Genomic DNA, 72,089 nt, shown 5'->3' on the forward strand with positions numbered 1-72,089 from the left:
CACACACACACACGCACACACACACTACACATTAGCTCAATCCTGTAATTTAAGTGAAACCAAATATAGCTGAAATCCACTGACATACACTTTGGTTAAAATGAATTGATTTAATCAAAACATGACTTGGCTCAGTCTAATGTAACACATTCAACTTCACAGAAAGAGAAAAGCTGTTATAGAACTGTTAAGACCTTATTGTACACTAACATATGATTGTTAAATTACTTTATGCCAAAATGACTCAACAGTGATCCATTGCAACCCTCCGCATTCAGATAAGCAGCTTTGTGTTTGCAGTATCACTCCCACTTCGCCTCATCCACTAACAGCATAGCAGGCACTTAACATAACTAAAAAAAATTAAAAAAAAAAAAAAAAAATCTAGGAATACATTGATTTATAATTGGCATATGTTTCTTTAAACCTTATCTTTCCACCCTCTTCTCTTTTCTATCCCCTTACTCATTCTGTGTCTCATTCTTTCGCCTCCTTCCTGCCACAGACACGAAGGAGTAACACAAAACAACTGAATTATTGAAGCAGACAGGCACCACACACAAACACACACACAAATACATAGACACACAGGAAACTTGAATGTCTTCCCTCGAGGGATAAAAGCAGATAATGACCAATTCAATCTGACATAGTTTTGGAGAACATCCACATCAGCCAGAGAAAGAAAGACAGGCAGGAGGTAGAAGGTGAAAAGGAGAGGAAAGACACTATAGGAGATGAGCAAAGGAAGAATGATTTAAAAGAAGAAGCTGCAATAAAGAGCCAAGGAAAGAAAAAGACAGCAGACTGCAAAAGGCTTTTCAATTTTCAGACAGACATGACAAACAAGGACAGCAGATTATGCATTTCACCATGACTTAGAGGTTAGACAGGCTACTGAGCTGTACATAATTAATACAATACTTGGCAAAAAAAAAAAAAGTTTTTCTCTATGGAATAAATACAATACAAGTCAGGAAAAAAAAGCAGACCAACACTGAATGAATATGGGAGCAACAAAAATGTGACACAGGAAAACAGCAAGCCTTCAAACTGACACCACAGAAAACAGAAGGCAAAGTATTACACACACACACACACACACACACACATATATATACAAGTTACACACACACATATATATATATATATATATATATATATATATGTGTGTGTGTGTGTGTTTATATATGTCACAATAATAAATTATACTTCTGATATAAGGAGTAGCCCATAATACTGTGAAGTGCTATTTATATAATAGCTAATGTAAGTGCTGGTATTCATATGTTCTGTATCTATGGACGGTGCCATCGATCTTGTAAATGATGACTAAACAATACTTATCTGGGCTGCTATGGTTCAGCTCCAATCATAATGCTTAGCACTGGATTCACAAGCTATAAAACATAGATCAAAACAAGACAAAGCCGACACTGGCATATGGAGAGGAGCCAACTGGGAAAACACACAGTACACGAACACACATAAATATTGTACCTACTGTTGAGCATGCCCATCCAGCTACACATAGTTAAGCATCTATGCAAGAATGGAAAACCACAAGCTGAAGTGTCCAACAGCAGCAAATGATGACTATGTCACAACTTATTTTTTCTCAAATCAATCTACACCGTTGAAGCTGATCTGGTCATTGCTGCAGAGAGATTTCTTTGGATTTTACTGCACGTATAATAGATGTTTGATCAGACTACTGAACCAATTTAAATATAAATTCACATCATTCCAGTCAAAATGACAGCAGGCATGAAACAAGACACATATGAGAAATGCAGTCAGGACAGCTAGAGGCTATAAATTATCAATACTGCAGTACTGCATGCAGTGTAATGATGATAAATGATTCAGACAATCAAGCTCTATTAGCCTTTGCATGTGTCTATAAATGCAATCTAGAGAAATTAACATTGACTATTATAAAACGCCATTGTGAGCTGTGAGTTTTCGTGCAACACTGTACCTTCCTGCGTCATTATTCGGTGGAAGTATAAAGCATGGTCATCTTTCAGCAAGAAAGCTATACAAGTCGAGACGAGCACATTATGTAGAATTAAAGGATAATTTCAGTTTTTTTCAACCTAGTGTATTTCCCATAAATGTGGCCATTGTGACTCAATGGATCGTGATAATGTTGTACTTTGCACCCCCTCCCCCCAATGTCAAAACAGAGGTTTCCTTTTAGCTATTTTATCTATTGCCGTTCGTCATGATGTGAAAATGTCCAGTGAATTTGGTCAAAGTTTTGCAAAAGAAATAAATGGGTATAAACTGTGCACTGCATTTAAATCCCTGACTTTGGTGAGTGCACAGCGCAGCTTCTGCTTTAACCCATCAGACAAAAATCTACATTTTTGATGGTTAATAGTGACAGATTAATCCTGGTCTTAGGTTTTTCAGAGCAAAGGTGTTTGTCTTTTCAAGGTCCTATTGATTAAATTAGAGCTCCAGTCTGGTCTGTCAGGTGCGAGAAAGGTTGACAGAGAGAAACAGAAATGTTGAAAGAATTGTGGCGGGATTTGTGGTTGTGACCCCAACACCCTCTCTCTTCTGACACACACCGGCAAGTGTGTGCACAAGAAATGCATTCAGGAAGCAAGAGCTAACACAAAATGTGTGCAGTGCTGCTGTGTGTGTGTGTGTGTGTGTGTGTGTGTGTGTGTGAGGGTGTGTGTGTGTGTGTGTATATATATGTATATACATATATATATATATATATATATATATGCAACAGCTCATCAGTGTTTAATGGAGCATGAAACAAGAGAATGAAGAGGCAGGAGATTGAGAACTAGAGATAAGCAGATAGAGAGTTAGAAAGGAAGAGGAGTGGAGTGATACAGAAGATGAACGAGATGGAGTAGAGTAACAACAAAATGGCAGGAGTTATATTAGTCGATGTAACTGTCGCAAAGCCGTGTGAACAGTGTGACTGAAAGTTTCAGTGGTTGGTTAAAGAGCCCAGTGGGCGGAGCAGCAGAACAAAACCAGCAACAATAACACTAGTGATTAATTTATACTTTCTAGTTACCAGTAATATTTTTGTTTTAGTTTTTGCAGAACAGCTAATTATTTTTGATGCCAAAGGCTCTAATTTTGGCTGCAACTGGCATTTATTTTCATTATTGACTAATATAAGCAACATTTTAATCAAAGTGGTAAAAGTTCAATTTCTCTTTTTTTCAGCCAAAAATCAAAGAGCACATTGTGAGAAGCTGCAACCAGTGTACATGCTCCTTTTTTTGCTTGAAAAAAAACTGAAAATACCTAAAACCTGTTGCTGATAAATTTTCATGTAATTCATTTCTTAACTAACTGTTGCAGCTCTACTCTTCTATGCTGCCATTATATGATTGCATTGGGTAACAATGTTGATTTCTTCTGCCACTGTGTTGTTGGAGACTGCCCTTCGAGCACTACAATAGATACACATCCTAATGTCTGCTATTTTCATTACACCTCTGAGTGTTCACCTTCTCAGTGATGCCTGTTAGATTATATCTAGTACCTACAGCTTCCTGTTGTTCAGCATCAACAGATCTAATTTGACCATTTTAATTTGACATCAATACAAGTTCATTTCCTATCTCTCTCTTCCACATCAATTAATAGCTACACTATGTATTATTACTTGAAAAAAGACACTCACAAGGATTCGTGTACCGCTTTGGTGCTGTGTCTTTTTGACATTGTAAATAATATACTCATTTTACTTATGTTGTATTTTGAGTAACCTTGGGTTTCACTGTTGCACAGCACAGGCATTTTTGGGCTGCTAGGATAAAACGAATACACGTCGGCAAGTCTTAAAGCTTGCATGTGTGAAATCACTTAAGGAAAAGGTTATCTACAAGATGTGTTCAAATTTGGTTCTGGATATAATCACTGAAATTGTAGAACTGGTTGTAAAAAATATGCAAAATTCACATGGGGTTAGATCCAAATAAACACACACGCAACAGAAAGAAGATATAGCAAATGGCAGCCCCTGAGAGACTGTCAGAGCTTGGCAAAGAAATGGCTGCTGATAAAAGATGACAATATCTAATCCTCGTCGAGGGACTCAGCTGCGACAGGCTCTCTGTCTCTTTTATACATGCAGAGAGCAGGCAGAGCTTTGGAGCGTGTGCCACACAAACAGGCAACCAGGCATATGATGCTTAGAAAGAGAACATTATTACACGCAGATGTACCTGTGCACCTGCATTCCTTAACAGCACTTACACAGTGAAAAGTAGAACTATGGGTCAGCGCTACACAAAAAACAAGGAATGCATGAATGAGGCCTACCAAATTAACTAAGCAGAATAGAAAACATATTTAAGCAAAACTAATAATCAATATCCAAACATATAAAGCTAAACTAATCCACCAAAATAAAAGGAAAACAAAGAGCAAAACAGGAGCAGGTAACTCTAAAAGGAGAGCAGAGAGTAAAAATTTATAAAATTCACAAACTGAATATACAAGCACCATGAGAGCAAACCTATCCAACAGGTTAGAGGGAACTGAGGCCAGAAAATGGTCCCCAGGCTTTCCTCAAGCCACTCTCATGAAACTAAGGAGAAAATCCCTAGTTCTAATATGCACATACTGCCAACATTAATGGTGTTTATTTCAGCACTTACCTCCTCTCTGAGAACTTGCATCCACAGGAAGCAAAGAAAGTGCAAAGAGACAGCAGGTGGCCTATATGATTCAAGCTGGATTCAAGGACCCAAATCCAAGTTGACCACTACACACTGACAAGGGGGAGATGACAAACTTAACATTAACAAAATATAGATTTCTCCTATTCCTGGGTACTTCTCAAATACCCACAATATGTCCATCCAACCAGCCTCACATCCATATAGTTCCAGTTATCCATGTCTAAGTTACAGTGGCAGCAGGTTTAGTATGGTAGCCCAGATAACCATCACATTCAGTAGCTCCAGCTGGGGGATCCCACAAGTGAGGCATTTCCAGGCCAGATGGGATATACTGCATAATCTCTTCAGCCTGTTCAGGGTCAACTTTGAGTAGTACTACACTACTTCAACAAGTTCCCTCAACTGGTTTCATTCAACTTGTTTTTGCTGGAGCACTAACTCCACTCTTTGCGAAGGACTCTGTTTACATACACAATTTCAGTGTCATTTTTTTCAGTGAGCACCAAAACTCAGGACCATACAGTAGTTTACAACAGGTCTTGACTGGTGACTCCTCAGTTCAGCAACTTTCTCACAACTCAGCAACAAAGTACCATCTTCTAAGACTCAGTAGTGCCGGCCAACATGAGGCAATTTATACTGGACTGCAAACAAGCCTTGTACGAGCTGGAGGTCATGGTCTGATTAAGCCAGCAGAAGTACATCATCATTAAAAAAAAAAAGCACTGAGGTCACCTAACTGGACACTCTCCTCTCCACAGTGGTGCCTAGAGAGTCTGTCAATAAAGGTCACAAACAGAAACAGTGACAAGGCATAGGCCTGACAAACAACTGTCCCTAGTGCACTTGACTGTGGATGCAGATACATATCCCAGTCAAATGACCCCCATATGATACAGAAAATTTTTCTTCAATGTTTGTTTAGTAGTTCCAGTTAAATGCTACTGGTATGCTGCGAACTAGATCGCACCAATTAAAGCATATTTGGCAAAAGTCATGCACATGAACATGCAGATGTTACATTACCAAATTTCAACAATTATAATCCAACTAACTGTGATACTAATTTGTTTCAATGCACCAACCACACAGGAGACCAAGGGCAAACTTTAAAAAAATATATCTTTACTATCGTTATAGTTAAATAGCTGCATTTTCTCCTTAACCTAATTTTGACCACTATGCTGCTCATTAGTAAGGCTCTTAATACCTAACGGGGACTGGATCTGCTCATTTGCTAAAATATCATTGTCATTGTACTCAGCAGCTTCCAGGTGTGAACAAGGGTAAATACGTAAAAATAGGTAAATACTGGAAGAATCAAGAAATCAAGGCTTAAAGACATACTGTACTGGTCAGTAGAAAGTGATGAAGGGAGGATTTAAACAACAGTAAAAGGTGACAGACAAGACACATGTACTCACAACTGAAATACACTTGGAGAACTTGTACTTAAAAATATAAGCTGCTTAGCAGTGTAAGTCATAATCTTAGTTACAAGAGCTTAGGACTCATCATCTACATCACTAAAAGATTACATTACATTACTGCACACTGATGTAAAATATTATTGTTGCCTTTGTAAGTGTTCATCCTTTACTTTACTTTCCACAGGGACTTCACAGCCATCAACAAGTGGCTGCATCCTCGGTGCGTCTGCAGGACACACATTTTCTCAGTGTATTTCATCACCTGTCCTTGCTAGAGGTAGCTGAAAATGTCTAGATGCCATGTGGGAGTAGGCTCTATTCTCCTCACCTCGTTTGTTAAATGCCACTTGACAACAAACACCATTTTTACGGAAAACATCTCCAACTGTGTGCTTTCTTTTATCTTTTTTTTCTTTTACAGGGAAGGCTTGTAGTACTGTAGTACTGAGCTACAAGTCCATGTTCCATGAAAAAATATTAGCACTATAAGAAATGAACCTCACAAATCTTAACTAGTAATGGCCAAAAAAAATACTTTTCGGTTAAAAGCCCAAATAACAGTCTAAAATCAAAATAACTTTAACTTAAAATGATAAAACAACAAAAACAGCTGCAAATTTGTGAAATTGAGAAAATTAGTGGTGTATCTGTTTGCTAACTGGCTGGATATATTCTTGGTACAACTGAATGACTACTTGTATATGTCCTGTACTGTACGTATTGTTTGTTTTCTGGTGTAAGTAATATTAATGTTGTGAGTGTCTGTACAGGTACTACATTCAATCAGTCCATCAGAGAGAGACAGCCTGGACTTGTGTTCGCTCCTGCAATTTTCTCATAGACCAGGTGAGCTGTTTTAGTGTTCACCAATACTTGAAGCACACTGGAAACTCAAATTGATGTAGATCTTTGATTTTTCTTGGCTGCCCCTATTACTTTGCCAGCAGGCCATCCCAGCCAACTACTTGTAGACATGGATTTTCTTTGAAAGGTGCCTTCTTGACTGCTGCTAATTTAGCCAATGCCCTTCAGTGAAGGCAGCTGTGGAGCATATTTACATATAAATGAATGCAGACACACACACACACACACACACACACACACACACATATAGTCATACAGTTTGATGGTAAAGTAATTTAAATTAATATTAACTGCACTTGTTTAAAAGTAAATACCACATATCTACTACAGTATGTGGGTGTGCTTCAATTTTGTCTGCAATAATTTTGTTATATGTGATTCCTATAATTAAACATATTTTAATTAGAATCACTAGTTAACATTTAAATTAACATATGGACCAGTCATAATAGATAAATCAAATTCGGTCAAATTAAAACTGAAAGTAGCTGATAAAACACCAATATATCGTTACTTATTGACAACCTAACACATTTACACCTATAATAAAGTAATAAAATAAAGTCAAAACTGCATGCAAATGTAGTCAGCAGTCAGGCTCTAATGCTAAGGCTAAAATCCTGACTTGTCAAACTGTATTTGTAGATATCAAAAATAAAATATTTATAGATTCTCAGTTGGATGCCTCTTTTTTTAAACTGGGTTAAAACTGCTTGTCGCATGGATCTGCAAGTAAGAGGTAATATTGTGGGTGATTCTATGTTGAGGATCATTCATCAGATGGGGCCTTTTTGTTGTTCTTCACAGTAGTGTTATGTTCAGTTATGATTGACTAAATCTTAGAAACACTTCTCTGTTTGACTGATATCTTAACTGCCATCTGCCTCAATACTAAATAAAAAAGTGTCGTCTGTTTACCTGCCTTTTAATAAAGTCTCCAGCTCACCAAAGCACTATGAAAAATCTAGTCCCACTGTTTCACGTACCTGTCCTGTCAAAACAGCCTAATGCTGGCTATGTGCAAATAATCCTCTTCTCAGCCACTTGTGTCTGTGGTCTCATTTTTTGATCAACACTTCGAGCCATGTTTCATCACTTTAATCCTTCCTCACTCCCTCAGGATTCCTCACTACTGCCCTCTTACCCAGCTCCCATGGTTAAGAGAAAGAGACACAGAGGGACAAAGGCAGCTGGAGCTCACAGCAGAGGCTACTCATTTCACTTACTGTAACTGCTTCTCCACTTCTCCTCCACTCCAGCATCCTTCCATCAGCCCTTCACAGTGTGTGATACAATAGTGCAGCAACGATATATGTTTTTGTGCAGTATGTGGGAGTACGACTGATTGTGCTGGTTAATAAAGATGTAGAGAAGTCTTCCCATCACAGAGACTGTGCAGACTGAATGAATATATATAGTTACTGAGTATGCCTGTGGCATGAGTTCCTTGCATTAGCTCTGTCACCAGTGCCTCTTTAATCCCTTAACTGATTCCTTGAGACGGCGGATGTCTGTGCAGAAGTCAGAGATGATGTACATTTCCTCCTGTGTACTGAAGCAATTTTATGATTAAAACTCTTCTTAAACTGCATTTACCTTGTGTAGTTAACTGTATAACTTGGTGTTTAGTACATAATTACGCTGTCATTCATGCTAAGATTATTCATAATGTTTGGCATCAATTAGCACAATTGATTTACTTTTTCCCCCCTAATGTCTTGCTGTATGTTTGTCAGCTACATATTATGTTTATCCACACCTGTTGTAGTTAATTAGTATGATTGAGATGCAGTATTCACATGTATTTTCTAGGTGTTTCATTTTCAGAAACTATCGCTGTATGTATCTTTATATATACTGTGTAGCAACAGCATGTGGAATCAGGTTAATACCCTTTGATACTGAGTAAAGGAGATAGTTTTGCTGTCTAAAAGGAGTTCTCTAGTGGTATACTACAAATTATCCAGGTAACCTTTACAGAATAATAAAATATAACGAGATGTCTAATAGAGACGCAATTAAATGTAGTATTTTCTTGTATGGTAAAAAAAAATAAAAGGCAGCTAATCAGGTAATATATTTAAGGAGCGTATATCTCTCCCATGCCTTAGCCGATAAAATATGCAACTATAGACATGATCCATGGGGCCCACTAAAATACACATAAATCAGAGTCTCAGTACAGGTTAAAATTTTTAATTGTCTATAAATCAAAACATGAGACTTGGTATCACCTAAAAACAGCAGTACTTCCTCACTTACATTTTAAGTCTTTAGAACAAATCTCTGCAAAAGCTACTTTTCAGAAGATTGAGAACAGGGTCTGTGTCAGAGAGTTGTATAGGGGATAATATCTGTTGTTGTTTGGATTGTTTGTTAATAGGAGCTTACTATTACTGGCAATTTCCTGAAAGGAAGCTTTTTTACATTAATACAATCCAACTGTCTTGTTTACCAGTTAAAACTCGAACTGCTGTTTTTTTCTAAAGTTGTGTCTCCAGAGACTGTTCTCATTGCTTAATGAGATGAGGTTCCTGACAGTTAATGGTTCAGTCCTTAAACTACCTCTGACAAGACACTGAATTTCACACAGCTACTCTGCAATGGGTACTCCAGGTTATCTAAATGTTCTCTCATTACTTTGTAGAATATACATCAAAATCGTTTCTGCTAAATATTGTGGCATCTAAATTTACAGCAGTTTTAGTGTTTACTAAATGTCTAGGCTCCAGGGTATATGAAGTCTTATTTTCTTCCATTTGGAGTTAAATGAGCTTTTCTCAATTTTGACAAATGAGAAGCTTCACAGACACAGACTGTATATGTTTCTTTATTGGCAGTGCATTTGGGAGTATTGCTTTCTTAGGTTGGAAATGTGACAGCTGAGATTTTCAACTATGCCTCTCCTTTTTCTCTCATTCTCACTTTCATTTCATCACTTCAATATTTACTTGGCTGGACACCAAAAAGCATAAGTATCATTATGAAATTAGTGTGGCGCTAAATAGGCACAATGGTCCCCAGAACTACATAACTTACTGTAGTTGTTGTCCCTCAGATGTATGTTGGTTCCCTAATTCCCTGAAGAACTTTACTGTAGTTTAGTTACAAACAAATTCCAGGAATGTTTCCTTACATTGTATCTGAGCAAATTATCGCAAGCAATCCTTTTTCACACTGCTTGAATTGAAAAGATGCTTCAACTAGTGAGGAACATTTAAATGGGTTCTGCTTCCTTCTGTTCCGCTGTGTGTTGCTCTTTCCTGTTGAGCTCTGTGCCTGTAGCGTCATCCTGGGATTTATCCCAGGGACATATTCTCCTGTGTAACATCTACAGTATATACCACACACACACACACACACACAAAGGCTGACTGTGATTGATACTTTTTGCATTCTAAACATTTGAGCTACACGTTCCTGCTCTTCCTTCACGTCTCATTACATTGTTGCCTGTGACGCTTGTCACAATGGCAGAATGGCTGTCGACCTGATACAAAAACTGCTGTTTTGACAGCAGATGAGAAGAAAAAATTACTCCTCCTGTGGCTTTCCAGATGGATGAGGTGAAAGAAGAGATCTGCTGCTTTGGCATGACTTTTTTTTTTTTAATTTCTTTTTGTAGCAAAAGAACTAAAAATGGGTACAGTTAATGCAGTCATGGTCACCAGTCAGAGAGATGGTGAATAACTGCCCTAACGCATAAAATCAATAGAAATATCTTTTTTTTTAAAAACTGGCTGGCTTTTTGAGTGAGTACTGTTAATGTTATTGATTATTCACAGTAGCTCCACCGAAGTTAAACTCTCAAACAAGCTTTTCTGCTGGACTGCAACCACAATAAATCTGAATTTTACACCAGGGCCACTAAAATTGATATCAAGCATCTCTGTCAATCTGAAACAGCATAGAGGGTTTCCAGCAATTCAATCCAGAGATGTACAAAAGGCTTCAAGCACTTATTTAAAATGACCATAAGACCACTCCGACTCCTTCTTGCAAATTCTCTGCTTTTAAAATGAGTTCAGGCTCAATTATCTTAAACGGCATGGATGTAATATCCTTTTACTGTAACTGCTCTGAAAAGGTAAAGAGAAAGACCTTTAAATAGGAATAACAAGGTCAAATCACATCGTACAACTGCCTGAAGTAGATAAACATTGGTGAATAAATGATGCTGCGCTCCGTCATATAAAAACAATGTTTCCTAGTTACCATCTGGAGATTGTCATTTTTGAAGGCGGTCGTGACAGCTTTCTTATTCTTTTCTGCCTCTCCATGTGTATCTGTTTTATTTATAAATGTTACATTCACTGCTTTTTCACCACCAGGGACGGAAAAACATCAAAACAAAAAGACAGATGCCACCATATCCCCCCCAAGCGTAAACAGTCACTAGTAGTTATGAGCCTAATTTCACATCACACATCAGGCACACAAAGGTTAGCTTTCATTTGGATACATTGTTGATAAAAGTGCTTAACCCCTGCTAAAGGAGTTACGTTAAAACCATAAAACCAAAACAATAAGCTAAAACAGACTAAAAGGCTGCAGAGATAGGTGTATACTGTATATGATTTAAGGATATTTATATCTCACCCCTTTTAAATATTTAAATTGACTGTTAAGATACAATATATCAATTCACAAAAATGAAAAACCCTTTGATGGAATAAGGTAAAATCTTTGGAGCTACACAGTTGCTAATGGTTGCGCTGCTTCCTATAAGACAATAAATCCGAATGCCCTTTAAAGCCTGGAGCAAGATATTCAGGAAAGCATCACAATACAGCTGACCCACATCTCACCTCTAAAAGGTGAACCAAAGCCTCAACCAGTCACAGTACATTTTTTTTTTCCTTTTACTTTTGAGCTTGGATGGCATCTTTTCCCAGGAGGGGTATTAGAGTTCCTTTAGTGTTGTAATGATAATGGTCAGACAAAGATTTTTTATGCCTGAGATAACACATGGTGATGGTTGTGGAAAAGGGAACACAGGGTGTTAGGGTCAAACTGAGGTCTGTCCCTTATTTCGTCTCTCCTTTTATCTTAGTGTTTGTGTCTCTAGTTGCATTTCATGTGAATGCCTCAAGCAAATAGCTGTGCCCTCACATTAGTATATTGTGTATTTTGAGCTGTGTGTGTGTGTGTTTGCTGTGTTTAGGGCAGTCTATCTGGATCACCTGTTAGGGACCTAACAGTCTGTGGTTTTATGGGCCTAATTCCAGCGAGCTGCTGTGAGCCAGTCAGCTCTTTTACAACAACCTATCTGAAGCTGGGTCCTCTTCTAGCTGAATCACCACTAATCTATCAGGCAATGCACTATCTGCACACCGCAACGTTTCACATGGATACACAACCATGAAAGGAGGGGGCTGAGGGTAGCAGTAAAGGGAAAAAATGGGACATAAGAACATGCCTATTGTTTTTTCAGAGTGGGTTCACTGCTGCTCTTCTTCAGAGTTTTGGGACTAAGGTGATCTATGTGAAGCTGGGATGTAGACTGTGATCAAAAGGGATTAGCTGCTAAATTGAGTACAGCCTCATATCCTACCCCACCTGTTCCAGGTGTGAGGGAGGTTACACTGGGCATCACACCTTTAAAACAAACAAGCAAAACAAAACAAAACAAAACAAAAATGTTTAGTTTGTCCATTCTGGGCTACTGTAAAAACATGGTGGTGCAACATGGCTGACTCAATGAAAAGAGACCCACTCCTTATATGTGGATTTAAAAGGCTCATTCCAAAATTAAGAAAATGCAAAGGTTGTTTCTATTGTTTCTATTTCTGCTAATAGATCACTCTAAATATTACACATTGAATCTTTAAAATCTTCTGTACTGTATGTAGTTCTAAAGATACAGCATCATTTTAAAAAATACTTGGCTATGCATTGATGTATACTGCATTACAAGCAGTAGTTTAACGATGTCATGCATAATCAAGTGGGTATTAAAAAACAGTACTGTTAAACATAACGGTATGGCTACAACTTTACTAGTATGCTATAAAGGTCTCTACACAAGAGGTGACCAATTCCTTTTTTTCAGTCATTTATAAAACATGTGTCATAGCATATATTTACAACTAGCTACACATGCTGTGTAGTGGCATACATATTTTTATGCATCAAGTCGATTTTTGTTCAGTTTTCTATGGGCCTACACTTGACTATGGTGATTGTGTATTGTTTTCAGTCCCTTTTACATGGTATGTGTGTAATGAAACACCTGCAAAAACCACTAAAGGACTTGTTTCCCTCCACACATAAGCTTCAAAGTGATTCAGTGTCCTAATGAGCTACCCCTTTTGCTACAACAGAATATTTCAGCTTGTGTGAATTAAACAAGATTTTCATTAGCCTGCATGAGCACAGCAAAAGCCCCACACCCCTTACCAGCACCGCGCTGGAAAAAAACGAGCTCGTGCCGTTCTGCTCAAATGGAGCTCTCACTGCGTAGACAACGGTAACTGTGATATTTGATCCAGTCTCTGCCATACCATAGTGAATAAAGGAAAAATCCCAGTAGTGCCCTGAATTCAAACACCACAAATGGAGCTTTAAGTACCAGCATGTCAGAGAGTTTTTGGTTTGAAAGAGAAAGGGAAAGGGAGGAGAGGAACCCGCACCTGCTGAAAAATTCTTGCTTTTATGACATTATTAGCTCATCAGTCACATACTGCAAGTAGCTGTTTGTGCTTCCTTAAAAAAAAAAAAGAAGCACAAAATGGAATGAAATCAGCTAGCAGCACAGGCTTAATTCTACTCAAGGTAAAAATAAAGCTGTAATTGATGACACAAAACTCCTTCATGTGTCCCATAGGATGAATTTGTCATCCTCATTGACAAATTGTTCTCGATGAAGAGACTGGGTCAGAAAATCAAAGTGTATTTTGTATTGGTATTGTAAATGGTTTGTTGTTGCTGTTTTTGTCAACTGTTCTCTTGTTCCCTTGCACAGGGTAGAGTAACCTTTATCTGTCCTCCATTGTGTGTGTGTGGGTGCATTTCTCCCTACTTTCTCAGGCAATTATTGATTACATCAGGGTTCCAATCAAGGCTGTCAGTCAGTACAGATTAAGTAATTGATCATCATATGGATCTCTGGGTATGTAGATAAGTGTATGGGGGTTGGCCAATTGTGTTCTCTCGAGTGTATTAGTCCTGCATTGACATCTCTTCTTATCTATACTGTAAGCTTTCCTCTTTTTCATCATTTTACTATCTTCATATTTGGCTGCAGTGACCTACACAAACCACACATACACAAACACATATACACGTGCACACAAACACAACCACACACACACCCACACCCAGTGAGACCTTGGTTCATGAGGAAATGTATATTAGCTGCTGTTTGTGCTCAAATTGATTTTCTGTTGTCCAATTTGCAGACCTAACAGAAGCCTAATCTTTTTCTGTCCCTCTTTGTATTAACAAATAGGCTTTCTTTGTCAGCAAGGATGACAATTATGTGTGTGTGTGCTTGTGTGTCTATCTATTTGTTAGATTAGGCATGTCAGTGGAGTGACGAAGGCCCGCCTGCAGGCTCTTCTTATACTTTAATGTTCTCTCCTCTTTTCTCTGTGTAGGAAATCATACAATATTAATATCTTAGACTCAGTAGAGTCAGAAAGTATCGACAGAGTGAACAAACTGTCAGTTAAAGTTTCATTTAAATGATGAGATGTAAATATTAGTGTGAAATGATCTTGATGCGCTGTCTTAGAGAGAGACATTATTGCGAGGGAAAGCTGACTCTAAAACTCATCCAGGCATTAGCATTACATATCACACAATGTAAGAGAAATAACTGTATTCTCTGTGGATTTTACTGTAGATGCAGTCACTGCAGCATCCAAAGCTCGCACAATGAATTAAACATTTTTTTTTTCCACAGTGAAATACAGCCAAGTTTTCTTTCCTTTGTCAGAAAGAAAATATATGGACCCCTTCAAAAAAATAAATAAATAAATAAATAAAAATATTCTCCTTTGCAGGAGTTTGAGTCTCTTAAAATAAGATATTTTGACTTGGGAGTGTCCGCCAATAAAAATAACCCTATAGGTCATGTGGTCAAACAGCTCACTAAGATTTTGTTAGGCAACCTGTACTGTTATGACACAAACAAGGAGGGAGGTCGGTGTGGATGGATAGGAAACTGCTGTTTGTTTTTCCTTTTCAAACCAATACTTACTGTTACTGTTTTTTTTTAACCATGTCCTGCATAACCTTTAATGCTTAAATGTGTGTTTCCGAGTGTAACCAGGGTTCTCTAATCTTGATGAAGTACCCCAGACCTGATCTTTCCAAGTTGATTTTGTGCCTAAACGTAACCAAATCATGACTGCATTAACCAAATATATATTTATTGTAACCACGACAATAAGGGTCCAGTTAAGGCTGTGGTCGTAGAGATTCTATGTCAGGAGATGCTTCTGTGGGTCACATCAGAGTGCAGAGACAAGGGGCTTTTATAGTCATTTAGGACTGGCTGCTTGCTGTTTTAATTACCAGACCATCAAAATATCATTAAAATTATCATTTCAGTTTGATCAAAACTCTTACCATAGTTACTGGGGTAAGATGGTGACTTGACTGTTTTTTGTTTGTTAGTCTTTTTATCATTCATTTGCATTTGCAGTGTCAGTGGTGCATAGTCAGTAGCTCATTTGCATTTTGTCTATTCACGTTCTATAGAAACCTATCGTGTGCAACGAGAACATTGTTTTCTGTAACCTGCGGCAAATGGTATCCTCTAGAAGAAAAAAAACCCAACATATTTAAGATGCATGGGGAAATAAAAAATGGATCAACTTACCTTAAATATGGTAAAATGTATTAGAAAATCATTACTGCAGCCAAGCAATCAAATTGACTAAATGTGGCCTTGTCATAGAGCTATAGGCTTATTCAACACAATATGGATATTTTCTCCTCTCCGCATTAAAACTGAATAATGGTATATTCATTTATCTTTAAACCTTCCATTACAGCCACACAGATAATCAATGTAAATGTATGGTTTCATTTAACATTTTCTTTATTTTTATCCATCACTATCCCCCTTCCAATACCACAGACCGACAACCAGTTGCAGCCCGGTGAGGAAAGGGGTACGGCCCTCTATATCAATTCTACTGTCCACTGCTGCATTCAGAGGGAGAGGAGAGGACAGGAGGAGGGTGCGTGGTGAAAAGCAGATTCAGCACTGGGGGGACAGATGTGTGGCAGGCTTCTCCCGCAGTGGTTTCCACCATCCCTTGCTTATGAGTTATTAATAGCTATAGGTACTCACACCACTATCACACCCACAAAGCTGCAGTATAGAAACAGGTGGGCTATTAACAGCTCATAATAAAAGCTCTATACAACCGTATCTTGCTTAGTGCTGATGGGATGGAAAGAAAAAAAAAAAAGTCTGTCAGTGGAAAACAGTGAGCAAGTAGGAAAAGAAAACCTGAGAGCAACAGCTTCATGGGGAAACCACAGCTACACTGAAGACTTTCATTTGAGTCAGGATACCTGGAATGTACTTGTTATACTATACTGTAAAAGCTGATGGAGCAATCACCCAGCAGCTTGAACCTAATGCTTCAGTTCTTCCTTGTTGCTTTTATTCTTTGCCTGTTTAATTTCAGTACTGCCACTTAGCTGTTAAGACTGACCACATGTAACAGTTGTCTGTGCAAGACACTTATTATGATGACGTTACATTTTATTGTTAGGCAATGTTTAGTAGCTGCACTAATAATGAGGAGATCAAACGAGGGAGGTCAAGGACGTAGTATTTAAAAGATACAAATTTTGCACAGGCAGTAGTTTGAGGTGGATGGATGGATCGAGAAAACGTGACTTTGACAGGGAAGACTGTTTGTTTCCTATTTTAAGCTAGTCGTCGTTTTTTTCTTTGAACTATAACCTTTACCGCAGTCTTATTATTGTAACTATGACAATAAAGGTCTAGTATATCATAGGGGTATTATTTGAGCCCATGGGTCATATCAAAGAATACTTGTAGTTGTATATATTAATGTTTTTTTCTTCTTTCTCTTAAAATTTTGCTCAGTGCATCTTCATCTGATATGGATTCCAGGTATTCTCCTGAAATTATAGTTCCCATCTCCTAATCAGCATGATTGTCTCTATGTGTCTCCAGATCATGAATCCACAATAACAAGAAATTCTCCTAATATTCTCTATTGTTAAAGTTCATCTAGATGATTGTGTGGCCTTGATAGATGTACAGTACTGTATAGTAGGTGTGACGATGATGATCGTGAAGCTCCTGCGAGTTGATTTTTATAATACACTGTTACGAAATGATACTGGTGATGGCCTGGAGATGGACAAGGTTTTAGGTTTTAGGTTTGGGGTTTATTTTCTTTTGGTCATATGACAGGAAATTAAAAATCTTTAGCTTCCAGGCTGTTAGTGGGACAAAAAAAAGCAAACATCAACATGGTCACTAAAAAACTGTATATTCAAAAACACACTGAACATTTCAATGAAGAAAACAATAGGATCAGAGATGTTGTCATTTTACAGTGTTCACTATCCATTTAAATCTCCATACTAAAATGCACTATAAACTATGACTACACAGTGTAAGGGGTGTTATCCATAAACAACCTCTAACTGCTGGTTGAGAAAAATATTTGGATCTAAGCCAAATTATAAGTTGCCAGTATTTTTATGCACACGAAGCTAAACCTGAAGCAGTGTAATGCAACACTGCTGCAACCCCCCCCACCCACACACACACTTTATATACAGTAAGTGATAATTTCCATTTTTGTTCAGACTGTTTGAAAACTCTATAATCAAGGATGCAGTTTGTGCTGCAGTTGAATCGCATTGCAGGGACGTGTATAAACATGGTGGAGTGTATACTGGCATGCTTACATTTTTACATAGTGAGTAAAGTAATCATTCAAAATGAAAAACCACTAATATAATAATAAAAACAAAAACACTATAAAAAATTTCATCATATACCAAAAACCCTGAACCAACCTTACACTGAAATGGGACGTGTGTTGCATGTTTCAAATTACAATATGTGTCAACTATATTAGTCAGTAAATTCACTGCTCTGACTCAGGTCTTCATTCTGTTTCTTGTCTGAAAACAATACCGTCTCTATTTCCACCTATTATTTCTGCCACTTAAAGTAGCTTCTGTCACTGTCTTTTTCTCTCTCTATCTTGACCATGGTTTGTTTTTTTTCTGGTCTCTCCTCCCCTGTGTTGTTCCATCTAATATAAGCAATGTCAAATTGCTCGACACCCTTTTCCTTCTTCTCACAGTCACTTTCAACTCTGATTTTCTTCTGACAATATAATTTCCCCAGAGGGCAGCTGTCTCCCATAAATGTCATATCTGGTTTTTGTTTGGTATGAGAGTATAAGAATACAGTACATGCACTCTTCATACCACTTTTCGGCTCAGCGAACGCAGCTCTGTGGCAAACACAGAAAAGTGAAATGCAAAATTATCAATTCCATAGAAAAGGTCTGTCCTAGCGATGGACAAAGAAACAAAAAAGTGTTTAGGAAATGAAATTTGACCTTCAATAGTAAAATAAAAGTGCCAAATCAGTCATGTTAAATTCAAATACAGCACAATGTAGTAACAGGAAGAAGGATAAAACAAGGACTTGTTTTTTTAACATATCAAAACAGACTGTGGACTGTAAGAATTGCTTTTAATGAAATTTAATTCTATTTGATTTAATTTGAATTAAAAATGCTAATATTTGAGAAAAGATGTTGGATTATTTTATGATCTTATAGTCAGATGAGAAAAATCAACAAGAACTTAATTTTGTTCTCCAGTACCGATTTGTTTAAGCATAAAAGAATTCAGAGACTAAACTAGGGACATATCAGGAGAGCTGAATGTGGGGCTTCCACTTTCACTATAATGTGTACTTTTTCCCCTTTCGGTAATGATCCTTGGTTTCCAGGTCTTTTCTGCACCTTCTATGACAACTGGACACATTTCCAGCACCCCTGCCCAACTTTCATAGCTGGGATTGAAGCTTTTCCACATTCACCATGATTACAGATGGTTTACAAGATTACTGAAGGAGGACTACTTTCACTCTGGTACTTTAACTTCTGCCTATTTCTCCTCTTTTCTGTTCATACTCTTGTTCCTTCTTTCTCATTTTCACTCTCCTAGTTTCTGCTGCATGTCTCAACTTTTCCAAACCACTATGCTCACATGTATCACACTTTCTGTTTCACGCAGACTGGCAGAGGTGCTGAGTGTTAATGGAGAGACAGATTGAAGAGAAGGTGGAAAAAAGCGATTAAAGGCAGTTATGTTTTGACAAGTGTGGAAAGAGTGGGTTTGTGTGATTGACACTGTTTGCTGCTGATTCAAGGTTCTTGTCCTAATTACTCTGAACGAAGAATGAGAGAAAAAGCGAAGTCAGACAACAAGCAGGGAGAACAAGACAAGAGAGAGGGAAGTGGAGAGAGAGAGAGAAGTGAAAGTATACAGTGGTGTTTGGATTAGATGAAGGACATTTTCCGATCTGATTTTAAAAGAAAGAGAAGAAACACACAGATAACACAAACCAGTCAAGACTTGAGCCTAAGTAAAAGATTCAGAGGATGAGTTTACATCAACACAGGTCAACTGTAAGAGAATGGTGGTTGTTTCCAGCTGTGTGGTACAATATTCATGGTTTAGGGCCTTTCACTCTCTGCAGGTGGCACATTTTTCTCTGACTTTGTGAATCTACATGAACAGTGTAGCCAGAACTAGCATTTTATTAGCTGTGGCTTTAAGCTGTGTGAATGCTCACGCTGATGTTCTATATGGTAGAATAGAGAAGAAACAGCACATACAGAAATCATATTTGTGCATTTGGGGTTTTGATTTGGTACAATAAGACATTAGTGGCCATTTACTGCATATGAAGCAGAGTACATTATATTAACTAGGATGATTGAAGAACTTCAGCTAGATGCAACAGACTTACACAGGCCTGTAATAACTTAGCCATACCGAGCCAGAAGGACATAAAGACTAGATTAATGTTTGTCTTTAAAATGTCAGCAGAGCTGCAGCAATGATAGATGGAAAGACAGATGGAAAGAAACATACGAGAAATCTAGAGAGGAGCCGAATGTGACCTAATGTCTGTTTTGGTGATTTGTCAGTTTCTTGCTGATCCCATTAGCATGAATAAAAAAATGACTATTGGAAGATGTTTAAATAGATTGAACTGTCCCTTTATGATTAATGGGATTTAAATTGTAGGGAAATGTTCTGCTAATGATGTGTGTGTGTGTGCACATCTTTTGAAGCTGCATTTCTTTCCGTATCCATGACATCTATCCCAGGACTTTTGCCACAGATTCTATATTCACCTAAACGTCCTCCTCTGTCTTCTTCTCTTCACCACCTCTCCTTTCCGTCCCCACTCTGCTATCGTTTTACACTTGAACCATCCACTCATGAGCTCTTATTTCATCGTTTTCTGTTCATGCTCATGCTACCTATGATCTTGATCTGTGATCATCTCCCATCAACATCTGCTTCTGCATAATTTGATCCTTCCTTTCCTCTCCTCCACCTTTTACATCTCATCTCATCTCACACAGATTGGATGTTACTGAGACAAAGTGGAACAAGACGAAAGAACCCATGTTTCTACTTAAGAGAGAAGAAAGTCCTCCCTAAGGCAGTCATGTTAACTAATCTTCACTCTGACTAGGCCTTTTACTCTTATTAGACTACAGAAGTCCTGGCAGTATCCTATATGGTAAAACATATTCTGATATTAATTCTCATACTATGCCTCCTGCTGTGACAAAATGACTGCTGAAAGTAAAGTCCTCCTCAGATTATTACTGAAGTTAAAGACTAAATTAATACTAACTCTATGTCTTTTAAGCAGTCTGTGTATGAACGTGCATGTGCACACATCCACAAACATCACCAAGTTATCTGTATTAATATTAAAATTGGCAGATTTATGCTTGACATCTAATGTTAATGCAAATATTTGCTGTGCAGTGTCACACCTTCAGCACAAATACACACACACCCATACACACAGTTCTCTGAATTGGGTCAAATTGATAAATGAAATCCACAAGGAATTACCATTCAAACCTAAATGAGTCGTACTTCAGTGTCCAACTTATTCTCTCGGTCCCTAATTAACACAGATTCCCATACAGACTGACATTACTTCTGTTCCATGTCTTATAGAATCAATCCATTCATTATTTATTTATTTATAAAGCACATTTAAAAACAACTCAAGGTTGACCAAAGTGCTGTACTGATCATGGAGGTCAAATAAAAATACAAATTAAAATCTCTCAAACAACAAGCAAAAACACTGGAGTAATAAGTTAGAAGCGCACACTAAAAAAGTGTGTTTTAAGTTTTGATTTAAAAGAAGAAAGTGATGACACCATTCAGATCGATACAGGTAGGCTATTCCAGAGTTTAGGACTTGTTTTAACCATGATCTACAAACGGAGAGCAATCAAAGACTGCCTGATCTAAATGACCTGTAAGGATTGTGATAGAAAGATGCGTTGGTGCTAGGTCGTGTAATGCTTTAAAAACAAAAACTAACTTGTGTTATGAAAAAAAAAAGTCTTTCCTACAGTAAAAAGGTGATGTAGAAAATAAGCTACATTGTTAATATGCTTGCTTCTTTATTTCTCTTGAAACTAAACTGTAACAAATGGAAGTAATGCAGTTACTTACTAAAAAAACAAAAAAGTGTACGGAATGGCCTATAATGCAGTGACCCATCACTCAGCTCTGTCTACTCACTACTGTCATAAACTGCATAGAAGTGACATTTGGGAGGGGGATGGCTAATTTAGTTATAAATAAAATGTATTATTATTATTATTATTGTAAAATCCAGGACCCTGATGGATACCATGAAAGTGATATTTTCTAAGGCAGTTAGGTAATCTTACGATGACCTGAAGTTACTTTGATAAAACCAAAAGTGAAACCTAAGTGCTGTTTTCATAATCAGAAAAACAAACATATTGTGTGACAGCAGGGTGTGTTTGCCTTGGGAGTTGTTTTAGGGTTAGATAATCAGATTCAAACACAAACACAAGATAAAAGTTTTGTAGCTCCTATTTTCCTGAAATTTCCTTCTGGGATGAATAAAGTTTATATGTTCTTATCTTATTAAGAACTTTTTACCTATGCTTGTGAATTAAATTAAGATCACATCACATTTCCTGACCAATTAGAACAGAAAACCAAATAATTACCAAAGGGTTCACCTACATTTTCAAGCCACTATATATACAAACTAGCAAAAACCAAAAGAATAAGTTACTTCAGGTTTTTATCAGGTTTAATCTATACCTTTCACTTAACAGCAGAAAATGCAACAGAATTGTCAGCTGCTGACTGGGTAGATCTTGCATTGTAATTAGTTTATTTAAGAATGTGGTACTTTTCCACAGCCAGACAGGACAATGTCAATATTATAGCACCTCTGGCTGTGATAGGCTCATCATTGGATTCAACTTTTCAGTTTCTTTTTCATGTTAATATAAATAATTGTTCATTTACAGTTGCTAGTCCATAATCATCTTCATTGTTGTTGCAGCTGGGTATGTACAATATTTGTATTCACACCTTTATATGTTTTATTATTATTAATAAATATTTTTAAATCATCACAAAGAAAGGCTCTACTTTGTGATGAATTTGCAAGTGTACATGTCTGAATGTGCTGCTGGAAGAGGATTTCCTTAGTAAAAACCTGAACTCTAAAATTACAGTAATTAACTGGCAGCAGCTTTAGCTACAAACTACTGTACTTTTGACAGTTTCTTACTGTATTTGAGGATTACAGTATATTACTAGAATTAAATGTTCAGTTTTTTACTGTGTTGTAAATTTCCAACAGCACTGTTTACAATTAGCTTGTAAATGACTGTATATTTAAATCCGCAGTATATATATTGTATTTAATAGGCTAATTAAACAATATTCATTATGCAGTTAATTTTCCAATATTTATTTGAAAAAAAAAGCAAAAGATGTGAATAAAGCTGCCTGTTTTCTTTGTTTTGGTCTTACAAAAGATTGACTAAGTTTTTGATTTAAGGGATAATCCATACAATAATTGGTGACTGACACGTTTGCATTTATAAGAAAGGACCATCACTATAGGCCATTTTAACCCTCAAGTGAGGTGTTCAGATTTGAATGATATATTTCTTTTATCTGTACGACCCCAGAGGGTTAAGTAACCAGCAGGATGTTTTGCTGTAGCGCAGTAAAGTGAAAACAAAGCAATTATGCAACTGCTTTTCTGAACAACATAAATCCTAAGTTCCAACTTTTTGAATAAGTAAAACTGAGTGACTGCATGTTTAAATGAGTGGCTGAGTGTGTGTGTGTGTGTCTGTGAGAGAGAGGTAAGAGAGAGACAGAGAGAGAGCAGACAAATTCCCACTTGAAGTCACATAACTTCCTTATGAAAGTGCAGAATCAACCAGTTACCCACGATTATCTTCATCTAGACCCAACTCTGTAACTTGATTTAACCCAGTTCATTTTGGCACCAATAATTAAACACAGATTACAGTGACTTTAAAACTCATTCAGACTGGTTTTACACAGTATCCAAAATTCATACAAATCTACACTGGTTAAAACACCAATGATTCCACAGACTGAGAAAGAACCTGATTGAGCTTAGTGCAGGGTTGGTCAGTGTAGCAGTGATGCCGTTTCCAGAGTCTGATAGCCTACACATGCATCTATACATGAGATTAGGCAGCACAGCCGAGCAGGTGGGCACGCCAGCAGTGACGAATATCTGGCTTGCATTGCTCCATTGTGGAACCTTAAGCAGCATCCACAGACCATCATTATATTATATTACTACCTGCTGTTTCTGTAATGCTATCACAAGTGGGCAATATACATACGGGTAAAACAGTCTACATTGTATAGGCTATAGGCATCTGAAATTATTTACGGCTTAAATTATTTTAAAACCATCTATCTGGAATAGCATTACATCTACAAAGTAACAAAAATTAAGTAATGGGTAAAATTTTACTTAATGGGTGATGAGGAGTGTCATTATAATGATTACTGTCTAACAATGATTCTCCTTCAGTTCTCAGCAGAGTCCATACTCCAGCTCATTTCCAAGATACATAGTTGTAGTTATCCAACTGAATGACCTATTCAGTAAAGGTCCTCAATCAAGACCAACAGCCAGTGAGATCTTGGGGCATCCCATACGCTGTCTCTGAGAAAAGGTAAGACACTTCTGTAAATACATTTTTTAAAATTTTTCTTTATTTTATTTTGTCACATAAAAGACCATCATCAGCATCATCAGGTGGGAACCAGGGCAAATTAATAAGAAGTGGGCTACTGGAACATGACACTAATGGACGAGGACTGAGCATGCAGAACTGCTGGAATCCTACTATATGAGTAATCGTGGGGGCAGTTGTGGCCTAATGGATAGAGAGTGTCATCATGAATAGAGAGTCAGACTTGTAACCCGAAAGTTGTGGGTTTGAGTCTCAGGACCGGCAGGAATTGTTGGTGGGGTGGAGTAAATAGCCGGTGCTCTCTCCACCTTCAATACCACGACTGAGGTGAGACCCCTGAGCAATGCACCGAACCCCCAACTTCTCCCCCGGGCGCCGCAGCACTGGCTGCCCACTGCTCTGCATCTTACAACTCTTGTCACCGTATAGTATTGTAGCAAACTAGCAGCTGGCTAAAGAGGGGACTATGAGAGCAAGCAAGAATGCACACTCACTCAATGTCTCTTTTCTTGTGAGTGCTCGTACCCCATACACCGCACGACTCTGAACATTTGAGCATTGAGAGGGGTCCTTCCCCCAGCAGCCTCCCACAGTCACGGTGTCGTAACACCCTTCCCCGAACACACAACTCCTTTTCCACTTTATAACCCCGCCCAATAACCTACACACACACACAGTGAACAATTAACACATGAACATGAACAGTAGAACAACAGAAAACAACACAGATAACCAGCTTTCCCTTTACCCACAATCCTCTGCGTCATGCGCCCTCCTGTGGCCGCTACAGTATTTTCTAGTATGTACATCTCTATGAGACAATGCAAACAATATTGGAAGGGAAAATTTACAAACTGATGAAAGATCATCAATATACATTAGAAATGGTAAGGGTCCTAAAATGTGTTGGAAGCTTTACTATTTACTACAACATACTGTTGTCTCTCACACACTCATCACTTCGGAGCATAACCATGAACACAGTATTGCTACAATTTACCTAAAAAAATATAATGATTAACAATGTCAAATGCTTTGGTCAAGTCTGGAAAAATATAATGTAAGTGCAAATTTATTGATCTCTGTATTTTGTCAACAAGTACCATATCAGTTGTACTTGTGTTGTTACATATTAGTGGAATATCATATTTTAGATGTTGGTGCTCAAATAATATATTTTCTTTTTGATCCTTAAGTAGGCTACTGTTGGATAAACTCATTTCACCAATACTTTTTTTGAAAAATTGGACAAGAGTAAATTTTTAGGATTTCCAGATTTGTATAAATATATAAGTTTATACCAATTCACAGAATCCAGGGTTACAATACGTAACCAATGTTCTGTCTCATTGGTGTGCAGCCCTCTGGGCTATTGCTAATGGATCAAAGCGGTAGCCAGAAATGCACCACACCTCAGTGGGCCTGACAACTCAGGAGGAAAAACCAAAACACTAGAGCCTGACCCAAAATAATCTTCAGGTTTGGAACATAAGTACAGATATAACTAGAAAGCCAGGCACTTAGCAGCAGCTCAGTTCCACGTACATATGCCATGTAGCACGCCAGCACACACAGGCCAATCAGTGAAGATGCGCAAGCAGACAGTTTCCCAGCTTGGTCACGTCTTGGTAGCACCAAGGACAGTATATGAAAAAAGGAGTAATGAGTGACGTCTGGCAGTAAAAAGAACAAGGATAGAAACACAGGGAGGCTGCCACTCAAAGATCTCCACTGATGTTCCACAGAGGAGAGCCGCTGGGGAAGATGCTTCCTTCAAATCAATGTGAGCCTGTGTGATAGTGTCACACAGTGAGTGAGACAAATGCTCCGCTCCAAAAGCGGAGCCCATCCAACTGATCGTATAGTAAAACAAAATGGCATCCAGGCCAGTGAATTTCCACTGGTAGTTACAGGTAGCATGCCAACACATGCAGGCTAAGAAGATATGAATGTGCCCCCAACTGAGAAGCATGAGGAGGGGGGAGATGTCCCTCCAGAGTGGTCACCCTATATCTGCAGTTTAGCTGCACTGCCATCTTCTCTAAATTCTAGGCGAGATAGGGATGGTAATAGAGGCAAGGCATCGCTCATTCCCTTGCTGAAGCCAAGGCAATAAGAGGGCCGTTGTTGGGGGAAAAAAACGTGGTGTGGCTCACTGCAGCAGCTCAAACAGGGACCCCAGAAGTTGGTGCAAAACTGACATGTCATTATGGTGCCATGTAGTGTGTAAATAAGTGCTGCTTGCAGACTCCCCTGCAAGAAAAAAAAACAACAAAAAAAAAAACAAAACAATTGCTTAGTGAGGAAATAATTAAAAAGGGGGAAATAGCTGCATCACAGGCTTTAATGGTGCTAAAAACTAAATTCCACGAGTAACTGTCAGAAAGAACACAACCAGAGGGAGTTGGCATGTGGACTGCGAAACACCCTTCTCTCTGCGGCCATGTTGGAAGTGCATGTGAACGAGCATATGAAGCAGTAGAATAAGCCATGCAAAAGCTCTAGATGGTAGCTAACAACTCTAGGGAAAAAAACAGCTCTCTAACACTCCGTCTCAGTAGTCAGACCCAGACAAGTCATTCTAGTACCAGGGGCACTCATCAGCAGATATTGCGGGACCAGACATCTGAATTAAATTCCCAGTCCTCCTCCTCAGCAGATGGGGGATCAGAGACATCAGGGGGTAAAAGACATACAGGAGGCATCTCAATGTACTGCCACTGAATAAATGCATCTTCTCCCAGAGAGGGATTTTTCCTGCACCCACACAATGTCACATGCTGTGAAGCAATCTACTGTTGTCTGATCAGACCTGCCCTGCCTAAGTGACCAGGTCGCAAGGGATTAGCAAAAGACATGATGTTCACTGCTGCATTTCCAGTGATGGGTGAACACCGACCTGATTGACAGGAGGTGCGCATGATGATGAGCACTGCGTACGAGTGCTTGCTGCTTTGCTTATTAGTCGGTCATAGCACCCCCACAGCTCAGTGAGGGAGGCGTCCATAAATCGATGCATTTGATGGAGTCTTGCTTAGGGAAAAAACCCTGCCTCGGCACAAGAGGGATCCCTATGTACAGAATATCCATGTCGTGAGAATAGCACATGACTGACAGTGTCATGCCCGCCTGTCAAGGACCTAAGAGAAGCAGTAAAGGTGAGACCACTGCAGCTCTCTCTCCAGAGAGGCGAGCCCTCATATTGAGCACATTAGACTCCACACCCAGATAAATGAAAACCTGAATGGGCTGGGGAGAGCTCTTTTCCCAAACTTAACACAACACCCAATGCGATCAGACGAGACACTAGGTCTGCAGTCTACCAGGAATGAACTAGTAACAGCCGGTTGCCTGGATAAGAAACAACAGCCTCATTCCTCATGTCCTGTCCTGACTTATGCATTCACAGGGGAATGAGTCAATCTTGCAGAATAGCACCTGGGACGGGGCTGTCCCTTAGCTGGCCCATCGCGAGTCAAGGTGGCACCCACTATTTTGTTCACCTCTCCAGCACACTCAGGAGGCAGGCCCCAGGTTCAGCTGCTAGCTAGGCGGCCTGTTGGTACCCACCCACTAGTTTTGCTATTTGGGATGGGGTGATACCACCACCCGGCCCACTGGAGACACTTCTCCCCAAACAATGAAGCTAGGCTCTAGGCTATGGATGGTGGGAAAACACTAAAACTAGAGAAAAAACTAGAGATTTGGCTGATATGATGGAGATGATGCGCGTTCAGGAGACCAGGTGGAAAAGGAGCAAGGCCTATAGATTAGGAGCAGGGTTCAAGCTGTTTTATCATGGTGTGGATGGAAAGAGGAATGGAGTTATTCTGAAGGAGGATTTTGCTAGGAATGTTCTGGAGGTGAAGAGAGTGTCAGATAGGGTGATAGAGTGAAGCTGAAAGATGAAGGTCTGATGTTGAATGTTGTCAGTGGTTATGCCACTGGGTGATGGAAAGATGGAAGGAATACTTTGAAGAGTTGATGAATGAGGAAAATGTCAGAGAGCACAGAGTAGAAGAGGTGACTGTTGTGGAGCAGGAAGTAGAAAAGATCAGTAAGGATGAAGTGAGGAAGGTGTTGAAGAAGATGACGAGTGGAAAGGCAGTTTTGTCCTGACAACATACCTGTGCAGGTATGGAAGTGTTTAGGAGAGGTGGCAGTAGAGTTTTTGACTGGGCTACTTAACAAGATCTTGGAGAGTGAGAGGATGCCTGAGGAATGGAGGAGAAGTGTACTGGTGCCCATCTTTAAGAACAAGGGAGACGTGCAGAGTTGTGGAAACTACAGAGGAATAAAGCTGATGAGTCACACAATGAAGTTATGGGAAAGAGCCTAGTGGAGGCTAGGCTGAGGTCAGAAGTGAGCATTTGTGCGCAGCAGTATGGTTTCATGCCAAGAAAGAGAACCACAGATGCAATATTTGCTTTGAGAATGCTGATGGAGAAGTACACAGAAGGCCAGAAGGAGCTGCATTGGGTCTTTGTAGATTTGGAAAAAGCATATGAGAGGAGTTGTGGCTTTGTATAAGGAAGTCTGGAGTGGCAGAGAAGTATGTTCGAGTGGTGCAGGACATGTATGAGAGCTGTAAGACAGTGGTGAGGTGTGCTCTAGGGGTGACAGAGGAGTTCATGGTGGAGGTGAGACTGCACCAAGGATCGGCTTTGAGCCCCTTCTTGTTTGCTGTGGTGATGGACAGACTGACAGATGAGGTTAGACAGGAATCTCCGTGGATCATGATGTTTGCAGATGACATTGTCATCTGTAGTGAGAGCAGGGAGCAGGTGGAGGAAAATCTAGAGAGGTGGAGGTTTGCTCTGGAAAGGAGAGGAATGAAGGTCAGCCGCAGTAAAACAGAGTACATGTGTGTAAATGAGAGGGACTCAAGTAGAACAGTGAGGTTACAGGGAGTAGAGGTGAAGAAGGTGGAGGATTTTAAGTACCTAGGGTCATCAGTCCAGAGCAACAGAGTGTGGAAAAGAAGTGAAGAGACATGTGCAAGCAGGTTGAAATGGGTGGAGGAAAGTGTCAGGTGTGATGTGTGACAAAAGAGTGTCAGGAAGAATGAAAGGAAAGGTGGACAAGACAGTGAAGAGACCAGCAATGTTGTCAATGTTGTTTAGAGACAGTGGCACTGAGAAAAAGACAGGAGGCAGAGCTGGAGGTAGCAGAGCTGAAGATGTTGAGGTTCTCTCTGGGAGTGACGAGGATGGATAGGATCATGAATGAGGACATCAGAGGGACAGCTCATGTTAGATGTTTTCAAAAAATGACAGCAAACAACTGATAATGAACTGATAAAGAAACAATGTGACATGATCAGAGGCTCCTAAATGGTAATTTCTCTCCAGCATTTCTGGGAAAAATTGTTTTCTTAATATTTTATTTTTTTCACATTTGCACACTGGCAAACAAGATCACAATACATGTACTGCACTGTAGAGCAAAGTGTTGTATAAATATTATAACATGTTATTGTGTTTTGTCTTTAGGAAAATAAAGATGGGGAACGAACAGAGCACCCTGGCAAAGTGTGGCTATGCAATAGAAAAAGAAACTGAAAAGTTATTTGTTGCAACAAAAGATGATGAGAAATATCTAATAAGAAAGATCAAGAGATATCAGGTGACTTTTATGAACAAACCGTATTCAAAATATTATACAGAAGTTTCATTACTACAAAAAAGGCAACAGATGCAAATGAAAGCATCTATCTTAGCTTTAATCTGCTGCCTCGCACCTTTAAACTGCTGCCAACCACTCTAATTTCTAGGCCATTCTAATGAACATGGTGTTTTTAACAGATACCTGAAGAATCTGCATTAATCTCAGAAGCAGAAATACTCAGCAACACCAGCCATCCTCATATTGTGAGCAGCAAGAAGTCTTTTGAAGGTAAATTTTGACTAATCCTCCTCTGAATTTTTTTATTGAAGGTACTGCACTGGGTTTGTCCACAACATAGCATGCACACAGTGTTGTATCTCCAGTAACAGGCATCCTTTCATGTCCCCAAGTTTGCAAACCTACCCCTGCAAAACTGGAATCTGTACTGAAATCTGCCCACTGCCCAGAATTATTTCTAAATCCAATCTGAGCCCAATCAGTAACTTTAAAACTTGGCTAGAGTCTATTTATGCAGAGCATTTATGTCGAAGGTTATTTGTCATTTTGTGTACTGTATTGTTCCAGTCAGTTATTAAAAAGCACATTCTCAGTCAACTTTCTGAAATGGAGCAAGACATGAGCGATTTTGTTTCATTGCTATTAGCCAACTGCATTACTAGATCTCTGTCTTTGTGAACAATCAAATTGTCCTTTCCTTCTGTCATAAAGAAGGGAACACTTACTATCTAGTGACGGACTATTGTCATGGAGGGAGCCTTGCTGCAAAGATCAAACACTGGAGTGAACCTCCAAAAGAGTCTGAGGTACAGTACATTCATGCAAAAGACATTTTCAATTTCCATCAATGAAACACTGCAGGCTAATGTATATATTTCCCAAATATGTCATGGCCCCTTTACTAACCTGATTCTGATTTGTTAGAAAGTTTGTATTAACCTTAAGCAACCAGGCAGTTTAACCAACAACAACCAACAATACAGATAATTAAGATTGTTAATTAATGTGTCAGCTTCAAACTGCAAAGACATCAATAAATAATTCTGTCTCCTTGGTGCACAGCCCTCTGGGGCTGTTGCTGTGGGTCCTATCTCATGAATTTGCTGTGTGCAAAAAAAATTTTTAAAATTGGTCAGTATGAGTGCTTGTCTCTCGGAAGAGAGTGGCTGCTCCCTCATCGTATTGGGTATTGTTCTTTAATTTGCATTTCTGCTACCATACAAATACCACTTTTTGTTCTGTAGGTGCTGAGCTTGTTTGTTGAAATCTGCATGGCTTTGAAAGCTATTCATGAAAAAGGCCTACTTCAAAAAGATCTGACACCAGAGGTACTACACACCTAACACAAACTGACTAAAAGACACAAACACAGGCCTTATCTCATATACTGCATATGATTCATTTGTGTAGTGTGAGTAGCATGTAAAAATGTGGCTGAAATATCTGACTAATGCTGTTATGTACTGAGAGTTTTTCACCTTGATGAGAAATATTGTCATGAGACGATGGCTCGAGATCTTGTCACACCTCTAACAATTAAATTTCAAAATATCAGGCAAAATTTTTGTGAATCAGTTTAGTTCCACTTTTTTTCTTTTTTAGGATGTATTCCTCACAGAATTTGGAACAGTGCGCTTGGGTGGATTTCAAAAACTCCTTGAAAGGTACGCTACACATTTTTTTTCTTTTCACAGTTCAGTAAAGTTGTATGCAAATGTTTAGGTAACTTGGAAAAATTACTTATTTTCTTGGTTTTTGAAGGGAAAAGAGGTTGATGACATTTGGTACCAAACAGACTTTAACAATAAAAACAGTCTGATGTTGAGCCCTAACCCTACAAAATTATATTGTGGTACATGAAATACAGAAGAAGAAATCATGAATCAAGTGTGACATGCAAAGATTTTGGCAGTACAATAATAACACCCATTTGCAAGCTTTTGGTAGGAGGTGGTAACATTGCAAAGAAAAATATATTAGATAACTCCATGCAAACATACAATAAGTCAAAAAACTCATACTGAGAGGGGACTGGTTTAAATCAAAGAACAAAGATCCAAAGACCTTAAAATCTACAATGAACTACTTCAAAAACATGAGCTAAAAATTTTGGAATTACTTGTCATAGATCATGAAAAACAAGTCAGAGTGCATTAACATTTGAGCAAAGACTCAATTTTCAGGTCCATGTGTTGCTCTCTCTCTCACACCCACACACATGAATGCACATATTATGGTTTTTTGTGTGTGTGTTTTACTTAATTTGTGTTTTCACAGATCACAAAACCCTCCATCCAGTAATTCATGTTTGCTGGAAACAAGTTGTCTGGCCCCAGAAGTTTTCACACAGGGAATCTATGATGTTAAAAGGTAAAAAAGTTTTCTAAAAAAAATGAGAAATTTACTTCAATCAACATTCCAGAGGTTTTTTTTTTTTTTTTTTTTTTTTTGCAGTTTTTGCAGGTTTTTTGGCAACAAAAATGACATACTGAAGTGAATCAAGTTAAGTCCACTGAGAATAGTTTATGTGGGTACTAACATCCACACTAAGTGGTAAAGACAGACACAGCTTGAGATGGATGGGCAGGTCACAACTTTATTTTAAAAAGTTTCTGTAAAGTGTCACAGCTCGTCAATCATGCTTTGACCTTTTTTTTTTTTACCAACTGTGCCTATAGAAACTTCCAGAAACGAAAAAAAAAAAATGCTTTTCCCCAATTCCTTCAGTCCTCAGATGTCCTGCCTGACAAATTCTCCACTAGTGTATCTAAAGTAGCAAACCCTCACATTGGAGTAACTGGAACCAGCTTTAACAACTTAAACCAAAAATACAACAGATGTACAGTAACTTTTGTTTTGGTTGTGATAACCCTGCTTTACAAATCAGTTCAGCGATCCCATAAACAGAGGCACAGTGAGGGCGGGATGTGTTAATGTAGTGATACATGTTTCTAAAAAGTTATTTTTAGCTGCACAGCAAAGAAATCAATGTTGTTTAAAACAGAACTTTAGCTGCTCAGAGTAATGACAAAAAAAATATATTACTTGCAGAAATAAGTATAGTGTTTGTTTTCAGTGAAATTTAACAAAAAATGTTTTTATTTTAAAAGTTAAATACATTTAAATAAATTTAGTTAATTTTAATTTACTTAAATTACATTTTTTAATTTCTTTATTTACAGTGACAGTTGGTCATTGGGATGCACGTTGTATGAGCTGTGTACTCAACAAGCAGCGGTAAGTTATACAAAGGTGTGCCAGCCATGAATGATTTATGTAACATATCTAGGCAATTTCTTATCCATTTCACTACAGTTTATTAAACTTCACAGATGTGATGTTAAACTGAAAAATCATAAGGACAATCCTCAGAAAAATGAAATGTGTGTGTCTATGGTGTACATAAAGACTTGAGTTTTACAAAACAGAGCCCACTTCCTTAATAAGAAAATGCATCGCAGGTTTTGTTGAGTGTCCAGATACCCAGTAAACAAACACACCAACACATCAACTTTAAAAGTATGACTGGTGACAAGATCTTCAAGTTTTCTTTCTAAAACCATATATTTTCAGAAAACTAGACCTCACCGATTAAATCAGACATATCAAAGTCATATGATGTACTGAAAATGCATCAATGATTTAAGGATATTTCTGGACACAAATGGTTCCACTGGAGTCGGGTGTCCCAGTAGGTTGTAACCAGGTGATCTGTAGAGAGCACACCACCATTGTAAAACATTAAGTTATTTGTCCAGGTCAGAATCACCACACAGCAAAGCCAATCAGAAATTCATTACTGCTTAATTTATATTAAAACCATTCCATTCAATTCCAATTAATTTCTCAGTTCATGCTAAATAATTTTGCTTCTATGTCTATGGTGTCTATGGTATGTCTGCATTTTAGTCAAGCAACACACAACATCAGACATGGAACAACATGACATTTAGGAAGAAACATCAAAATTGTATGTAAAATGCATAAAATATATATTTTTTCTTAACAGGTAATGAGGAATCCTATTACAGTAATTATTAAAGTTTTTCTAACAGTAATTCTTCTTCAGTTTTCAGCAGAATCCACACGCAACCTGATGCCCAAGATAATTGGTGGTCCTTACCCATCTCTCCCAGAGCGGTTCTCACCAGAGCTTTGTGATCTCTTGAATGACATATTCAGCAAAGATCCTCAATCAAGACCAACAGCCAGTGAGGTCCTGGAGGAACCTTTTATTATACGCTGTCTCTCAGAAAAGGTAAGAAACTTCTATAAATACAGTATTGACCCCACTGCAGTACAGAACACATTAAATATTGTTTAATGTCCAACATCAGAATTTACGCTGAAATTTTCATTCATTCATTCATGCTGCTTATTCAACAGCATCAAACCAGGCACCCAGAGGCTAATCTCATTAAACACTGTAAACACATACACTCCCCTCCAAAACTATTGGAACACTGAGGGCAATTCTTTTATTTTTGCTGTAAACTGAAAACATTTCGATTTGGCATCAAGAGATGAATATGAGATCAACATTTCAGCGTTTATTTCCAGGTGTTTACATCTTGATCTTATGCACAACTTAGAAGACTGCACCTTTTATTTTGATTATTTAGATTGATTGCACCCACCCATTTTTCATGTGAGCAAAAGTATTAGAACATGTGATTGTCGGGTGTGTTTTGTTGCCCAGGTATCTCCTATTACATTGACTATTCAAACAATAAAGTGCTTAATGTCTACGCTCAGTTTCAGATGTGGGTTTTGCCTGTGCAGACTGCATTTATAGTTACAGGTGTGACCAATATGAAAACCACAGAACTGTCTATGGGTGAAATTCAAGCAATTGTGAAGCTGAGAGAAGATGGAAAATCAATCAGAGCCACTTCACAAACATTGGCCATAGCCAGTACAACCATTTGGTATGTCCTGAAGAAGAAAGAAACCACTGGTGTACTACGTAACAGACTTCCAACAGGCAGACCAAGGAAAATAGCAGCAGTTGACAACAGAAATGTGAGAGTTGTAAAGAAAAACCATGTAACAACTTTTAGTGGCATCAGCAACAACCTCCAGAGGGCAGGAGTGAAGGTATCACAATCTACTGTTTGTAGAAGACTTCATGCACAAAACTACAGAAGCTACAGTGGGTACGGAAATTATTCAGACCCCTTTAAATTTTTCACTCTGTGTCATTGCAGCCATCTGCCAAAATCAACAAAGTTCTTTTTATTTCTCATTAATGTACACTCAGCACCCCATCTTGACAGAAAAAAACAAATGTAGAAATTTATGCAAATTTATTAAAAAAGAAAAACTGAAATATCACATGGTCATAAGTATTCAGACCCTTTGCAGTGACACTCATATTTAACTCACATGCTGTCCATTTCTTCTGATCCTCCTTGAGATGGTTCTGCTTCTTCATTGGAGTCCAGCTGTGTTTAATTAAACTGATTGGACTTGATTAGGAAAGGCACACACCTGTCTATATAAGACCTTACAGCTCACAGTGCATGTCAGAGCAAATGAGAATCATGAGGTCGAAGGAACCGCCCAAGGAGCTCAGAGACAGAATTGTGGCAAGGCACAGATCTGGCCAGGTTACAAAAGAATTTCTGCAGCACTCAAGGTTCCTAAGAGCCCAGTGGCCTCCATAATCCTCAAATGGAAAAAGTTTGGGATGACCAGAACTCTTCCTAGACCTGGCCGTCCAGCCAAACTGAGCAATCGTGGGAGAAGAGCCTTGGTGAGAGAGGTAAAGAAGAACCCAAAGATCACTGTGGCTGAGCTCCAGAGATGCAGTAGGGAGATGGGAGAAAGTTCCACAAAGTCAACTATCACTGCAGCCCTCCACCAGTCAGGGCTTTATGTCAGAGGGGCCCGACGGAAGCCTCTCCTCAGTGCAAGACAAATGAAAGCCTGCATAGAGTTTGCCAAAAGACACATGAAGGACTCCCAGACTACGAGAAATAAGATTCTCTGGTCTGATGAGACCAAGATTGAACTTTTTGGCGTTAATTCTAAGCGGTATGTGTGGAGAAAACCAGGCACTGCTCATCACCTGCCCAATACAATCCCTACAGTGAAACATGGTGGTGGGAGCATCATGTTGTGGGGGTGTTTTTCAGCTGCAGGGACAGGACAACTGGTTGCAATTGAAGGAAAGATGAATGTGGCCAAGTACAGAGATATCCTGGAAGAAAACCTCTTCCAGAGTGCTCAGGACCTCAGACTGAGCCGAAGGTTCACCTTTCAACAGGACAATGACCCTAAGCACACAGCTAAAATAACAAAGGAGAGGCTTCGGAACAACTCTGTGACCGTTCTTGACTGGCCCAGCCAGAGCCCTGAACTAAACCCAATTGAGCATCTCTGGAGAGACCTGAAAATGGCTGTCCACCAACGTTCACCATCCAACCTGACAGAACTGGAGAGGATCTGCAAGGAAGAATGGCAGAGGATCCCCAAATCCAGGTGTGAAAAACTTGTTGCATCATTCCCAAGAAGACTCATGGCTGTACTAGCTCAAAAGGGTGCTTCTACTCAATACTGAGCACAGGGTCTGAATACTTATGACCATGTGATATTTCAGTTTTTCTTTTTGAATAAATTTGAAAAAAATTTCTACATTTCTGTTTTTTTCTGTCAAGATGGGGTGCTGAGTGTACATTAATGAGAAGTAAAATGAACTTTTTTGATTTTGGCAAATGGCTGCAATGACACAAAGAGTGAAAAATGTAAAGGGGTCTGAATACTTTCCGTACCCACTGTATACACGAAGATGCAAACCACTCATTAGCCAAAAAAATAGGAAGGCCAGGCTGGAACCTTTACCAAAGTGATGGGAAGGCTTAGTTTGGAGAAAGAAAGGATCTGTTCATGATCCCAACATCCCAGCATCTGCAACTTATGCGACTGGGCTAAATTTGGCCTCTAGGTTTGTTTACCACATTCCCATTGAGTTCTTGATAAAGGCTTATAGAGTTCTGTGGATGTTGTACAGTTACTATTGTAGCAAATTTTAAATACATATATGTATTGAACATGAAGGTTTGTTATGTCTGGTTCCTGAATTAGGAATATCATAAACCATCTTAATAATTTGGGGCACCAGATTAACTGATTGAGTAATACAGGATATCAGTCTACAATCTGAGGGAGAGTTCTCCTGATTCAACAATGTTTTTACTGTGTGAAATAACATTATTGTTACCAGTCAGTTGTCTTTTAAGATTTATTCAGCTATTTACAATATATACATGCTATTTACACAGGGGGAAATGGAGGGAGAACTGATCTGAGGAATTAGCTGAATTAACGAATAAAACATAACAGTCTAACACTAGGTTGTTTGCAGTGGTGGAAAAGAAATCTTGAAATTAATTTTTATAGCAGGATGTAAAGCAAAGGGGAGTTTCTTTGTCAAGAGGGTTCTCTCAGTGGTCTGCTCTTTATCAAATTGAGTCTTGACAGCTGTACCACTTCCTGTATTTTACCTTAGTAGGTCACTAAGAGTTTTACAGCCATAAATTTTCTAAAGGATATCATTCCTGCCTCAATCAGGAATGTGAACATATTCTGCTGCTTTAGATCAGCTACACCATTGGAGCTTGGCACCAAATTTTAGATTGTCGGGGTAATGGTGATGGTCACATCTGGTTCCCTGTGTACAAGCAGTTTGGACACAGACAGGAGATGAACCATGTTGTGATCTAACCTTTCAAGGGCAAGGAGAGAACATGAGTTGGTGGTGTTGAAGGTCACAAACTCTGTGGATGTAGACAGAGTGGAGCATGAACATGGAGGTTAAATTTCCCAGAAATAAGAAGGAAGGATGCTGCGTCACAGCCTGCTCAAACCTGAGTGCAGGATGTTGCAGGTAGCATCAGTGTTAGCAAAGGTTGGGACACAGGCACCCATCACAATAACATGCGATTTCCCTTAGTAGCTAACAAAGGCCCGTCCTGACAGCTAAGAGTTTGCAACAGATTTGCTCCATAGTAGTAATGAGCCCAGAGTTCAATCATTTATGATTTACAAATAGTGCCAGTGCACCTCCTTTTCCTCTCACTGCTCTCAGACCATATGAAGTGGAAACCATCCAGAGTGATGACTGTGATTAGAGTTAGCATAGTTTAGCCATGTCTCTATAAACAATATGATGCTAGTCTTCCAGTACTGCCTCTGAGTCCAGATCAGCACCATCAGTTCATCCATCTTATTAAAAAGATACCTCACATTCTCCATAATAGAGAAGAAAACAGGTCTGTACCATTTCCTCCTGGCATGATGCAGATCTATGGCACTGGCTGTGTTACAAAGTACTAACAGCTGATCCCTAGTGGAAACAATAGGACCATGGCCCATGTCCCAACCGTTGTACAGAATATAACGCTCTAACACACTAAATATCCATTTTCTTTTAGGTTTGCCTGATTTTAGGATGCCTTCATTACAAGTTGTTACTTTTGGGGCCTAACAACAGTTCTTAACATTTCATACATTTGCACAGAAACAGAAAATACTTTTTCAATTCAGTTTTAATTGTACAGTGCCAAACCACAATAAAAACTCATCTAAAGGTACAGAGAATCAAACAAAACAACAAAACCCTCTGAGCACAATGTAATGTAATGTGACCTTTACTAGTAAGTACTAAGCATGTATTTTCTTAATATACACATTAATTTGTGCCTGTCTTTATCAGTTGTATCTTTACAGAATAACTCAAAGGCCAGACTGAACAGTCATATTTCATGTCCAAGTACACCCAGCATCACTGACAGGTTTGGTTGATTTCTTTCTTCCACCTATAACTACACCTGGATAATGTTTTTCAATTTTCAATAGAGCAAAACAACTGTGGAGGATCTCCAGGCCAAGCTGAACAAGCTGAGGGGATTGGCTGACAGTCTGGAACGTGTGCATCAAGGTGCCACCATCATCAGTTTGGCAGGAGGTGTGATTGGAGCGATGGGTGGGGTTACATCAATAGTGGGTCTTATACTGGCCCCCTTCACTTTGGGAGCTTCTCTTATTGTGACTGGAGTTGGTGTGGGAGTGAGTGTACTTGGTGGTGTCACTGCTGGTGCCTCAAATATCACAAACATGGTCAACCAGTCATCTGATCGCAAAGCTGTTCGAAGCATCATTAAAGAGTTTGAAGAGAAAATTAGTGCAGTAGTTACCTGGCTCCAGCAAATTGGCAAGAGCTTACAGACAATCAGAAACAGATATGGCTCAATTAACATGACAGACACTGCAGACAGCATGTTCAGTGACAATAATCTGACACGGCTTAGCCTGAGGGCGGGGAGGGGTCTAGGTGGCATTCCTGAACTAATTCGACTAATTCAAGCTGTTAACATCAGCAAGATCGCAGCACAGGCAACCAGAGCAATACGTGTTGCAGAGGCAGCAACAGGTGTGCTTTCAGGTTTGTTTTTGGCAGTAGATATTTTCTTCATTGCCATGGATGCTAAAGAGATACACCACATTAGACAGGCAAAGGCAGCAAGGGAGAGTGTTTCATCTGAGAAGGTGTCTAACACTGAAACAGATGACTCTGTGACAACCTTTGACCGAGCTGCACTAGTGCTCAATGAGACCAAATGTGCTGAAAATGAGCTTGAGCATGACACATCAGAGGCACAGGACCAGTCTGCTACAAACAACACTGTCAGATCTGAGATCATGAGATTTGTCCGATCTGTTAGGAAGGCAGCAAATGACTTGCAGTGTGTCTTAGATGAGCTTGAAAACATCACTTCAACTCTCTCTCTAGGTGGAGACGAGAGAGAGTTGGAATGGCAAGATATGAATTGAAGTAACTCAAACTTATACTAAAATCATATCAAAATAAAAAGCAAACCAAACTTTTTATGTTCAAAATTTAATTGCAGGTACAACCAGAAGAATTTTGTGGTAAATATTAAATTATTTTTCCCCACAGCTGCTTTATCAAGAAAACAGAAGTTAGAAGCTTCTTTCCACAACGTACTGCAAACCAACTGTATTCACTGTCCCTCCTCTGAACATGTCCAAACCATCTCAATCTGGCTTCTCTGGCTTTTTCTCCAAGACATCTAACATGAACTGTCCCTCTGATGTCCTCATTCCTGATCCTATCCATCCTCGTCACTCTCAGAGAGAACCTCAACATCTTCAGCTCTGCTACCTCCAGCTCTGCCTCCTGTCTTTTTCTCAGTGCCACTGTCTCTAAACCAGACAACATTGCTGGTCTCACCTTTCCTTTCATTCTTGCTGACACTCTTTTGTCACACATCACACCTGACACTTTCCTCCACCCGCTCCAACCTGCTTGCACACGTCTCTTCACTTCTTTACCACACTCTGTTGCTCTGGACTGTTGACCCTAGGTACTTAAAATCCTCCACCTCCACCTCTACTCCCTGTAACCTCACTGTTCTACTTGAGTCCCTCTCATTTACACACATGTACTCTGTTTTACTGCGGCTAACCTTCATTCCTCTCCTTTCCAGAGCAAACCTCCACCTCTCTAGATTTTCCTCCACCTGCTCCCTGCTCTCACTACAGATGACAATGTCATCTGCAAACATCATGATCCGCGGAGATTCCTGTCTAACCTCATCTGTCAGTCTGTCCATCACCACAGCAAACAAGAAGGGGCTCAAAGCCGATCCTTGGTGCAGTCTCACCTCCACCATGAACTCCTCTGTCACCCCTAGAGCACACCTCACCACTGTCTTACAGCTCTCATACATGTCCTGCACCACTCGAACATACTTCTCTGCCACTCCAGACTTCCTTATACAAAACCACAACTCCTCTCATATGCTTTTTCCAAATCTACAAAGATCCAATGCAGCTCCTTCTGGCCTTCTAAAATATTGCATCTGTGGTTCTCTTTCTTGTTTGAAACCATACTGCTGCTCACAAATGCCCAGTCAAAAACTCTAAAACTCTGCCACCTTTCCTAAACACTTCCATACCTCCATAGGTATGTCGTCAGGACCAACTGCCTTTCCACTCTTCATCCTCTTCAACACCTTCCTCACTTCATCCTTACTGATCTTTGCTACTTCCTGCTCCACAACAGTCACCTCTTCTACTCTGTGCTCTCTGACATTTTCCTCGTTCATCAACTCTTCAAAGTATTCCTTCCAACTTTCCATCACACTAGTGGCACCTGTCAACACATTTCCATCCCTGTCCTTGATCACCCTAACCTGCTGCACATCCTTCCCATCTCTGTCTCTCTGCCTCGCCAACCTGTACAAATCCACCTCTCCCTCCTTAGTGTCCAACCTATCATACAAATCCTCATAGGCCCTTTGTTTGGCCTTTGCCACCTCTACCTTCACTTTACGCTGTATCTCCCTGTACTCCTGTCTGTTCTCTTCTGTCCACTCAGCGTCCCACTTCTTCTTAGCTAACCTTTTCCTCTTTACGCACTCCTGAACTTTCTCATTCCACTACCAAGTCTCCTTATCTGCTTTCCTCTTTCCAGATGACACACCAAGTACCCTCCTACCTGTCTCCCTGATCACTTTAACTGTAGCTGTCCAGTCATCTGGAAGAACCTCCTAACCTCCCAGAGCCTGTTTCAGCTCCTCCCTGAAAGCCACACAACACTCTTCCTTTTTCAACTTCCACCACTTGGTCTTCTGCTCTCCCCTTGTCCTCTTCATCTTCCTCACCACCAGAGTCATCCTACACACCACCATCCTATGCTGTCTGGCTACACTCTCCCCAGCCACTACTTTGCAGTCACTGATCTCTTTCAGGTTGAAACGTCTGCACAAGATGTAATCAACTTGTGTGCTCCTGCCTCCACTCTTATGTATCACCCTATGCTCCTCCCTTTTCTGGAAAAATGTGTTCACTACAGCCATTTTCATCCTTTTTACAAAGTCTACCACCATCTGTCCTTCTGCATTCCTGTCCTGCATACCAAACTTACCCATCACTTCCTCGTCACCTGTTTCCCTCACCAACGTGTCCATTGAAGTCAGCCCCAATCACCACTCTCTCACCACTAGGGATACCCTGAATCACCTCATCCATCTCCCTCCAGAATTTCTCCTTCTCTTCTAACTCACATCCTACCTGTGGTACAAAACCACTGACAACATTCAACATCACAACTTCAACTTTCAGCTTCAGACTCATCACCCTATCTGACACTCTCTTCATCTCCAAAATCCTCCTTCAGGATAACTCCTACTCCATTCCTCTTTCCATCCACACCATGATAAAACAGCTTGAACCCTGCTCCTAATCTATAGGGCTTGCTACCTTTCCACCTGGTCTCCTGAACACACAAGATATCCACCTTTCTTCTCTCCATCATATCAGCCAACTCTAGTTTTCCCTGACAAGTCCCTACATTCAAAGTCCCTACTCTAAGTCCTACATTCCTGCCCTTCCTTCCTCTTCTCTTCTTGCCCACAAACACGGTATGGAAGTCATATTTGTGATTCACATTTTTGATTTGGCTTAAATTTTACATCGGATGCCCTTCCTGACACAACCTTCTGCATTTACCCAGTCCTCGGACCAGCACATGAAGACACTGGATTGTGCCCGCCCTGTGGTTGCATTTGATGGCAGCAATAAGTTCTTTATTTTAATATAATTGCTGGTAATACTGGCCTGTACTTATCAAGCATGATTGCTCTTACAGCACCTCAGACAATGCTCATTCCTTCAGCAGGCACTGTGGAATCTTTAAGAGCCAATCATTACACTGAGCGCCAATCAGGAAATGCGAAATGAAAACACTAAATAGTCAATAACACAGAAGTAGTTACAGATTAGAACTGTGTGATCTTTGGTTCAGTGCCCAAATGGTCAAGGTCCACACAGGACTCAAGCGTCTACAGTAAGGAGTGAAAGTTCAATTGTAAAATAATCATGCTCCCTCTGCATATTCACTGTTATTTTAGGGATTTAGAAAACATATCTGGATAGTGCTAATGAGGATAATATCACACATCGGAGTCAGATTATAAGGGGCTTTACAATAACTTTACAACCTTCTACAGTAAAAGAATATTACCATTGTTACTAAAGCGTTATTATGTAAGCAGCTTTTTTGCCTATAAACAGATCTTCACTTGAAATGATTCTGATTCTTTTAGGTTTCTGCCGTGTAAATCTACAAACCTCAGCTGTCAGAAAAACTATATGTCTATAATGTTAACTTTGTTAAAACAGTGACACCACACTCATTCTGAGGTGTGAGAGTGGGGTATTTCATAAATAACTTTAAATAACTTAGGTAAAAATGTTTTTAGTCCTAAGGAAACTTTAAATCAACTTAATTTGTTTGAACATGTTTTATTTCTTATAAATATAGGTATGCTGACTCTATACATAGTGCTATCTTTGCTTTTGCTACCTCTGTTGTAGAGATTCTGGGGATGTTATGACCCTAGGGGTCATTGTGTGTGTGGTTGTGTGTTGTTGGCTCTCCCCTCCCCATTTCGAGTGTGTGTATGTGTGTGTATCGGATGCTGGAGTGGGCGTGGACTCGAAGCCCGTGGATTGGACTTCCGGGATTGGTCCAACACTTCCGGAAGGACTATAAGAAGCCCACGGACTGCTGTTCGAGAGCTATTCTCCCACCTTTGCCATTCCCAGCTATTCTGATAGAGATTTCAATTGCGTTAGTTAGTTAGTTAGATATTAGGTTTTGTAGGTAGTGTTAATGATAGGATTTTCGTTATTTAGATTAGAAATACTTAGAGATTTAGGTTACGTTTGTGTTTTGTTTTCTCCGGTTTGTTTCAGGAGTTTCCAGGCTAGCGACCTGTGATTTTGTGTTGTTTCTTTTGATTGAGATCGTAGGGCTATTGAAGCGTTTCTGTTATTGATTTTCGTTTGTTTGATATCGTAGGGCTCACGGAGCGTTTTTGTTTGAGTAGGGCTAAATTAGCGTTTGTGTTTGTTTTGAACATTCTGTATTGTATTCTGTGTTTAAACAGAATAAATATTCTTGTTAATTGTAGTTCGTCCAGTTCGTGTTTGTTGAGAGTGGAAGAGGTTTGGAGGAAAACTCCACAATTGTTTTACGCTCCGGCAACCCCTAGGCTGGGGCGTAACAGGGGAAAAATTAATTATGTTAAACAGCATTCATCATTGCATTATTGTTGGCCATAAGGAGTGCGAAGAATAAACATTTAAAGTTTTGTCATAAGTTGATAATGACACCAGGAAATTATTAAATCTGCATAATCAACAATTAATCACAATTGTGTGATCAATTTCATGCAACATGAATCGATGTTATTTGCATGTAATCAATATGCTACATTTAGGTGTGGAGTAGCAGCTTAGATGATCCACGAGCCATTCTCAGTAGTATCTCATGTTGACTCTTCATGTGTCAGATTTCTACTTTGTACTCTCTTATCTGAATAATAAAAGCACAGAGTCAAAAAGATTAACTTGTGTAGGAGCTGAAGTCAAACACACATCTATTTTTAGATGTTTTGAAAATCTTATTGAAAAACATTTATCACCCACCTCGTAACAGGAAGGTCCTGGATTAAAATCTGTCATCTGATTGAATTTAAGTTTTAGTTTGCCCTGTGTCTTTTCAGATTTTCTCTAGTTTCGTCACAGGAGATACAAGTTAGGTAAATGAGGGTCGTCAGTTTTCATAGGTCTGAGTGTTAATTTGGGCTACAAGTGTCAGTACTGTAATAGAGACACATCCAGGTCCTTTTCCATCGTTTGGCAATATAGTTATGGTATCCTATGGTTGGATACTGTGTCATAACTTCAGTTAGTTATTCATGGTGAATCTTCTCTCAAATTTTAAAGAGCAGCAGGGACAAACTCCACTTTCCATTACACCCTGGTTTCATTATGGAAAACCTGATTTCTAGATTTTAGAGAAAGAGACTCGAGGTGACTGCTGACAGTTTCTCTTTGTTTCTGTGGCCCAAAGATGATTACTTCTGTCTTGTTACTGTTTATTTGGAGAAAGTTGTTTTCATCCACACAGTTGTTCAATGCAGTGACACAGTGAATGGACTGGTCCATATTCACCTGCTGTGAGTGACATGTAAATCCAAGTATCATCTGCATAGTTATGGTAGGACACGTTATTGCCTGCATATTAACTGGCCTAAAGGAAGCATGTAAAGATTGAACAAAAGGGGTCCCAGGATGAACCGCTGGGGGACAATACATGTTTACTCCATTTGGTCTGAGACACAGTTGCCAATTTCAATGAATTACTTCCTGTTTTCAAGACAGGACTTTTAAGGGCATTTAAGGGCAGTACCAGAAATGCCTATCCAATCCTCTAACCTTTGTAACAGAATCACATAGTCCACTGTGTCAAACGCAGCACTCAGATCCAACAGTACTAAGACAGTGACCCTGCCAGCATTGGTGTTCAGACGATGTCATTTGTCACCTTGATGAGTGCTGTGATGGGGCCCTTAACCTTAGGCCTAGACTTACTGATTTCTTATTTTTTTGCATGTTTGTCACACTTTAATGTTTCAGATCATCAAACAAATTTAAATATTAGTCAAAGATAACACGAGTAAACACATCATGCAGTTTTTAAATTAAGGTTTTTATTATTAAGGGATAACAAAATCCAAAACTACATGGCCCTGTGTGAAAAAGTGTTTTCCCCCTGAACCTAATAACTGGTTGGACCACCCTTAGCAGCAACAACTGCAATCAAGCATTTGCAATAACTTGCAATGAGTCTGTTACAGCGCTGTGGAGGAATTTTGGCCCACTCATCTTTGCAGAATTGTTGTAATTCAGCCACATTGGAAGGTTTTCCCGCATGAACCGCCTTTTTAAGGTCATGCCACAGCATCTCAATCGCGGGGCCAACACTTTTTCACACCACTGTAGGCCTATATGTTTTATTCTATCATCTTCTCTTTAAAACAAACAAAAGACAAAATCCGCACTGCACGGCACGATTCCCCAAGAAAATCAGCTCAGTCTGAAACTGGTAATTGACATTATGGGTTATTGTTGTTATGTATTAGTGTGCGTGTGCGTGTGCGTTCCGAATTGCAAAACTTCCCTCACTACTCCAAGCCACGCCCTAGGTAGGAACATAACAGGGGCGGGAGGTTCCGTGTACGTGAACGTGGCGATTGATAATGAAAGGAAAGGCAGAGCAAACACTGCAAAAAATGACCTGCGAGCTAGACAGACGACATTTCTCCGCCTGTGACGGATTTTAGTTATATGTTTCCACAGGTTGCTCGTGTTTTCTGAGTTATATGCAAAAAAACAAAACAAAAACAAACCAGAAGTTGCAAAAACACACAACAAAAACAAGTCAAACTAGTTAAGTCCAATTCTGGTCGGTGCTGCAGTGTGTGTATGAGAGAGTGAGTGAGACACAGGCGCTCCGCCCTCCGCGCGCACACACAGACACACACACTGCGACAGGTCTGTCCTCTGGATTGAGAAAAGCAGAAAACGCGTCGGATCTGATGAGCTACTATGTCAGCCCATCAGCTGACATAGCAGGCTTTTCACTAGACAGGAAACTTTCAGTTTAGTTTCAGTTTAAATATAAATAACTCACTTGATGTTAACACAGATCCTCTGCCGGTGTTGACTTCTGTATCTAGGTATGTATACACCATTTGTATGTCAAACCTTTATACATTTTATGAACAATGTTTTATTAAACATCACAGCTAAACGCTATATTTTGTTTACATTTAAACTACTGAATCTCAGTCTCTTAGCGTAGATGTCAGAGTGAGCTGCTGGAAGAACATTTGCTTAGTAAACTTATGCTTACTCACTGCTGTGAGAGTAATATCTAGTTCAGGCTCCAATAAAGCAAAACTGCCAGAGACAGGTAATCGACCTTATGTCTGCACTTGAACATTTTTTGAAACATGCTGGTCTTACTCATAGTGCTATTTTAGAAGTTTTAGACTCCACAGCTGGGAGTGCAACTTTTGCTATTAAGTGAGTTTCAATGCATAAACCTGAGCAGAAAACTTAAAACTTTTAACTGTATGGCTACTTGTGTTTGACATGAAAAAGTGTCTACTATTATTCTCTCTCAACTGAACCAAAAAGCGAAAGCATCTGTGATGACACACCTCATGCAAAAATTCTATTTTGACTTTATCTGTTTCACTTTCTGTTGTATTTACAGTGTACTTGTACTTTTTGTTGTTTCTGTCTCAGTGTACACCTCTCAGAGCTTACACCACGGGTCCTAACCCATTGTAACTCTAGCCACTGAAGAGAGAATTGTGTATGCCCTATATATATATATATATATATATATATATATATATATATATATATATATATACATACATACAGTGGGTACAAAAAGTATTCAGACCCCTTTAAATTTTTCACTCTTTGTGTCATTGCAGCCATTTGCCAAAATCAAAAAAGTTCATTTTATTTCTCATTAATGTACACTCAGCACCCCATCTTGACAGAAAAAAACAGAAATGTAGAAATTTTTGCAAATTTATTAAAAAAGAAAAACTGAAATAGCACATGGTCATAAGTATTCAGACCCTTTGCAGTGACACTCATATTTAACTCACATGCTGTCCATTTCTTCTGATCCTCCTTGAGATGGTTCTGCTCCTTCATTGGAGTCCAGCTGTGTTTAATTAAACTGATTGGACTTGATTAGGAAAGGCACACACCTGTCTATATAAGACCTTACAGCTCACAGTGCATGTCAGAGCAAATGAGAATCATGAGGTCGAAGGAACCGCCCAAGGAGCTCAGAGACAGAATTGTGGCAAGGCACAGATCTGGCCAGGTTACAAAAGAATTTCTGCAGCACTCAAGGTTCCTAAGAGCCCAGTGGCCTCCATAATCCTCAAATGGAAAAAGTTTGGGATGACCAGAACTCTTCCTAGACCTGGCCGTCCAGCCAAACTGAGCAATCGTGGGAGAAGAGCCTTGGTGAGAGAGGTAAAGAAGAACCCAAAGATCACTGTGGCTGAGCTCCAGAGATGCAGTAGGGACATGGGAGAAAGTTCCACAAAGTCAACTATCACTGCAGCCCTCCACCAGTCGGGGCTTTATGGCAGAGTGGCCTGACGGAAGCCTCTCCTCAGTGCAAGACACATGAAAACCTGCATAGAGTTTGCCAAAAGACACATGAAGGACTCCCATACTATGAGAAATAAGATTCTCTGGTCTGATGAGACCAAGATTGAACTTTTTGGCGTTAATTCTAAGCGGTATGTGTGGAGAAAACCAGGCACTGCTCATCACCTGCCCAATACAATCCCTACAGTGAAACATGGTGGTGGGAGCATCATGTTGTGGGGGTGTTTTTCAGCTGCAGGGACAGGACGACTGGTTGCAATTGAAGGAAAGATGAATGCGGCCAAGTACAGAGATATCCTGGAAGAAAACCTCTTCCAGAGTGCTCAGGACCTCAGACTGGGCCGAAGGTTCACCTTTCAACAGGACAATGACCCTAAGCACACAGCTAAAATAACAAAGGAGTGGCTTCGGAACAACTCTGTGACCGTTCTTGACTGGCCCAGCCAGAGCCCTGAACTAAACCCAATTGAGCATCTCTGGAGAGACCTGAAAATGGCTGTCCACCAACGTTCACCATCCAACCTGACAGAACTGGAGAGGATCTGCAAGGAAGAATGGCAGAGGATCCCCAAATCCAGGTGTGAAAAACTTGTTGCATCATTCCCAAGAAGACTCTTGGCTGTACTAGCTCAAAAGGGTGCTTCTACTCAATACTGAGCACAGGGTCTGAATACTTATGACCATGTGATATTTCAGTTTTTCCTTTTTAATAAATTTGCCAAAATTTCTACATTTCTGTTTTTTTTCTGTCAAGATGGGGTGCTGAGTGTACATTAATGAGAAATAAAATGAACTTTTTTGATTTTGGCAAATGGCTGCAATGACACAAAGAGTGAAAAATTTAAAGGGGTCTGAATACTTTCCGTACCCACTGTATACAGTGGTTTAGATGAGCACAGCAAAGAGCACTAAAGAAAATCTAAAGAGCAAATTAAAGAGCAAAATAGCATCCAGTGGTACGCAGACCTGCAGGGAGTGTTGCCAACACAATTGCCAAATGGGGCAGTCATCCAGTTCCCCTCAAGCTGGTCCAAGAGAACCAAGAAAGCAGGAAGCAGAGAGGTTTCAGGGCCATGTAATGGTTTGCTCCTGATCCTCCGAGGGTTGGCGAGAGAGTCGTGATTACCAGTGCAGGCTGAGGTGACTGCTCTGGCCGTGGCTCCTGTTTCACACTGCGTTCTCCTCATCCAGCTCCTCCTGAGGGGCTGGGGCTCAGTGAGACACTGAGAAGCCGGCGTTCAGTTTTTGGCGATGGCCTGCTAGGGTTGGCAGGCTGACTGCTCCTGGTCCACCCTTTTGACTTGGTGTGCGTGATGTATTTGTTTATGTTTTGAGAAGTTTTGCATGAATGTCAAAGATGGTAACATTCCTCTGAAAAGAGAAACATTTCCTTTATCATGCTTTCCCAGGCAGGGACAGCAATCCAGAGTCTCCCAGTCATTGACCAGCCCTTGTGGGTTTGGCCTCTGAGGACCTAGAGGGCTTGGGGTTCTCTGCCAACTAGGGTGGCTCAAGCTTGAGAGTAATGGGTTTTTTGCTTTTAACGTTAAAGCCTATGCTACTACTAGGAGAGTGTCATCTCCTGTGGCTCCACTCTGGAAAACATTGGTAGTGCTCAGCAACTTCATGGGCCTCCTGGTGTTCTTTTGTCCACTTTCATTAATGGGACATTGTGCATTCCTCCCTCTATCATGTGGTTTTGGATGATTCCCAGGAGTGAGTTTGCTGGAAAGCCAAAGACATGTGCAATTTTTCACTCACTAGTGTTTGCAGGAGTGTGTTCTACTGGCCTGGGCTGTTGCTTAGGTGCCCGGGTTTGTTGTGTTTCTTCATGTGTGCCATATCCCCAAGCTCTATCTAAATGACTGGAGACATAACATGCATCCAAAGTGACTCTCTATCGTCCCAGTTGTGGAATAGAGATGAAGTGAGGTTAAGAGGTTGTGTTATACACATTCAAAATCACTATAAATCATTTTAAGTTCATTCTCCTGGTGCATTGGAAATTTGAACCCAGGTTAGTTATTTGTAAAATTGTTTGAGTCCACTCCTTACAAGTTTAGAATGAGCATCCTGAGGATTTTCTATTTAATTCATATTTGTACACTGGCATACAAGAAAAAAAAAATCATGTATTGTAGAGTAGAGTGAAGTATAAATATAATTTTTTTTGTTGGTTTGATCATTTGTGTATCTTTAGGAAATAAAGATGGGGAAAGAACAAAGCACTTTGGCAAAGAATGGCTACATAATAGAAAAAGAAAATGGAAATTTTGCTGTGGCCACAAAGGGAGATGACAAATTTCTCATAAGAAGGATCATGACAGATCAGGTGAGTGTTCTGAGCTAACCAAGACAAGTTTCCAAATTAGCAACGCAAAGCCCATTTCATTACTACATAATCAGTACATTTTGTTCAAAAGTATTAAATTAGTAAAACATATTTTTGCTGTTTTGTGAAGACAAAAGCTGAGCTTATTCCAGCCTATATCAGTAATAAGCAGTTTTTAATCCATTTCTAATAACTCAATGTAAAATAAGACATTAGATATACCTTTGTTTATATATCAAAGGGAAAATTATTTAGATACATTGAGCATGATGTAGAAGCAAAGTAGGCAAGTGCAAGTGAACGTTTTTTTCTAAAGCATAAACTAAGACTAATAGCTTAGCCATACAATTTTAACCTGCCTAAGTTACTCTTACTGCTAGGCCATTCTAATGCAAGTGTTTTAAATAGATACCCAGAAATTCAGCTTTAATCACCAATGCAGAAATACTCAGGACGACCAGTCATTCTCATATTGTTAGCAGCAAGAACTCCTTTGAAGGTAGGTTTTTTTTTTTTTTTTTTTTTTTTTTAATTGAAGGTAATATACTGTAGGATTGTCCACAACTTCGGGCACACATAATAAAAGTCATAAACCCAGTCATTGGTGTCAATAACATTTTAAACCGAATTTGTTTTATGAGAGAGAGAGAGTTAAAGTCCTTAGTTTACATGTGTCCAACTTTGCAAACCCTGTCTTCTTCTGCCATTGTAGGTAATATACTGCCCCAGTCAGATATGCAAACACATGCTTAGGCAGTTTCTGCCTGTTGTTGATGTAATGGAAAATCATGCAAAGATAACTACATCTCGGCTCTTGAGCACTTTCTTTTTGAACATTTTCTAGGTTTTCTTACATGTAGTTTTAAATGTGCTCTAAGTTTGAACACAGGGATTGGACATAATACTGAAATGTAGAAATCCAATAGCTGTAAACCTAAGTTAAAGAACAGACAGGTATTGTGCAGTCAATCTGTCAGTCCTATCTCCAGTAGTTGTTTTACTGACACGACTTGTCTACAGCTTCTTCTGAAAATAGAAGCATTTCCAAAAAAAAAAAAAAAACCCCAAAAATCTATTTGTGATTTTAAGTGCTAACAATGTTGAGATCAAAGAATATGAAAAAAAAAAATACTTAAGACATACTGCCACTGTGTATAGTGAAAATCTGTTCCACAATAAACAGATTCTCCTTTTCTCTTGTCATAAAGATGAGAACATTTACTATGTAGTGACGGAGTACTGTCATGGAGGGAGTCTCGCTGCAAAGATCATAAAGGGGAGTGAACCTCCACAAGAGTCTGAGGTACAGTACTCTAATGCCAAAGACATTTTCCATTGTAATCAGTGAAACATACTGCAGGCTAATGTATATATTTCCCAATTATACCATCAACACATTAGAATAGATTAGAATACTTTATTGTCCACTGTGGTGGTAAACAAACATAACACAGAATATAAGAATACGATCAATATAAACTAAAAAGCCTGGGGCTAACCACTAACAATATCAGAAATAAAGAAAATAAAGGTTTGAATCACAACTCCATATAAACATTACAGCAGCACAATGTCAAGTGACAAACTACATGTTTTAGATTTTGGGCTAATGTTGTTCATAGAGGACATACTGTATTTACTCAGTTGTGTGTCTGTTTAGATGAGGAGATAGACAGCTCACACTTCTAGGGTAGCTGGACTGTGTTATGAGCAATCAAATTTGCTTTCAACAAAACTACCCTATAGTCATTATACTCAAACTGAGCTAAAACAACTTAATCCAATGAAACATCCTAGTTACGGCTATGTGACATAAAGCATACATTTTAGCATTTTACACAAACCTCAATTTACTCCCAAAGTAAAATATTAGTTTGATGCAAATATGAAAGTTATGACCATACTAGGTCCCTAATGTTACCACAACAAACATATCTATGTAACGCCACATCTGAATTCAATGCATCTGTTTGCATTGCTACTTTCTACAATTACAATTCTTTCTTTCCTAGGTGCTGAGCTTGTTTGTTGAGATGTGCATGGCTTTGAGAGCTATTCACCAAAGAGGCCTGCTTCAAAAAGATCTGACCCCAGCGGTACTACACACCTAACACAAACGCTGAATAATTGTGCAATTACACAGAATGTTACTATTTTGGTAAATCAGAAGATAAATCAAATGTATAGATTTTGCGAATAAGATTTATATATACATATACATTTCTATTTTGAAATACCAGTAAACATCTTTGTCAATCAGTTTACAGTTTTGCCTGTTCTCTTTTTAGGATGTATTTCTCACAGAATTTGGAACAGTTCGCTTGGGTGGATTTCAAAAACTCCTTGAAAGGTACTTTATCTTTTTTAATTAAAAAAAAACTACATTAGTACAGTTGTATGCAAAGGTAGGAGTGGGGTTTTTTTTTTAGTAGGAAGTAGAAACATTGCGCAGAAAGAGGAGAATGGATTACACAAAATATCAGACTTTCAGTCTCACTAGAGAAAAAAACTGATACTGAAAAGAGGCTGGCGTCTACCACAGGACAATGATTAAAATCCACCATGAACTACTTCAAAAAACCCTGTGTCCCTCATAGGTTATGAACAACAAGTTACAGTGCATTAACATTTGAACAAAGGCTCATTTTTGTCCATTATTAAAGAAGTTGTAGTTATTACCACACACACATATACAGTGCATTGATGTGTTTGTTTTGCATGTTATGTTTGTCATAGATCAGAAAACCCTCCAACCACTAACTCAGATATGGTGGAAACAAGTTACAAGGCACCAGAAGTCTTCACACAAGGGACTAATGATGTAAAAAGGTAAAAGGCTTTTATCAAAATAAGAAATGTACTTGAATCTACTTGAATCTGTCTGTTAGGCTGAAGCCAACTGTAACAACTTCAACAAATAATACGACAGATGGAAAGATTGACCACTGATGGTTTTGGATGAGGCAGAAATTCTGTTTGTTTTGATTAGTAAACTATTGCAATAATAATGATGATTTCTTTATTTACAGTGACATTTGGTCATTGGGATGCATATTGTATGAGCTCTGTACTCAACAAGCAACGGTAAGTTACCTAAAGGTGTTTAAGTCGTGAAAGACTTAGGTAATACAACTAGGCTATTGTATGTATTCTCTATTTCATAATAGTTTATTTAAAGTCCATTCCACTTCACAGATATAACACGATACTTATAAATCACAAGGGAAATCCTCACAATTATGTAAAACCAATAATTTTAGGAAAATACTGTATATAACAAACTATGAAATGTGTGTATGGTGTAACCAAAGACTTGAGCTTGATTGAGATTTAACAATTCAATTCAATTTAACACATTTAAATTTTATTCATACAGCACCATCACAATAATGTCAATACAATCATCTCAGGGCACTTTACATAGAAACCAAACAAATCCCCTGACAGCAAGCACTTGGTGACTATGGAGAGGAAAAAGAACTGAAGAAACATCCAGCTAAACCAAGTTTGAGCAGCCATGAGAGGAGAAGAGATGAGATGAGATGAGAACAGAGGAGAGAAGAGAAGTCCCCCGGCAGTATAGGCCTTTGGCAGCATAACCTAAGGGCTGGGTCAGGGTCACCGGAGCCAGCCCTAACTACAGTATAAGCTTTGTCAAAAAGGAAAGTTTTTAGAAGGTTTTAGTATGACTTCTGATTTCCCCAAATTTAATAGTAGAATGTTACTGTTCACCCAGGACTTTATGTCCTTAAGACATGTTTGAAGTCCATCTAATTGGTTTGTTCCGTCAGGTTTCACAGATTGATATAGTTGAGTGTCATCTGCATAGCAATGGTAATTGATACATTCCTTACTAATAATGTTGTCTAGGGGAAGCATGTGCAAGATAAAAAGAATCGATCCTAGAACAGAACCTTGTGGCACTCCATAACTAACTTTTGTCTAGTTGAAAGGTTCATCATTACCATAAACAAATTGGAACCTGTCTAATAAATATAACAAACAAATTTAGTGCAAGCACAGAGACAAAGCCATTGTTTGAGGCTAAAAGAAGACCATTGGTTACTCTCAATAGTGCTGTTTCTGTACTATCAAGTGCTCTCAATCCCGATTGCAAATCATCAAACAATTCATAATTGTGCAAGTTGCTTTGCATCAGCTGTAGTGATTTTAGAGACAGTGCTCACATGCAACATCTGATATGGAACAACACGACATTTAAAAAGTAACAAAAATGGAGTAAAGGGAAAATTGTTTATTTTCCTTAATGAGTAATGAAAAACCTTATTGCAACAATAAAGTGTTTTCTAACAATAGTTGCCTTTCAGTTTTCAGCAGAGTCCACAATTAAGCTCATGCCCAAGATACTTGGGGGTTCGCACCCATCTCTCCCAGAGCGGTTCTCACCAGAGCTTCATGATCTCTTGAATGACATTTTCAGTAAAGATCCTCAATCAAGACCAACAGCCAGTGAGATCCTGGAGCATCCTTTTATTATACGCTGTCTCTCAGAAAAAGTAAGACACTTCTATAAATGCAGTACTGGTCTCACTACAGTACAAAGCACACAAAAGACTGTATGTGCAACAACAATGTTATACTTTTCCTCCAACTTGACAGTTTATATATGGCATTTTAATTATACAACTAACAATATTATTTAATTGATTGTGCCAGCATTTAGTGCAGTCTCAGCACTAGACAGTGCAAAATTTTTCACATTTTACACACTGCACCCTTAACACCAGACTTAACAGTACACCCAGCATCACTGACAGGTTTGGTTGGGTGCTTTCTTCCACTTGTAACTACACTTGATATGTTTGCATTTTCAATAGAGCAAAACAACTCTGGAGGATCTCCAGATCAAGTTGACCACGCTGAGGGAATTGGCTGACAGTCTGGAACGTGTGCATCAAGGTGCCACCATCGGTAGTTTGGCAGGAGGTGTGATTGGAGCAGTGGGAGGGGTTACATCAATAGTGGGTCTTATACTGTCCCCCTTCACCTTGGGAGCTTCTCTTGTTGTGACTGGAGTTGGTGTGGGAGTGAGTGTGCTTGGTGGTGTCACTGCTGGTGCCTCAAATATCACAAACATGGTCAACCAGTCATCTGATCGCAAAGCTGTTCGAAGCATCATTAAAGAGTTTGAAGAGAAAATTAGTGCAGTAGTTACCTGGCTCCAGGAAATCAGCAACAGCTTACAGACAATCAGAAACAGATATGACTCAGTTAACACACCAGACACTGGGGAGAGCAGGATCAATAACAGTAATCTGGCACGGCTTGGCTTGAGAGCTGGGAAGGGCCTGAGTGCCACTGCTGAATTGGTTCGACTAATTCAAGCAGTTAACATTGGCAAGATCGCAGCCCAGGGATCCAGAGCAGTGCGTCTTGCAGAGGCAGCAACAGGTGTGTTTTCAGCTTTGTTTTTGGCAGTAGATATTTTCTTCATTGCCATGGATGCTAAAGAGATACACCACATTAGACAGGCAAAAGCAGTGGAAGAAGATGCTGCTTCCAAGCCAGTGTCTAACGCTGAGACAGATGACTCTGTGACAACCTTTGACCGAGCTGCACTAGTGCTCAATGAGACCAAATGTGCTGAAAATGAGCTTGAGCATGACACATCAGAGGCACAGGACCAGTCTGCTACAAACAACACTCCAGTCAGATCTGAGATCATGAGATTTGTCCAGTCTATCCGGCAGGCAGCAGACAACTTAGAGCGTGTCTTGGCTGAGCTTGAAAACATCACTTCATGTGTCTCTTTATGTGAAGATGTGAGAGAGCTGGAATGGCAAGACATGGAATTCATGTTATGCTAAAATCAAATCAGAATTACAATGTAAATCATTTAACTCCAGCTACACCTAGAAGATAACTTTCATTCTTTACCACAGATGATAACCCTAACCTTAGCCCGAGACAAGTTAACAGACTGCGTGGTAGTCTGCTAACACTTATTGAAATTACACTGTAATGGGCAGAACTGTATGGGAGAACTAACGTGATCTTTGTTTTAGTGTCAAAATGGTCCAGATCCACACATGCCTTAAGGGTCCTCAGGTTGCTTGGTGCACACTTCTTATCAGATCTCTCCTGGGTAGAGAACACCAGTCATTGTAAAGAAGGCTCAGCAGCAGAGGTTGCTCAGAACGTTCAACTTGGACAAAAAGCTGCTGCTGGCCTTCTATTGGAGCTGAGTGGAGAGCACTCTGACTGTGTGTGGTTTGCAGGCCTTTCTGCCATAGACAACAAATCTCCTCAGAAACCGATACACTCTGCCCAAATAATTAGAGGCTGACCTCTACCCTCACTGGACAATATCTCCAGGCCACGTTGCCTCAGTAGAGCAAAGGCCATCCTCTCAGACCACTTCCACCCAGCCCCTCCTCTTGGAACTGCTTCACTCTAGGAGGCATTTTAAATGTCCAACACAAAAAGACTTGCAAATAGCTTGTTGCTTGAGATCAGGGTACTTCATTCTCAGCTGTCAGAGTATCTCATGTTAACTCTTCATATGTCAGATTTCTACTTTGTACTCTCTGTTTCCTGAAGAATAAATGTACAGTCAAAAAACAATTAAGTCATCTGTTTGTGTCTTTGACTTCAGCTCCAACACATCTATATGTGGATGTTCTGAAAATGTTATAGAGGATTTTTAAAAAAAATTTAAAGATTTTTTAAAATCTATCAGTATCTCATCTGATTTATTTTACATGTTTACCCTGTGTCTTTACAGCTTTTCTCTGGTTTCGTGTGATTGTTTCAAGAGATGCAAATTAGATCAAATGGAAGTGTGAGTGTTGCTGTCATTCCGTCAACATGTGTCAGTACTGTAATAGAGCCACATCATGGCCCTTTTGCATCTTTGTCTGTGACAATATACTGCTGCCTGTGGTTGGACACTTTCATAACTTCAGCTATTCATACTTTACTTTGTGCATCTGCTTTGTTTTCAAGCTGTGGACGGTCAGGCAGAATGATGAATCTCTTTTTTAACCATGAAAGCTGCCTGCAGCTTACAAAGAGAAGCATAAGAATACAAAAGAGTTGACACACCCAGAGTGAAAGCTGAGCTCAGCACACAACAGCTCCCGCTGCTAAACAGCAACATAACTTTGAATATACAGCTCTTATTAAAACTGTTTAATTAACACTTAAAATGAGGTAGAGTGCTGTTTTTAACAGCAGGTTGTATAGTTACTTGTATATACTATAGTTTATACCATAGGTCCAGATTCAGACACAGAACATGAGTGGTGAGGCTTTGCAAGGTTTATTTGTGGAAGTGCTAAGCTGAAACAACCAAAACATGACCCCAAACGTAAACCAACTAATGTAGCAAGGCATAATCAGAGGCAATGATCAATATAAAACAATGAAACATAAACCAAGCCCAAAACAGGAAGTTGAAGAAAATAAAAGCACCAAAAACAGGAAGTCCATGACAGATTAGGACATCTAATGCATTTATTGCACAGACTTTGCAAAGCTAGAATTTCAAAGGTAAATAGGTCAACTTTTTTTTTTGTGGGGGGAATTTTAATACTTAATGGTGTGCGATAACTGTAGCCATGTGTCAGTCTATTTGACTGTTTCTGTTTTGTTGTGTAATAATGATCAGTTAAAAAAAATGAGAATTTAAAAAATTGACCCTAGCCTTACTGCCAGAGCAGAACTCAGTTTAGAATCAAACCTCAGTCACTGGTGTGACAGTGCTACATTTTGCACCTTTCCTATCCTCCCCAAGAGTCAGCTGTATGCTGATGTTTCTTATGAATGAAAAAGGGTGTCTGAAAAAATGGATCTTAAAATAGTAGTTTGGGAGAGTTCATTCAAAGTACTGCAGTGGTACCTCTGTTAAACCTCGTCTCCCCTCTCTATGGTAAACTCTATTGTGTTTTAATGAAGCCCAGCTGATGATATTGTTGCTGATACAATTAAAGACAATATATGGTTGAGGCTGCATGATATTAGATTTGAAATGAGTGTTCTAATTCTAGCAAACTGTACCATTGTGCATACTATTTTAGTAACTTATCTTGTTGTGCTCAATGCTTAATTGATATTTGACTAGATATGTAAAACCCTATGTAACATTATATTTATCTGGCATGGTACCTGTTTGCGCATCCACAAACAGGCTAATAGGTTTTGCAACACCAAGTAGAAATAATTTTTTGTAGCCTGGTGCGTTCTACTGCATTCGTGATGCAATGCCACTGCCAGTTATACAGTCAGTCACTTTTTGCCCTCCATCTCTCTCCATTATTTCAGTTTGTGCAGTTGCCTTGCATATGAATTTATTCTTTCAATGCTTCATATCCCTCCAGAAGCAGTTCTGGGTCTGCAGTGGTGAAAAATGTGCTCTCTGATTCTGTCTCATTTGACATGGTAGCTAATAGGAATCCAGCTGATAAAGTTTTGATGATCAATACGGACTTGTCAACAGTCACAAGAACACAGTTATCTGAGATGATTGAATCCAGCTTTTGTAATCCACCTCTCAGGATTGTTTGAAGAACTGACACAACTGGAAATCCCTAAAGCTTAGAACATCCAGCATTATTATTTTGATCTTGGATCTGTCAAACCACCTATGAGGAAGGGGCCCCTGATCTTTCTGTTTACTAACCTTAATCTCTTCATATCTCTCTCCTTGAGATGTATCTTTGTAAAGTAGGTCAGTAAATCTACCTGACCTCAGCTACTCTATACTGTACTGTTACTGTAAGTAAACAACTAAACTGACAAATTAATTCATTTAAGCATGTAAAGAGCAAAGAATAGATATACATTTATATGCTGCAGTGTTAGTCCATGTTTTAATCTTTTTTTTGGAGGGGGTTTTTGCTTGGTTTGGTTTTTGTTTTGTTTTTAGAGATGAATCAGCATCTCGCAATGCAGCCACCAGAGTGACTATGCTGCTGTTGCACAACATGAAATGCTGATTTCTGGTTCTCTACCATCACACTATTCTACACAATCAGAAGGGTTTGACACACTCAAAGTAAATCTGTCACCATTTTACAGACTCCAGGTATGTATTTGTAGTCTCTAATGAGTTCGGTGCATTATGGAAATAAAGAAATGATTTAAATCAGATGAAAAAACTATTTTGTGCCATTGTAAAGCCACTGTCTGTAAATGTCAAGCTCATATTTAAAGGAAATTCAATAGTGGATATCAGCTGCTTGAGCAGAAAGTATCATTCAACAACATGGACACACCTGCCAATCCCCTTTACTGCTATGGAGTAGTGTGTTTGAGCTGAATAGAAGCAACTTTGGAATAAATCTTTTTGCATCTTTACACAGTTTTTGGTGGGGACATGAAGATAAACCATTTACAGTGGGTACGGAAAGTATTCAGACCCCTTTAAAATTTTCACTCTTTGTGTCATTGCAGCCATTTGCCAAAATCAAAAAAGTTCATTTTATTTCTCATTAATGTACACTCAGCACCCCATCTTGACAGAAAAAAACAGAAATATAGAAATTTTTGCAAATTTATTAAAAAAGAAAAACTGAAATATCACATGGTCATAAGTATTCAGACCCTGTGCTCAGTATTGAGTAGAAGTACCCTTTTGAGCTAGTACAGCCATGAGTCTTCTTGGGAATGATGCAACAAGTTTTTCACACCTGGATTTGGGGATCCTCTGTCAATCTTCCTTGCAGATCCTCTCCAGTTCTGTCAGGTTGGATGGTGAACGTTGGTGGACAGCCATTTTCAGGTCTCTCCAGAGATGCTCAATTGGGTTTAGGTCAGGGCTCTGGCTGGGCCAGTCAAGAACGGTCAGAGAGTTCTTCCGAAGCCACTCCTTTGTTATTTTAGCTGTGTGCTTAGGGTCATTGTCCTGTTGAAAGATGAACCTTCGGCCCAGTCTGAGGTCCTGAGCACTCTGGAAGAGGTTTTCTTCCAAGATATCTCTGTACTTGGCCGCATTCATCTTTCCTTCAATTGCAACCAGTCGTCCTGTCCCTGCTGCTGAAAAACACCCCCACAACATGATGCTCCCACCACCATGTTTCACTGTAGGGATTGTATTGGGCAGGTGATGAGCAGTGCCTGGTTTTCTCCACACACACCGCTTAGAATTAATGCCAAAAAGTTCAATCTTAGTCTCATCAGACCAGAGAATCTTATTTCTCATAGTCTGGGAGTCCTTCATGTGTTTTTTGGCAAACTCTATGCAGGCTTTCATGTGTCTTGCACTGAGGAGAGGCTTCCGTTGGGCCACTCTGCCATAAAGCCCCGACTGGTGGAGGGCTGCAGTGATAGTTGTCTTTGTGGAACTTTCTCCCATCTCCCTACTGCATCTCTGGAGCTCAGCCACAGTGATCTTTGGGTTCTTCTTTACCTCTCTCACCAAGGCTCTTCTCCCACGATTGCTCAGTTTGGCTGGACGGCCAGGTCTAGGAAGAGTTCTGGTCATCCCAAACTTTTTCCATTTGAGGATTATGGAGGCCACTGTGCTCTTAGGAACCTTGAGTGCTTCAGAAATTCTTTTGTAACCTTGGCCAGATCTGTGCCTTGCCACAATTTTGTCTCTGAGCTCCTTGGGCAGTTCCTTTGACCCCATGATTCTCATTTGCTCTGACATGCACTGTGAGCTGTAAGGTCTTATATAGACAGGTGTGTGCCTTTCCTAATCAAGTCCAATCAGTTTAATTAAACACAGCTGGACTCCAATGAAGGAGCAGAACCATCTCAAGGAGGATCAGAAGAAATGGACAGCATGTGAGTTAAATATGAGTGTCACTGCAAAGGGTCTGAATACTTATGACCATGTGATATTTCAGTTTTTCTTTTTTAATAAATTTGCAAAAATTTCTACATTTCTGGTTTTTTCTGTCAAGATGGGGTGCTGAGTGTACATTAATGAGAAATAAAATGAACTTTTTTGATTTTGGCAAATGGCTGCAGTGACACAAAGAGTGAAAAATTTAAAGGGGTCTGAATACTTTCTGTACCCACTGTATCTGAAGACTTTTTTCCTCATGATTACCAATGAGCTAGACCATTTGTCCACCACGCTGCCAACCTGGCCCCAACTGCAGATATCTCCCCTGTCTCCCCAATCTCCCAAATCTAGGGAGGACCGACCACCAAACCAGGGATGACAGCACCACAGAGAGAGACCGCCACTTTGTGTGTGCGTGGTCACTCCAAGGGTGTGCAGCCTTGGACTCTCATCCTCAATGGGGGGCGGGCAGCTATCATACAACACACAATATTAATAGAAACCTCTTAACTCTTTGCACTTGTAACATGCTTAGCACTCTTGAAAAATATGATTCTTGCTTTATCATCCAACATCTACTTCTTAATCTTCAAATTTGACTTGGTTTATGTGTATTTGTGTACATAGTGTGTCAGCTGTGCACAAAAAGTGAAACAGATGAAGTCAACATGAGCTTTTACATGACAGACACCATCACAGCTGCTTGCTGCCTTTGCTTGGTTCAGATAGTATGATAGAATATCATGGTAGACAGCTTTACATGTCAAACACAGGTAACCACTATTTTATTTGATTTTATTTTAAGGCCTGATAAAACACACTTGACTTGACTAAGTGCTTTTATATAAGGTCTAGACATCACAACTGTGTGCGCCACTTTTGCCCTAGGTTGATTTCCATCCAACTATAAAAATAAAATTAAATAGTGCTTACCTGTGTTTGACATGTAAAACTGTCTAGCATGAAATTCTATTATACTATCTGTTATACTATTAGTATACATAGTATGTCAGCTGTGCATGTGGCATTAGTTTAAAGGACTCATCAATGAAGTAAAACATGAAAGGAAAGCAAAGTAAGGGTGGAGGGAAATTGTAGGGAGATCACAGGATAAAGTGAAAGCAAACCAACAGAAATGAAATTCATTTTTAACAAAACAGAAAGTGAAACAGCGCACACTATATACACAAATACACAAAACCCTTTTCAAATCTGAGGACTAAAAAGTAGATGTTGAATGTTTTATTGAATGTTTTAAGTAAGAATCATATTTTTCAAGAGTGCTAAGAGTCTTACAAGTGCTAAGAGTTAAGAGGTTTCTATAAATATGTCCAACTAATTGTTCTATTTTCTCCACTTCATTATATTATCGGTATCTTTTCTCATCCACAAATCAGTATACTATGCTTTTTGGTTACAGTGACCTGGGGTTACTTAGGAATAGCCAAAAGTGAAACACTAATGCTGTTTTTATGCTCAGAAAGCTCACTATAGCTTAACATCCTTGTTCATAAGTCCATCCTATATAAATAATGAATAGTGTGATACCAAAAGAGGCATAAAGATCCTCATACTGCAAAAAAAAGGTACTTTCCATACCTGACATAATGTGGGTGAAAAACTTTCAATTTTGTTTCAGATTCAATATAAGCCACAGCTCTCTGTTAATAGATGTTAATAGTTTTCTTCACTGGTGTTGGATTCTGCAGCTGGGTATGTACAGCATTTTTATTCACACCTTTATATTTTATATTAAAAGTTATACGCTACTTTGAATTTGATTTGAAAAGTATCTACACCTAAAATCATTACTTTTAGTGTTGATTCATTTGGCTTGTTGTTTGAGTCCACTCCTTACAAGTTTAGAATGAGCATCCTGAGGATTTTCTATTTAATTCATATTTGTACACTGGCATACAAGAAAAAAAAAATCATGTATTGTAGAGTAGAGTGAAGTATAAATATAATTTTTTTTGTTGGTTTGATCATTTGTGTATCTTTAGGAAATAAAGATGGGGAAAGAACAAAGCACTTTGGCAAAGAATGGCTACATAATAGAAAAAGAAAATGGAAATTTTGCTGTGGCCACAAAGGGAGATGACAAATTTCTCATAAGAAGGATCATGACAGATCAGGTGAGTGTTCTGAGCTAACCAAGACAAGTTTCCAAATTAGCAACGCAAAGCCCATTTCATTACTACATAATCAGTACATTTTGTTCAAAAGTATTAAATTAGTAAAACATATTTTTGCTGTTTTGTGAAGACAAAAGCTGAGCTTATTCCAGCCTATATCAGTAATAAGCAGTTTTTAATCCATTTCTAATAACTCAATGTAAAATAAGACATTAGATATACCTTTGTTTATATATCAAAGGGAAAATTATTTAGATACATTGAGCATGATGTAGAAGCAAAGTAGGCAAGTGCAAGTGAACGTTTTTTTCTAAAGCATAAACTAAGACTAATAGCTTAGCCATACAATTTTAACCTGCCTAAGTTACTCTTACTGCTAGGCCATTCTAATGCAAGTGTTTTAAATAGATACCCAGAAATTCAGCTTTAATCACCAATGCAGAAATACTCAGGACGACCAGTCATTCTCATATTGTTAGCAGCAAGAACTCCTTTGAAGGTAGGTTTTTTTTTTTTTTTTTTTTTTTTTTAATTGAAGGTAATATACTGTAGGATTGTCCACAACTTCGGGCACACATAATAAAAGTCATAAACCCAGTCATTGGTGTCAATAACATTTTAAACCGAATTTGTTTTATGAGAGAGAGAGAGTTAAAGTCCTTAGTTTACATGTGTCCAACTTTGCAAACCCTGTCTTCTTCTGCCATTGTAGGTAATATACTGCCCCAGTCAGATATGCAAACACATGCTTAGGCAGTTTCTGCCTGTTGTTGATGTAATGGAAAATCATGCAAAGATAACTACATCTCGGCTCTTGAGCACTTTCTTTTTGAACATTTTCTAGGTTTTCTTACATGTAGTTTTAAATGTGCTCTAAGTTTGAACACAGGGATTGGACATAATACTGAAATGTAGAAATCCAATAGCTGTAAACCTAAGTTAAAGAACAGACAGGTATTGTGCAGTCAATCTGTCAGTCCTATCTCCAGTAGTTGTTTTACTGACACGACTTGTCTACAGCTTCTTCTGAAAATAGAAGCATTTCCAAAAAAAAAAAAAAAACCCCAAAAATCTATTTGTGATTTTAAGTGCTAACAATGTTGAGATCAAAGAATATGAAAAAAAAAAATACTTAAGACACACTGCCACTGTGTATAGTGAAAATCTGTTCCACAATAAACAGATTCTCCTTTTCTCTTGTCATAAAGATGAGAACATTTACTATGTAGTGACGGAGTACTGTCATGGAGGGAGTCTCGCTGCAAAGATCATAAAGGGGAGTGAACCTCCACAAGAGTCTGAGGTACAGTACTCTAATGCCAAAGACATTTTCCATTGTAATCAGTGAAACATACTGCAGGCTAATGTATATATTTCCCAATTATACCATCAACACATTAGAATAGATTAGAATACTTTATTGTCCACTGTGGTGGTAAACAAACATAACACAGAATATAAGAATACGATCAATATAAACTAAAAAGCCTGGGGCTAACCACTAACAATATCAGAAATAAAGAAAATAAAGGTTTGAATCACAACTCCATATAAACATTACAGCAGCACAATGTCAAGTGACAAACTACATGTTTTAGATTTTGGGCTAATGTTGTTCATAGAGGACATACTGTATTTACTCAGTTGTGTGTCTGTTTAGATGAGGAGATAGACAGCTCACACTTCTAGGGTAGCTGGACTGTGTTATGAGCAATCAAATTTGCTTTCAACAAAACTACCCTATAGTCATTATACTCAAACTGAGCTAAAACAACTTAATCCAATGAAACATCCTAGTTACGGCTATGTGACATAAAGCATACATTTTAGCATTTTACACAAACCTCAATTTACTCCCAAAGTAAAATATTAGTTTGATGCAAATATGAAAGTTATGACCATACTAGGTCCCTAATGTTACCACAACAAACATATCTATGTAACGCCACATCTGAATTCAATGCATCTGTTTGCATTGCTACTTTCTACAATTACAATTCTTTCTTTCCTAGGTGCTGAGCTTGTTTGTTGAGATGTGCATGGCTTTGAGAGCTATTCACCAAAGAGGCCTGCTTCAAAAAGATCTGACCCCAGCGGTACTACACACCTAACACAAACGCTGAATAATTGTGCAATTACACAGAATGTTACTATTTTGGTAAATCAGAAGATAAATCAAATGTATAGATTTTGCGAATAAGATTTATATATACATATACATTTCTATTTTGAAATACCAGTAAACATCTTTGTCAATCAGTTTACAGTTTTGCCTGTTCTCTTTTTAGGATGTATTTCTCACAGAATTTGGAACAGTTCGCTTGGGTGGATTTCAAAAACTCCTTGAAAGGTACTTTATCTTTTTTAATTAAAAAAAAACTACATTAGTACAGTTGTATGCAAAGGTAGGAGTGGGGTTTTTTTTTTAGTAGGAAGTAGAAACATTGCGCAGAAAGAGGAGAATGGATTACACAAAATATCAGACTTTCAGTCTCACTAGAGAAAAAAACTGATACTGAAAAGAGGCTGGCGTCTACCACAGGACAATGATTAAAATCCACCATGAACTACTTCAAAAAACCCTGTGTCCCTCATAGGTTATGAACAACAAGTTACAGTGCATTAACATTTGAACAAAGGCTCATTTTTGTCCATTATTAAAGAAGTTGTAGTTATTACCACACACACATATACAGTGCATTGATGTGTTTGTTTTGCATGTTATGTTTGTCATAGATCAGAAAACCCTCCAACCACTAACTCAGATATGGTGGAAACAAGTTACAAGGCACCAGAAGTCTTCACACAAGGGACTAATGATGTAAAAAGGTAAAAGGCTTTTATCAAAATAAGAAATGTACTTGAATCTACTTGAATCTGTCTGTTAGGCTGAAGCCAACTGTAACAACTTCAACAAATAATACGACAGATGGAAAGATTGACCACTGATGGTTTTGGATGAGGCAGAAATTCTGTTTGTTTTGATTAGTAAACTATTGCAATAATAATGATGATTTCTTTATTTACAGTGACATTTGGTCATTGGGATGCATATTGTATGAGCTCTGTACTCAACAAGCAACGGTAAGTTACCTAAAGGTGTTTAAGTCGTGAAAGACTTAGGTAATACAACTAGGCTATTGTATGTATTCTCTATTTCATAATAGTTTATTTAAAGTCCATTCCACTTCACAGATATAACACGATACTTATAAATCACAAGGGAAATCCTCACAATTATGTAAAACCAATAATTTTAGGAAAATACTGTATATAACAAACTGTGAAATGTGTGTATGGTGTAACCAAAGACTTGAGCTTGATTGAGATTTAACAATTCAATTCAATTTAACACATTAAATTTTATTCATACAGCACCATCACAATAATGTCAATACAATCATCTCAGGGCACTTTACATAGAAACCAAACAAATCCCCTGACAGCAAGCACTTGGTGACTATGGAGAGGAAAAAGAACTGAAGAAACATCCAGCTAAACCAAGTTTGAGCAGCCATGAGAGGAGAAGAGATGAGATGAGATGAGAACAGAGGAGAGAAGAGAAGTCCCCCGGCAGTATAGGCCTTTGGCAGCATAACCTAAGGGCTGGGTCAGGGTCACCGGAGCCAGCCCTAACTACAGTATAAGCTTTGTCAAAAAGGAAAGTTTTTAGAAGGTTTTAGTATGACTTCTGATTTCCCCAAATTTAATAGTAGAATGTTACTGTTCACCCAGGACTTTATGTCCTTAAGACATGTTTGAAGTCCATCTAATTGGTTTGTTCCGTCAGGTTTCACAGATTGATATAGTTGAGTGTCATCTGCATAGCAATGGTAATTGATACATTCCTTACTAATAATGTTGTCTAGGGGAAGCATGTGCAAGATAAAAAGAATCGATCCTAGAACAGAACCTTGTGGCACTCCATAACTAACTTTTGTCTAGTTGAAAGGTTCATCATTACCATAAACAAATTGGAACCTGTCTAATAAATATAACAAACAAATTTAGTGCAAGCACAGAGACAAAGCCATTGTTTGAGGCTAAAAGAAGACCATTGGTTACTCTCAATAGTGCTGTTTCTGTACTATCAAGTGATCTCAATCCCGATTGCAAATCATCAAACAATTCATAATTGTGCAAGTTGCTTTGCATCAGCTGTAGTGATTTTAGAGACAGTGCTCACATGCAACATCTGATATGGAACAACACGACATTTAAAAAGTAACAAAAATGGAGTAAAGGGAAAATTGTTTATTTTCCTTAATGAGTAATGAAAAACCTTATTGCAACAATAAAGTGTTTTCTAACAATAGTTGCCTTTCAGTTTTCAGCAGAGTCCACAATTAAGCTCATGCCCAAGATACTTGGGGGTTCGCACCCATCTCTCCCAGAGCGGTTCTCACCAGAGCTTCATGATCTCTTGAATGACATTTTCAGTAAAGATCCTCAATCAAGACCAACAGCCAGTGAGATCCTGGAGCATCCTTTTATTATACGCTGTCTCTCAGAAAAAGTAAGACACTTCTATAAATGCAGTACTGGTCTCACTACAGTACAAAGCACACAAAAGACTGTATGTGCAACAACAATGTTATACTTTTCCTCCAACTTGACAGTTTATTTATGGCATTTTAATTATACAACTAACAATATTATTTAATTGATTGTGCCAGCATTTAGTGCAGTCTCAGCACTAGACAGTGCAAAATTTTTCACATTTTACACACTGCACCCTTAACACCAGACTTAACAGTACACCCAGCATCACTGACAGGTTTGGTTGGGTGCTTTCTTCCACTTGTAACTACACTTGATATGTTTGCATTTTCAATAGAGCAAAACAACTCTGGAGGATCTCCAGATCAAGTTGACCACGCTGAGGGAATTGGCTGACAGTCTGGAACGTGTGCATCAAGGTGCCACCATCGGTAGTTTGGCAGGAGGTGTGATTGGAGCAGTGGGAGGGGTTACATCAATAGTGGGTCTTATACTGTCCCCCTTCACCTTGGGAGCTTCTCTTGTTGTGACTGGAGTTGGTGTGGGAGTGAGTGTGCTTGGTGGTGTCACTGCTGGTGCCTCAAATATCACAAACATGGTCAACCAGTCATCTGATCGCAAAGCTGTTCGAAGCATCATTAAAGAGTTTGAAGAGAAAATTAGTGCAGTAGTTACCTGGCTCCAGGAAATCAGCAACAGCTTACAGACAATCAGAAACAGATATGACTCAGTTAACACACCAGACACTGGGGAGAGCAGGATCAATAACAGTAATCTGGCACGGCTTGGCTTGAGAGCTGGGAAGGGCCTGAGTGCCACTGCTGAATTGGTTCGACTAATTCAAGCAGTTAACATTGGCAAGATCGCAGCCCAGGGATCCAGAGCAGTGCGTCTTGCAGAGGCAGCAACAGGTGTGTTTTCAGCTTTGTTTTTGGCAGTAGATATTTTCTTCATTGCCATGGATGCTAAAGAGATACACCACATTAGACAGGCAAAAGCAGTGGAAGAAGATGCTGCTTCCAAGCCAGTGTCTAACGCTGAGACAGATGACTCTGTGACAACCTTTGACCGAGCTGCACTAGTGCTCAATGAGACCAAATGTGCTGAAAATGAGCTTGAGCATGACACATCAGAGGCACAGGACCAGTCTGCTACAAACAACACTCCAGTCAGATCTGAGATCATGAGATTTGTCCAGTCTATCCGGCAGGCAGCAGACAACTTAGAGCGTGTCTTGGCTGAGCTTGAAAACATCACTTCATGTGTCTCTTTATGTGAAGATGTGAGAGAGCTGGAATGGCAAGACATGGAATTCATGTTATGCTAAAATCAAATCAGAATTACAATGTAAATCATTTAACTCCAGCTACACCTAGAAGATAACTTTCATTCTTTACCACAGATGATAACCCTAACCTTAGCCCGAGACAAGTTAACAGACTGCGTGGTAGTCTGCTAACACTTATTGAAATTACACTGTAATGGGCAGAACTGTATGGGAGAACTAACGTGATCTTTGGTTTAGTGTCAAAATGGTCCAGATCCACACATGCCTTAAGGGTCCTCAGGTTGCTTGGTGCACACTTCTTATCAGATCTCTCCTGGGTAGAGAACACCAGTCATTGTTAAAGAAGGCTCAGCAGCAGAGGTTGCTCAGAACGTTCAACTTGGACAAAAAGCTGCTGCTGGCCTTCTATTGGAGCTGAGTGGAGAGCACTCTGACTGTGTGTGGTTTGCAGGCCTTTCTGCCATAGACAACAAATCTCCTCAGAAACCGATACACTCTGCCCAAATAATTAGAGGCTGACCTCTACCCTCACTGGACACTATCTCCAGGCCACGTTGCCTCAGTAGAGCAAAGGCCATCCTCTCAGACCACTTCCACCCAGCCCCTCCTCTTGGAACTGCTTCACTCTAGGAGGCATTTTAAATGTCCAACACAAAAAGACTTGCAAATAGCTTGTTGTTTGAGATCAGGGTACTTCATTCTCAGCTGTCAGAGTATCTCATGTTAACTCTTCATATGTCAGATTTCTACTTTGTACTCTCTGTTTCCTGAAGAATAAATGTACAGTCAAAAAACAATTAAGTCATCTGTTTGTGTCTTTGACTTCAGCTCCAACACATCTATATGTGGATGTTCTGAAAATGTTATAGAGGATTTTTTTAAAAAATTTAAAGATTTTTTAAAATCTATCAGTATCTCATCTGATTTATTTTACATGTTTACCCTGTGTCTTTACAGCTTTTCTCTGGTTTCGTGTGATTGTTTCAAGAGATGCAAATTAGATCAAATGGAAGTGTGAGTGTTGCTGTCATTCCGTCAACATGTGTCAGTACTGTAATAGAGCCACATCATGGCCCTTTTGCATCTTTGTCTGTGACAATATACTGCTGCCTGTGGTTGGACACTTTCATAACTTCAGCTATTCATACTTTACTTTGTGCATCTGCTTTGTTTTCAAGCTGTGGACGGTCAGGCAGAATGATGAATCTCTTTTTTAACCATGAAAGCTGCCTGCAGCTTACAAAGAGAAGCATAAGAATACAAAAGAGTTGACACACCCAGAGTGAAAGCTGAGCTCAGCACACAACAGCTCCCGCTGCTAAACAGCAACATAACTTTGAATATACAGCTCTTATTAAAACTGTTTAATTAACACTTAAAATGAGGTAGAGTGCTGTTTTTAACAGCAGGTTGTATAGTTACTTGTATATACTATAGTTTATACCATAGGTCCAGATTCAGACACAGAACATGAGTGGTGAGGCTTTGCAAGGTTTATTTGTGGAAGTGCTAAGCTGAAACAACCAAAACATGACCCCAAACGTAAACCAACTAATGTAGCAAGGCATAATCAGAGGCAATGATCAATATAAAACAATGAAACATAAACCAAGCCCAAAACAGGAAGTTGAAGAAAATAAAAGCACCAAAAACAGGAAGTCCATGACAGATTAGGACATCTAATGCATTTATTGCACAGACTTTGCAAAGCTAGAATTTCAAAGGTAAATAGGTCAACTTTTTTTTTTGTGGGGGGAATTTTAATACTTAATGGTGTGCGATAACTGTAGCCATGTGTCAGTCTATTTGACTGTTTCTGTTTTGTTGTGTAATAATGATCAGTTAAAAAAAATGAGAATTTAAAAAATTGACCCTAGCCTTACTGCCAGAGCAGAACTCAGTTTAGAATCAAACCTCAGTCACTGGTGTGACAGTGCTACATTTTGCACCTTTCCTATCCTCCCCAAGAGTCAGCTGTATGCTGATGTTTCTTATGAATGAAAAAGGGTGTCTGAAAAAATGGATCTTAAAATAGTAGTTTGGGAGAGTTCATTCAAAGTACTGCAGTGGTACCTCTGTTAAACCTCGTCTCCCCTCTCTATGGTAAACTCTATTGTGTTTTAATGAAGCCCAGCTGATGATATTGTTGCTGATACAATTAAAGACAATATATGGTTGAGGCTGCATGATATTAGATTTGAAATGAGTGTTCTAATTCTAGCAAACTGTACCATTGTGCATACTATTTTAGTAACTTATCTTGTTGTGCTCAATGCTTAATTGATATTTGACTAGATATGTAAAACCCTATGTAACATTATATTTATCTGGCATGGTACCTGTTTGCGCATCCACAAACAGGCTAATAGGTTTTGCAACACCAAGTAGAAATAATTTTTTGTAGCCTGGTGCGTTCTACTGCATTCGTGATGCAATGCCACTGCCAGTTATACAGTCAGTCACTTTTTGCCCTCCATCTCTCTCCATTATTTCAGTTTGTGCAGTTGCCTTGCATATGAATTTATTCTTTCAATGCTTCATATCCCTCCAGAAGCAGTTCTGGGTCTGCAGTGGTGAAAAATGTGCTCTCTGATTCTGTCTCATTTGACATGGTAGCTAATAGGAATCCAGCTGATAAAGTTTTGATGATCAATACGGACTTGTCAACAGTCACAAGAACACAGTTATCTGAGATGATTGAATCCAGCTTTTGTAATCCACCTCTCAGGATTGTTTGAAGAACTGACACAACTGGAAATCCCTAAAGCTTAGAACATCCAGCATTATTATTTTGATCTTGGATCTGTCAAACCACCTATGAGGAAGGGGCCCCTGATCTTTCTGTTTACTAACCTTAATCTCTTCATATCTCTCTCCTTGAGATGTATCTTTGTAAAGTAGGTCAGTAAATCTACCTGACCTCAGCTACTCTATACTGTACTGTTACTGTAAGTAAACAACTAAACTGACAAATTAATTCATTTAAGCATGTAAAGAGCAAAGAATAGATATACATTTATATGCTGCAGTGTTAGTCCATGTTTTAATCTTTTTTTTGGAGGGGGTTTTTGCTTGGTTTGGTTTTTGTTT

General features: G+C 39.0%; 2 protein-coding genes across 4 annotated transcripts; both read left to right on the plus strand.

The window, feature by feature from the left end:
* The first annotated feature begins 22,481 nt into the window (after positions 1 to 22,481).
* LOC113144342 (calcium/calmodulin-dependent protein kinase I-like) lies at positions 22,482 to 56,912 on the plus strand. Of its 3 annotated transcripts, XM_026330332.1 has the most exons (12): positions 22,482 to 22,590; positions 24,114 to 24,258; positions 29,772 to 29,904; positions 30,084 to 30,174; positions 30,616 to 30,710; positions 31,149 to 31,232; positions 31,507 to 31,568; positions 32,182 to 32,274; positions 33,087 to 33,141; positions 33,974 to 34,162; positions 38,764 to 39,579; positions 55,954 to 56,912. In XM_026330332.1, the coding sequence occupies exons 2-12, from the start codon at positions 24,176 to 24,178 to the stop codon at positions 56,149 to 56,151; spliced, it is 1,899 nt and encodes a 632-aa protein (XP_026186117.1). In that variant the 5' UTR covers positions 22,482 to 22,590; positions 24,114 to 24,175; the 3' UTR covers positions 56,152 to 56,912. The 3 variants fall into 3 exon arrangements, with proteins under 3 accessions (XP_026186117.1, XP_026186118.1, XP_026186119.1); XM_026330333.1 differs by lacking the exons at positions 31,149 to 31,232; positions 31,507 to 31,568; positions 32,182 to 32,274; ... (1 more) ...; positions 33,974 to 34,162; positions 38,764 to 39,579 and adding exons at positions 52,336 to 52,419; positions 52,612 to 52,673; positions 53,060 to 53,152; positions 53,353 to 53,407; positions 54,652 to 54,840 and having other exon boundaries at positions 22,504 to 22,590; positions 55,162 to 56,912; XM_026330334.1 differs by lacking the exons at positions 22,482 to 22,590; positions 24,114 to 24,258; positions 29,772 to 29,904; ... (6 more) ...; positions 33,974 to 34,162; positions 38,764 to 39,579 and adding exons at positions 46,341 to 46,520; positions 50,192 to 50,323; positions 50,732 to 50,822; ... (4 more) ...; positions 53,353 to 53,407; positions 54,652 to 54,840 and having other exon boundaries at positions 55,162 to 56,912.
* Positions 56,913 to 62,723: 5,811 nt separating this feature from the next.
* LOC113144562 (serine/threonine-protein kinase 4-like) lies at positions 62,724 to 69,840 on the plus strand. The gene is made up of 10 exons (XM_026330718.1): positions 62,724 to 62,789; positions 63,080 to 63,211; positions 63,620 to 63,710; positions 64,420 to 64,514; positions 65,224 to 65,307; positions 65,500 to 65,561; positions 65,948 to 66,040; positions 66,241 to 66,295; positions 67,539 to 67,727; positions 68,049 to 69,840. The coding sequence occupies exons 1-10, from the start codon at positions 62,748 to 62,750 to the stop codon at positions 69,036 to 69,038; spliced, it is 1,833 nt and encodes a 610-aa protein (XP_026186503.1). The 5' UTR covers positions 62,724 to 62,747; the 3' UTR covers positions 69,039 to 69,840.
* The last annotated feature ends 2,249 nt before the right edge of the window (positions 69,841 to 72,089 follow it).

The sequence above is a fragment of the Mastacembelus armatus genome, chromosome 10, assembly GCF_900324485.2.
Source record: "Mastacembelus armatus chromosome 10, fMasArm1.2, whole genome shotgun sequence".
NCBI classification, from domain to species: Eukaryota; Metazoa; Chordata; class Actinopteri; order Synbranchiformes; family Mastacembelidae; genus Mastacembelus; species Mastacembelus armatus.

What these genes read in the sequence shown, in the direction of transcription:
- LOC113144342 (XM_026330332.1), top strand. Translation starts at nt 24,176, where the DNA reads ATGACCTATTCAGTAAAGGTCCTCAATCAAGACCAACAGCCAGTGAGA. An exon ending in TACGCTGTCTCTGAGAAAAG is followed by an intron (nt 24,259 to 29,771) that starts GTAAGACACTTC and finishes TTTTGTCTTTAG; the next exon opens with GAAAATAAAGATGGGGAACG. An exon ending in AAAAAGATCTGACACCAGAG is followed by an intron (nt 31,233 to 31,506) that starts GTACTACACACC and finishes TTTCTTTTTTAG; the next exon opens with GATGTATTCCTCACAGAATT.
- LOC113144562 (XM_026330718.1), top strand. Translation starts at nt 62,748, where the DNA reads ATGTTAATAGTTTTCTTCACTGGTGTTGGATTCTGCAGCTGG. An exon ending in GTGTTGGATTCTGCAGCTGG is followed by an intron (nt 62,790 to 63,079) that starts GTATGTACAGCA and finishes GTGTATCTTTAG; the next exon opens with GAAATAAAGATGGGGAAAGA. An exon ending in TCTGTACTCAACAAGCAACG is followed by an intron (nt 66,296 to 67,538) that starts GTAAGTTACCTA and finishes GTTGCCTTTCAG; the next exon opens with TTTTCAGCAGAGTCCACAAT.